The sequence below is a fragment of the Cryptomeria japonica genome, chromosome 6 (genome assembly GCF_030272615.1).
Source record: "Cryptomeria japonica chromosome 6, Sugi_1.0, whole genome shotgun sequence".
Classification (NCBI taxonomy): domain Eukaryota; kingdom Viridiplantae; phylum Streptophyta; class Pinopsida; order Cupressales; family Cupressaceae; genus Cryptomeria; species Cryptomeria japonica.
In genome coordinates, this window is record NC_081410.1 from 204,394,072 (window position 1) to 204,466,160 (window position 72,089).

The following is a 72,089-nucleotide window of genomic DNA, read 5'->3' on the forward strand; positions in this document are numbered from 1 at the left end:
GATATGAGTCTTTTTCCATAGTGGGCCAGTAATATCTAGTCCTGATGAGTTTCTTGGCTAAGGTCGGACCACTAGAGTGGGCACCACATATACCTTCATGAACTTCACGTAACGCAATTTGAGCTTCGTCACTTTCTAAACATCTAGGAAGAGTTCCATCTAGACCTCGATGGTAAAGGGTATCGACTAAGATGACATATCAAGAGGATTGGAAAATGAAAGTACGATGTTTATTGTTGGAAAGGCTAGGTGTAAGGGTATTATTGCGAAGGTAATTGAAAATGGCACTGTACCAAGGGGAATCAGGACCAACGACACATATCATCTCGGCTGGAGTGATCTCATACAATGGAACCAAAAGATTATCAACCAAGAACTCATAGCATGTTTCATTCTATGGTAGATTGATCAATGAAGCAATAGTATCCATGGCATCTGCAGCTCAATTATTATCCCTTTGAATTTGCTCAAATGTTATCTCTATGAATTATTGTTTGAAGTCATCTACCATTTTATTATAAGGTAATAATTTTTCATCGTTTGTCTGGTAGTCATCATTTGCTTAATGAATCACCAATTGAGAGTCCCCAAAAACATGAAGTTCCTAGATCTTCCACTGAACCACAATCTGTAAACGTGATGTTAATGCCTCATACTTTGCTATGTTATTGGTGGGAAATGACAATCAATAGGATTTAGGAATGGAATCCCCTTGAGGTGTGATAAAGAATATGCTAGCTCATGCGCCATGCTATGTGCATGAGCCACCAAAATATAATTTCCAAGGCTTCGTATGTGTCATAGTAAGAATGGATTCATTTGGAAACTCTGAAGTCATAGGAGTATCATCAATCATGGTTACGTTTGCTAGTTGATCTATAATAGCTTGTCCTTTAATTGCCATTCTATCCACATATTCATTGTCAGATTCACTCATAATCATAACCCATTTAGCTAATCTGTCAATGAGTGTTGCCTCATTAAGAAGATATTTTAGTGGATCTATCCTGGCAATGAGATTTGTTTTATGAGTTAGCATGTAATGTCATAATTTATGTGAGGCAAAAAATACAGCAAGACATGCACACTCAATCGGTGTGTAGTTAATCTCATAGCCAACCAATGTGCGACTGATATAATATACTTCTCTTTCTTTGCCTTCATTGTCCTGTTGCGCCAAGAGTGTCCCTAGTGTTGTTTGTGTGGCTGATATGTAGAGCAAAATGGGTTCCCTAGAATGGGTGGCATCAAAACTAGTGGATTTAGGAGATAATCTTTGAGTATCTGAAAATCTTGTTGACATTTATCATCCCACTTGAATTTGATATTTTTGTGGAGTATGTGCTGAAAAGGATGACATTTATCTACAAGTTGAGTAATGAATCTTTGTATAGAATGGAGTCTACCTTGTAAAGACTGTAGTTGACTGATATTATTTGGTGGTGGCTTTTCTAATATAGCTCTGACTTTTGTTGAATCAGCTTCAATTCCTCTCTTTGAGATAATATATCCAAGGGGCTTCATGGAGGTTACTCCAAAGACACTTCTTAGGGTTTAATCTAAGTTTGTATTTTTCTAGCCGATCAAAGACCACTGAAAGGATTTCCAAATGTGTTTCTCTTTCTAATGATTTACCCAGAAGTTCGTCAACACAATCTTCCATGGTAACATGCATAAGATCATGAAAGATGGTAGTCATAGCTATTTGGTAGTTCACACCTGCATTCTTTAGTCTAAAGGGCATGACATTCTAGCAGAAAGTTCCCCAAGGATAAGTAAATGTTGTTTTGTGTTAATCTTTAGGTGTGATTTTTATCTGGTTGTAGCCAAGGAATCCATCCATCAAAGACAACATTGCATTACCAGTTGTAAGCTCCACTATCAAGTCAATATTTGATAGCAAAAACTCATCTTTAGGACAAGCTTTGTTGATATCTCTGAAATCTGTACATATTTTGATGTTGTGATCTGGTTTGCTGATAGGTACCAAGTTAAAAATCCACTTGGGGTAATCAATCGGTCTTATGGATCCAATGTCCAGCAGTTTCTCAAGTTCTACTTTTACTAAAAATGCCACTTGAGGATGCATTTTCCTCAATTTCTGTTTTACTGGATTTTCTCTTGGCATAATTGTCAAATAATGCATCACTAGATCAGGGTCCAATCCAAGCATATCTGCATATGACCATGCAAAGTTGATTCGTTGTTCTATGAAGAAACTTATGAACTTCGGTCTTTCTGTTTCTATCAAAGATTGTGCTAAGATTATGTTGTGTGGAATCTCTTATGTGCCTATGTTTGTCTTGATAGTTTCTTTCACCAACATGGATAATTTCTCTTCATATGATGTCATCAGGAGGATTTCAAGCCTTCCATCTTCGGGTGCCTCAAAGAGGTTTTCACCCTCAGATACCTCCTTTCTTTTTACTTTTTCAAGGTCAAATAGCACCACAACGTGGTTTTCATTGCAAGACCCATGATTTATTTTTATTTTTATTTTTATGTTTTTGCGACTAGAAGACCCAACACCCTCACCAAAGTGTTCCACGCTATTGAGTTCTATAGTGTACCCTATTTTATGGTCCCCAAGCGGAAGATCATTTTGTATGCCCAAATAGTCTATGAAAGCATCATCGTTCTCGAATGTGTCTAGTTGTAAAGGTCCTTTTTGGTCCTAATTAATGAGTTGTGGATGAATAAGGGGAAGAACATTAGTGTTTTCAAAGTCAGCGGTAGTAATGGTAAAGACACAAGTGTCTTCAGGTATGTCAAGGTAATTGTTGAGGTCATTGCTAGCACTCTCCTCATCTATCTCAATAGTAAATAAATCCAAATTGACATCACTAGAAGCACATTCAACAACAGGAGTCCTCACTCTATGTGATTTTGGCCTAGAACCTAGAAATGGGGACTGTTTGGGATCCTCAAAAAATTTTCCTTTATCATTCTTTTCTTGTGAAGTAGACTCTAACAAAGTAGCTTGACCAGATCTGAATTTTATATTAAACTCTTCTTCTTCTGTGGGTTCACCTGGTTCTCTGAATGTTTCGGTGAGCTCATAATCACTAGATGACTTATCTGAACCCCATTCCCATTTGTTGGAATCCGTGGAGTAGCGTTTCTCTTCTTGTTGGTCATTGGAATCTGTGATTTGCAATGCTTTTGTAGAATTATGAGATCCTAATCTAAGAGGTATGAAACTAAGTCCTTTGGAGCGCTGATTTTTGAATGTCAACTCTAGTTGCAATGGTTCAACAATTCCTTTCTTTTGTAACCCAAGAGGACCTTTACCATCATATCCATTTTTTTGCAAAAAATTGAATCCTTTGCCATATTTCTCATAAGGCGTCATAACAATCTATTGTGTATCCTCTTCAAGCTCTTTGTAAAGCATTTTGTATAAGTCCCCTTCTTCCATCTCACCCCACTTCTTGAATATAGTAGGATCCCATTTTAACATAATGATAGATACCGTTTTAGAAGGATGTGGTCGTCCATACTCTTTTGGAGAATCCATTACTTGTCTTAAGTACATAGTTTGATTTAGAGTGTACTCACCTATGCCTTTGTCCTGATATTTCCCTTTAATCTCACCTTGTTTTGATGTTGAAGGTTTTAATGATTCAGGATCAACATATGTGGATGATGGAGTTTCCTCTCTATTGATCATGGTATTATTGTTTCTGATTTTGGCCGTAGGTTATTGCAATATATGAACAGATACAGATCAACATTAACGGTCACTTCAACTCCATTATGTGGGAATTTGATATATTGATGATATGTTGAAGGAACAACTCTCATTTCATGAATCCATGGATGTCCCAAGAGTATATTATATGCAAGCTCTGAATCAAGGACTTGACATACCACATCCTTCGTCACTGGCCCAAATCTGAGAGGTAAGGTGATTGTGCCCTTGGATGAGCGTTCTTTGTCATCATATGCCTTAATGGTGATTGCATGTGTAGAACTCACAACCTTTTCAGAATATCCCAATTGTTTAATAGTGTTCAATGTACAAATATTCAAACCTGCTCCTCCATCTATCAAGACTCGTTTTATTTGGTTTTTCTGGAGAAAGGCTTCAATATGTAAAGGTGCATTATGAGGCTAGGTTACAGATGCATCATTGACTTTCGTGAATGTGAGGCTATGCGAAACAGAAAGGTATCCCACCATGGCTTGAAACCGGTCCACATTCAGATTAGTGGGTACGAAATACTCTATCAAAGTCTTGTCAAGAATAGCTTTATTTGAAGGGGATATGCGTAAAATATCAAGAATAGAAATGAGGGTGGGTTTCTTCCCTAACTTCTCTACAAGGTCATACTCATTCTTGGTAGATGATGGGGTTGTTGTATTGGATGGAATGCCTTGCAAGGTGACTTTACCTCAACGGGTTGTGACATTACATTCAGAGGTTTCATTTTTAGAATATGAGGAAGATGGTCTAATGCCTTTTAAAACAACCTTACTCCTTTGGGTAGAAACTTCGAGAGTTTTGTCCTTTATGATAATGGTAGAAACATGATTGTCTAATGAAATGTGATTAACAATTGAGTCATAGTCATAAGACATTTTAGTATAGTTGGCTTGATTATCTGCAACTTTAGCTTTTCCCTTGTCATGTTTAGGAAACATGGCTCCTTGAACATCGCATGTTCCTCATTGGAGGTATGACCATCAACTTCTATATCAACTTTGTCAATGAGATCTTATATGATATTCTTCAATCTATGACACTTGCTAGTTAAATGCCCTTTTCTCTTGTGATACTCATAATATTCATCATCACTCCACCAATTTGGTTTACTTTTGGCTCATATGGTGGATTATCTGGAATTGTTATAAGCTTGTTTACAACCAATTTCTTCAATTCTATTTCAATCGGTTCACCCAACAGAGTGTATTTCCTTTGAGGTTTTGATTGCCTTTGATTGTTTGAGATGGATGAGCTTGCACCGAGGAAAGTTGTCTTAGGTTTCACAATATTTGCATCTACTACCCCATAATTGACTGTGTTCTTATTCTTGTTCCAAAAGCAGTGCCTGTCTTTCCCATTTGATTCATCTTTGTTTTCTTTGAATATCTTAATGACATCTTGCTAATAAGGACTTTTTTTGTTGCCATTCTTTTCTCAATGGCCTCTTTAAAGGTAGAAAACAATCTTTTCTTAGCTCATATCCAATATCCTTGTTGACGTTTTGAGTGAACATTTCTACCATCTGTTTTTGTGGGATATCACAAGAGAATCAACTAGCAAGACCTCTCCATCGTTGGGTCAGTGCAAAAAGATGAGTCCACTTTTTGGCCAAAAAGTGGAAGTGTTTTCCCTGATTTTCAGATTTTGTCTCATTTGAGCTTAAATTTTGAAACACTTAGAGATTGAATCTTGGAAAAAGTCAGTAACATAAAAGATATCCCTCTAAATGTACTTTCCAAATATGTAATTTATTTTAATACCCACATAATAAAAAATAACTTTTTGAATGGAGTTCTGAAAACTATGTTTTAAAAATGCATGTTTCAGAACCATACCATGCATGTGTACGACCCACACTTTTTGAAACAATTAAAATTATTTTCTCAAACCATTTTGGGAAATGGTTTGTAACACACTGAAGATTGATGAGCATATTTTTCGGTATTTTTTTTCTAATAATTTTTTTTAATTAAATTTTTAATGGCCGTAATTATCTTTTTAAAAATTTGACGTGTATGACCCACATAATTTGATGTAAACTTAACATTTTTTGATTTTTTTTTTTAAATACAAAATAATTTTGTGTAGATTGATGACATAATTTTTTTTCCAAAATTCATTAAAATAAAAAAATTAAATTAACAAAATTAGTTAATATTTCAAATTTATGGACCCGATTTAGTATAAATTAAACGAAAATAGTTAAAATAATCAATTTTTAAATAAATTTACATATTTAGAATCTAGACAGTATAATTTGAAATGGGTTTTAATTTCGTATAAAAATTCTTTGATTAGAGGCATGTAAACTATTTCAGAAGTTCATATTTGTGCTTTCATTCATGGAGATTTGAATTTGCAGGTCCATGTCTCAGGTGTGGCCATCCGAGGCCTATCCCGGGCCTAATCCTGAGCCAAGTGGCGGGTTGTGGAATCAACTTCCACATATCGGGCCCCCGTTACCTTTCGGCTCGAGAGCCCGAAGCATAAATGGGGCCCCATTTTTTGAAAATGAGCCCCTGTTTATAAGAGCACGTTTTCCAACACGCGGACTTCCGTGAATTTGTGACTCATTACCTTGCACTTGCCCCATTGTAAGAATTAAGAAAAAGACTCTCCATTTTTCTTCTTAGTATTGCATAAGGTAGCTATTGACACATCTATTTTAATGTTATATGAGAAGTGTTATATAAAAACCTCTGCTAAATCGCCCCATGACTTAATTCTAGGTGGGAGTTGGGAGAACCATTTCATTGCTTGTTCACCTAAGCTTTGTGGGAAAAATCTCATCAAGTATGTTTCTTCTCCTGCTACCTCAATGCAAGCTGTGAAAAAATATCTTATGTGTGACTTAGGGTCCCCTTTTCCTTTGTACTTATCAAATTTTGGTGTCACCAAATATGAAGGGAATGGATGCATTGGAATGCTTCTATCAAATGGGTAAGGACACATGTCCTTCATTGCATACTATTTCTTTGGTGTAATCATGTCCGCCATTTGCTTTTTCAAATCCTTGATTTGTTGTTACAAGTTATTCTTGGGTGGTGTCTTTTCTATTTGAGCTATTCCCATGCCTGAGCCATCGGGCGGAGGAAGAGGGATATAAATCATATATGAATGGTATTGATCATAGATGCATTCATATGGAGGAGGGACATAGTTATAGCTTGGATATGGACCATTTGGCATGGTATTGTAATGAGGAGCACTAGGTCTAGGTCTATACATGTCACGAGCATGAGGATAGGAGGTATCATAAGAGTGATCTTGAGTATTGCCCCCAAATCTGACATGGGATCTCCTTGTGTCATGATTTTGAATGTTTGCTTGAGTATAATTGTATGCATTAGTATGATCTTGGGTATTATCATGGTCATGTGTAGTGGTAGTTCTCCTCCATGGGAAAGGACGACTGTGGGATTGTTCATGAGATGTTCTATCATAACTAGCATGAGAATGAGTGTATGTGTTTGTAATTTAAGGTTTTGGAAATAGGTAGGAAGGTGACTCAAGCACGAGACGCTCTCTCCTATTACCACCATTATTAGGTCTCCTAAGCCTTGTATTAGCTTGATTTTCTTGATTTGGATCATCCTCCAAAATTTGTGACATATCAAAATCATGGGGGTAATCTTGTTCCACTTTGTGCCATAACTTGGAGGAAATATTGTCTATCCCTTTTCATGATTTCTTGAACCAATTTGTTAAAATGGGGATCCATAATAGTTTCCTCAACCTCTGTAGAATCCACAGATGCATTGTCATTGTCATTATCATTTCCATTGTTGTTCTCATTATCATTGTTTGGTATATTACTATGATTGTCAAATGGATTGTAAAATTCGTCTCCATCAAACTCATAGACACTCATGTTTAAAGACCTTAAAGCTTCTTCGGCTTCCCTTCTAGACCTTTGTGAATAGGTTTCAACCATGGATTAAAGTCTTGACCAAAATGAAAGGTAGGATGAAAACACAAAGACTATGGAAGACCAAGAGATGTATGAAGTGTAGATGAATCTAGGGTAAACTGGAAATGTCCAAAAGTGAAAGACCAAAGTATGTATGTTTTTAAAGTAAGGTGTGGCTTCCAAAGAGATGATGGAGCTCTTGATGAGGTAAGTTGACCTTGACTCAAGAAGACCAAACGAGACCATAAGATGATAGATCTTGATACAGGAATCACCTAGTGTTGTGTTGTAGTATGTTTGTAAGGTGTGATGAGGACAAGCAAAGTAAAATTTTGACTCAAATTTAGAAAAGATGTATAAGGGAAATTTAAGTGAAGGAAAATGGTTGACTATGTGTGACCAAGATAGGTTGACTAAAAAATGAAGCCCTATAGGAAGCAACCTTAGAAGCTCTTTGAGTCTGAAAACTTAAGTCCTTTTTCTCTTGACATTTTTTTGTAATTTTTCAGTTGTGAACACAGACACAGTTTTAATAGATCCAGACGCGATTTCTAATCCTAGACGCAATTATAGTAAACATAGACACAGTTTCTAGTAATAATGACAATTTGTAGCTTGAGATTCACAAATGCGATTCTACTTTTCACAAACGTGAAAATCCAACACAAACGCAATTATTGACAGCACAAACATGATTTTATAGTTTTCTCTAGTAAATGTGATAGTATTTTTCTTTGATACCCAGATATGATTCTTCTCTGCACAAACATGATTTCCCAACACAGATGCAGTTTTAACTGACACAAACACAACTCGAAAAATGTTTTGCAATTCTGTCCAATTGTAAAGTTGTTGAATGTGACCAAATCTTAATGTTTTGACTTTTAGTGGCAAGAAAACCTAGGCAAACAATGAAGACCCAATGTCTGAGAGTGTTTTTGTCCAAAAATGATAAAGTGTTTCAATTTCAAGTGTGATTGTGAAATGTCCATGTTTGTTTTGCATACAATTGGAAAACACACTAGACACAACATTTGTTTGAAAATGTTTGATTGATTCTTTGATAATGAAGACAAGCACAAATCCTAAGGCTGGCCAGGACAATAGTTGTTGGATCTCACTTGGTTTCCCAATTACACTTATTCAAAGAGAATACTTAGATGCTTGACCCCATTGGCTCCCCTCCATGACACTCACTTCTCTGGGGCAGCCACGCACCAGTCCCCATGAAAAATCCTTGTGGCAAAATTTGTATCTCTACTAAGAACCGTAAGAACGTGAGATGACATCAGAGGTCCGACCTCCTGTGCCAACAACTAGAAGGTTTTTGTCTTCTAACACAAAGGTGTCTATCAAGGGCATCCATTTGGGTGGCTATAATCAACATCTTGTTACACTCCGTAAAATGGAAGGCCTCCCAACCTATAGAGGTTACACTTTATAGGGTTTATGGGGAGTCAACACCATTATAGTAGCATGTAACACCCGTTGCTTGCAACTTTTGTCACAAACACTTTTATTTATAGTGGCTTGAAAGAGCTTGGCTTTATCCTGTTACCACTTGGGTCGTTCCCTCTCACTTGACCTTATGGGCTACTCAGGAGGTAGGCCTTATAAAAGGTAAAAAGAAAAAAGCCTATTGCTCAAGACACAAAAGACATTAATTTTAGAGCACCAATTGAAATGTTTGCTAAACTAAAGAAGACAAAGCAAACAATTTCAAAATCAAAATCTTTGCCAAAGGTCCTACACCAAACTTGTTAGTAGTTTTGAAATGATATCCCTCCTGCAAGCACGCAAGTTAGGTAAATTTTAAAAATCCTAGATGACTTTGTGAAATAGGGTCCTTCGACAAATGTTTTTCTCCTTTGCAAACAACTGCAATACTTCGTTAGTGTGATCAAAAGGGTTAGGCCAAAAACCAAAATCTAAAAACCCAAAATGAAAATGAAATGAAATTATGAAAAATCACAGATGCAGTTATACCAGAGACAGACGCAAAAATAGAGGAACCAGACATGATTCTGATAACCTGGATCTGCAAAAGTGAACAGAAAACAAAAATGTGAATATAGAGATGCATAGACGCGAGATCTAGACAGAAACGCGAAAAGAAACACTACAAACATTGTTGGCAATTGACACTCATCCGGTTTAGTTGTGTTGTCATTGATGGCAACACTTATCATTTTGGGTTGGACACTTAACCATTACAAACTGGTATTCATGATTCGACAACCGACATTCAAGGAAATTGACAAACTAGGAACCGGTACATGAGGTCGACATAGGAGATTGATCTGGTAGGTCTACACGGTAGCAATCAACGACATCGGTCATGAAGTTTAATGTATTTATTTTTTTCTAGGACGAAATGTAAATAAATTGTAATATCATTGTAAACCGACATAAGGCATTTATGTTTATGTTTGAGAAGGGTATTTAAATCAGTCCGATTAGGATATTTTGGATATGATATGATAAGATATTGATAGATATACATATGATATGAGATATAGTGATGTGATATTGTGCGAACAATATTGATCGACTATATGCGAATATAATATTTTGTAGTCGGTATTGGTTATTGGTTTTAAGGTTTGGGATGCAGAGCAAGTTACCGGTAAAGGAGGACACAGTAGAAACTGATACAGTTAGTGCTTGAACCAGAACTCATCCAACATAGCAGATGCATTCTCTGAGTTCATAATTTTGTTTGTAAACCAGTATTTGGTAGTTGTAGTCAGTAAGGCTCCTTTTGTGATGAGCAGTGTGCTCTAGGTTGTTGGCCTTCCTGCATGCGTAGGCCCCTATTGTAATATTTATTCATTTGGCCAGTGGATAGATATTGTGGGTCACCAATCCCACTATGGTTTTTTCTCCTTGAGGTTTTCCACGTATAAATCTATGTGTTATAGTGTATATTCTTGTGGTGGCATTATTTATACTTGTTATTATATTATTTTATGGTTATCAATTACTGAAACACTTTGTTAATAAGGTTAAAACTTATCTTACCGACAGAACATTGATTCACCACCCCCCCCTCTTAGTGTTCTTGGATTCCAACAAGATGCGACTTCCGAAAATCCTAACCTGCAAAACAAAAAATCAACCTTGCAAAACAGAAACGCGACCAAACAAAACATTGCCGCGGAAACAAGTCAAAAACGTGATTATATCTGACACAGACGCAACTTCGAGATGACAAATCTACAAAACGACAGCAAAATCAGAAATGTGAAAATATTCGTCGTAGACACAAGAAGAAATAACAGACACGGAAAAACACAGAGTCGTCGCAATGTCGAACCTGTAACTTTTAAAAACACAAATCTGCAAACAAGATGTCAACAATAAAAGGGACAAGTGTCCCATTGGACATGCCAAAATGTATACGGTGAAAATGGTTGATGAAAACAATAATATTGAAAGACTAACAAAGATCCAACCACAAAACCCTAGCCTAACAATGAAAATGATCCACCATACACAAATGAAGATACCTAAGATCATGCAAATCAACAAAATAGAACAAAGTATACCATTTACATGTCAAGTAGGGTTTCAATCTCCATTTCTTCCTATCTCCATTGATCGTGTTTGATATATTTGCTCTCAGATTTTATGTGTACACAAGAGTTCAACAAAGAATGGATTGTGGTTGATAGCTTGATCGCAAGAAGGCTTGATTGCATAAGGTAAACACATTGATTAGCTAGCTGGATTGATTAGACGCGTTGATTAGGTCACATTGATTAGCTAGCTGGTTTGATTAGACGCGTTGATTAGGCATCCTCTTATATAGAGAACACTGTAAGAAATGGAGGGATAAGATTAAGAGGTGTAAAGATAAATGGTCGACTAGGATTAAAGGGGTAGGTAGAGGAAATAAAAAAATAATGAGAAGGTAGGTAGTGTAGGAATTAAGAGATGAATGACATGTGTCATGGGTACAAAAGGCTAATGAATTAATTAAATAAATAAAGATCTATTTAATTAATAGAGGAAATGAGATAATTAAATAAATAAAATATTTAATTAATTTAGGAAAAGGAGAATTTAAATAAATAAAAATATTTATTTAAATGAGGAAAGGCTTAGAAGAGGATTAATGAATTAATTAAATAAATAAGAATTTATTTAATTAATAGAAGACTTAGGATAAAATAATTAAATAAATAAAAATATTTATTTAATTAGACAGGACAATTTTAGGTGTCTACAGTTAGCATAAAAATTAATATAAGATGATGAAATCCAAATGACTAATCTATAATAAAATAGAGAAGAAATATAAATGCTTATAATTATTTAGTACGTGTCAAAAAAAATGGTATCTTATAAATTGATTCATGAATCAGATAACTTAGAAATTTATTTTTTAACAAATGTATGAAAAATATTCTTATAAAAAATTCAATATAAATAATAATATTTTTCTAATATAAATATAGATTCAAAATTAATGAAAACACATATCAAAGGAGTAAATAAATGGTAGGGGAAGTGTATTGGTCTAGTCATTATAGCTAACTTTGTGCACACACAATCCTAAATGGTACATCAGATTTCGACGATTTTTTTTTTGTTTCTTATGCAACTTAACTGCTTATAGCTATTATTTTGGCTTCTACATAGTAGCAATGTATGTTGTGGGATGTGTTATGCACACCAGCATAAAAAGGTACACATTTCAAAGTGTCGCTCGATACCTATGTAAAGATGTCCCAATAACCGTGCACTTAAAATTGTCAATACTTATGCACAAATGCCTCAGTAGTTGTGCACAAATGCCCAAGTAATTGTGGGACATGTCTATTATGGCTCCAAAATGATAGTACGGATTGACTAACACGCGTGTTAGTCGCGCATTTTACACTATCGATTTTGCAATTAACGGCTATGATTGACTAACCTATCACTAACACGTACGAAATGCCCGTTTTTTAGCCATAATAGATGCAACCGTAATTGTGCAAAAATAGGCCAATTATAATCCAAAAATTATAAAAGTTGAGCAACTATTGGTACATGTGAAATTAATAATGAACTTTTATTTATCATGTTTTTGGTTTCTTTAAAATTTATAATTGAAAAGTTGAATGCACAAAGAATGAATAGTTATTGGAACTATAACGACTATGATGCTCTTCTCATAAATACATATTTAAAAAATGCAAAAAAAACAAAAACTAAATTGAATTAACATGAATGAAGAAAATACAATATCAATAAAATATCTAAAGAGGGTAAACATTCAACTTTTAATCAACGCCTTCAATTTTTTTTATTGCTTGTTACTTTCCATTCACATGGATAAAGCTCATTATGGTTAATGTCACTTTGCTTTTTAACATTCTTATAATCTTTATTCCATCACAAGCATTTCTCTAAGTGAAGTGAAGTGTAATCCCACAACATCATGACCTTTTGCTGTTTTTTTTTAAATATATTATAGAGGGGGTTTCAAGTAAACTTTATTGACAATTATAATATTGTTCTTTTCCCTGGATAGGCTGGAATTGGAATTTTAAAATCTCTTACGTATAAGTTTGTGGGTGTTTTCTAAGGCTTTTTGGAGTCTTGTTTATGATATTTGTTAAGGTGTTCTTTTGTTGAACCAAATAGTTATACGAATTGTTCTATATATTTACTTTTTATTTTTTTATAAAATTTATATTATTTTAATAAAAATTCAAATAAAAAATGTTTGGATTCTTTTGTAAATATAAATTATTTTGATATTTAGTTTGGTAAATTTTATGTGGGAGTTGATTAAAGTTTAAAATTTATTTGTCTTCAACTTATTATAATTTTAAATGGTGTAATTTCATTTATTTTGTAGTCAATCTTTTATTTCAATTAGATTCTGGACACAACTCTATTCTTTAAACATCACATAGAGTCTTGCCCTCCTAATTCAAATCACCTTTTTTTTTGTTCTTAAGAGTTGTCTTTAAGAATATGACTATCATAACTAATATGGATACAAAATATTTTGAATTGAGAACCTAGAATGCCATATTTTAAGAGGATCCCTTGCAAGTTACTTGATCATCGAATGATTTGATTGTCTTGTGGATTGCTAGTCATGCTACCAAGAGATTATTACAATGTATCGCATCAGTATCTTGCATCATGGTTATTGTACTTGGTATCATTCAAACATTGTACATATTCTATCTTTTGTGTCTTCAAACTTGTATAATTGAAAGCAACGCCATGATTGATATCAAATAAATCAATGTGATTTCTTATTAGTCATAATAATCTCCCAAGGTGCTTATTACCACTACTAGTTTCTAGGAACAAGTATTAGGTGATCAAGTTTAATAGATGCACAATAGAAAAGGACATAATTGTGTGACTCAAGATTAATCTTTATGCAATCATATCTGGACATAGTACAAAAGCTTATGTCAATAAGCTTATAATAATGTTCCAATATCAAAAGATAAGATCTAATGATCAACCATCAAATACATCAAAATATGTATCATTAATTATTATAATCAATAAATAGAGTTATGCACTGAGATAAGTTTTTAATTTGCATATTGATAATGGATCTCAACTCACTTATCTAAAGGTAAATTATATTTTTTTTTTATTGAAGTTAATTTAGACTATTTAATAAATGTAGGGTTACTTTATTTTAATATAGGATTAAGATGCTTTTCTATTAATTGTTAAACCTATTTAGCCAAATTTCTCATTTACATATAATACCTAACTTTTTTCATCCCCATTGCTATTCTTCTGATTTCTCCAACAAACATGAGAAATGTCAATCATATAGAAGAAAAGTGCACACCTAACAATTTTTTACTTTATTTTATACTCAATTTAGTCCCAATTTACAATAAGCATGACTTGGATTGATTTCAACCCTCTTGGAGGATAAATAACACCTAGAACACCTCATCCTAGTTGAACATGCAACTTGTTACATTATAGAAACCCTATTCCACCCTTGTTTATATGTGTATATCATCTAGATTAATATTACTATGTGGTAGTGTTTGGACTTGAACACTACCATGAGTAAAAGTGTTACTTGTAATTAAATACCCCTTTCCTTTCTTAAACACTTTTTTCTCTCCCTAAACCCCAACCCTAATTCAAATCTAACAATCAAATGATCTCTAAGAATCTTTATTTAAGAAAGTTATTAATAATGAAAGTGTCCTTAAATTATCATTCTCTAGCTCCTATATCTATCTTCTCATACACCTACTCACTACAAAAACTTGGAGCATCCACTATTGCTCCATACATCAACCTCCATAGGTATAGCTTCATACACGTGTTGGCACTTCATTTGATTGTATTCATTTTTACTTGAATCCTTGCCCCTTATGCATTTTGGCCTTGTTTTTCCCACTATAGATAATCAATCCAAGATAGTCTCTAATAGGTCTCCCTTAGTCAAGTTTGTATATAAGTGTCCCCTTCTTCATTCCACATGTTCCTATTAATGTGTTGTGTGGAGGTTTCATGTTCAAATTTCTAACAGTCATGCTATGTGTTAGATTTTTTGGAATTTCCCTTGTTGGTATGATTTTCCTCCTAGATTCACCTTTTTGCTCTATCCTTGTCGAGATATCAAATTTTCCTAGTGGGACATACCTTTTATTTTTTCCTTACCTTCATCCCGTTGCTTGTCAATATTTTAGTGTTTTTCTTCTCGATGTCCCTTTCCTCCAACCTCCACTTTCCCTTGCCTTTTTTAATGTTTCAAGCTTTATCTTACCAACACACATTTCATCAAGAACCCCAACTCCCTAATATTTTACTCTAAGTTAATTATCAAAGTGAAATTTTTAGTTTCCCTCTTATCATCTCATCCCTTATGTCATGAAGTACAACATTTTTTCAATCCTTGGTTCTCGTTCATTTTCACTATGTATCTTTCAAAGTCATGGTTTCAATTATACCTTTACCTGTGTGTCTTATTGTATTGATTGCTTGGTATCCCTAATCTCTGAACTCTAAAATTTATTTTATATATTTATCAGATTTAAAGATGCAAGAATATCTCTATTGTGGTACTTCTAGCATGAGGTATCAATTATTCCCAATATTTGACTCGCGACATTTCTTAGTGTGTTATTTCATCAAGAACATGAGTTTAGACTTATTCTTATTTGCATGCCTTATGAGATGAAGCTCTTAGTATCTCCAATCCCTAACTCCCAATAACTTCTTTCACGTATCCTTTTAGAGTCAAAGATGTAGGAGTACCCTTATTATTTTTTAGCATGAAGTATGTCATAACCCCCAATCCTTAATACTCTACAACTCATACATTTTCACTATTCACTCCCACCTAGCTCCCAACACATACCAAGTCACCACTAATGATCATATTCGATGCCAAAACTACTCCAAAGGGATTTTACCACCCATAAGTAATTATTTATCTCAAGGGCACAAGTTTACATGTAATCCTAGCAATTGAAGATGAAGATGAAGATGCCCATACAACCATTAATACTCTGGTTGAAATTTCATGACTTGATGATCCTCACACTATCTCCAAGCTACCATTTTTAGCACATTTGTAGGCTCCTTGTCCTATACACCTAAAACCTAGTGGCCCCATAAATGTGTAAGATGGTTACAATCAAAAGAAAAATGAGGTTTGATCCTTTTAACATTATAAAGAGGCAATTTTTGCTTGAAGGCATTGAAGATGATGGCATCAAGTGAATAGACAACCTCTACAACACCAAATAGCCATGTTTCTTCTCCTAAGTTTGCGTGATTAAGATGGAGATAGATATTTTTAGGTTTTATTATTTAAAGAAAGGATGAAAAAATAGCTACTAAAAACAAGAAGAAGAAACTTCCAGACTACTAAGGTTTGTGTCTAGTAAAGGGTTTCAAGATATTTTTTACCATTGTAAAGATCTTGGTTTCATCCTAAATGTGTAATAAAATATTGTAATCCCAAAATAATGAATTTAATGTGTAGATTCAACATTATCTAAACATCTTCACATGTGTAATTTGTACACTTATTTTCTATTAGTTAGCCAGCCAAATGACTATAGAATATTTAAAAATCTTTTGCAAGGTACCTTTTAAAAAAAATACAATACATGTATGGAATTATTCATGGATTATTAAAAGTTAAATTCTTTTAATGTTTTGCAAATTCATTCATCTCCTTATTTGCTTGCATAAAGCCTAGCTTATGTGTAGGGTTTAAATATTTACATGAAGTCTCCAATATCTCAATATATTGATTAAGGTATTGTAGGTGGATTCCAACGACTCCAGTCTTTGTATTTGAGATGTTTAGACTTTATTTTCCTAATTAGATTTAGGCATCCATCTTCCATATGCTCAACCCCCCATCACTTCAGCAAGCCCAAAATAATCAAATCTAAACATCCATTTTGGTTTGTGTTATAATAAGTTTTACTCACTACCACATCTAGACATGCATAATAGCATTATGGTTGTCATGAAACAAATCCTTGGACACCTCATGTGGTAATTCATCTACTTTAAATTAGTGCAAAACCTTGTGTGTTGCAAACTAACATATAGATATGGAGTGATAACCTACATAAGAAGTATACTATGTGTCGGGTATAGTTTGTGAAAAGGTAAATGTTCATCATTTGTAATTGTATCTAGAAATAGTACCTTAAGGAAGCTCCTCATGATCAAGCAAAAGAAAAAATTGAAGAAAGTCTTACCCACCTCAATAAATTGATCTATTGTTACCCAACTTGATCATAAATTAAGGTCTTCACCTTAAATTTGACACAACTCTACGCACGTGCACCACCACCACCCTAAAACCACATCTATTATTTCAATAATTTAAAATCTCCATCTCAATTCCTAACTTTTTTGCATTTCTATTTCTAGTATTAATTAAACCTCAACTCCTTGCTTAATTAATTATATGTAAATTGTTTTTGATAGAAATCATATTATTAAATAAAAAATAAATATAATGATTAATTAATAAAAAATATCAGGCACGCTTTTTAATCATTATTATTAGTCATCGCAACAATTAGTCTAGAGCTTGCTTTAAGCACGTCACTGGCACCTTTTCCTTTTTCTGCTTTTCCTAAACAAAATCTATTGTAGCTTTGGCCTTACGAATTTGTTCTGAATTCTGCATATTTTATGCTCTGGGTTGAAATTAAAGCATAAAATTTGCCCCAAATCGATGTGCGTTTGCCTCTGTTGGTATTTCGTGGCGCTCGAAACAGCTTCGATTTGTTCGAGTTCCTGTTAAGGTAAGTCAAAATGAGAATTTTACTCCTGGTTTTTCGATCATTGAAGCTTCAAATTACGTTTTTTGGGAGAAGTTTTGAGTTAGATAGCTGTCTCTGCAATATTTTAGTTTAATGATTACCTGCAACGTGTTTTTGTTTTGGTACGCTAATTTTTATTATTGGAAAGAAATGTCTGCGATTCTTTGAGCCAAAATCTAGCGTGAATGGTATTTTTTTTCGAGAAATTGCATGTAGATTTGCATCGTTGGCGGGTTAATTTTAAATGTTTTATAAAATTTTAAAAAAATTGGAGCTGTTGGAATTTCTCGGATTTCAGAATTCCCCCACCTTAAATAGTTAAGAATAAGAAGAAATTGGTTTTCAGTTTCAATTTTAGTTAGAATTTGCCATTTTTGTTCTTACCTTGATATTTCTAAACTGTAAAGGCCTTTATTAATGTTGCTCTGTATTTATGTCGGATTAGGAGCAATATTCAACAGTAATTTATATTAAATTTTTAAGTTTTTGGAATTCTCTGAGTAATACTTTCCTCTATATATTTCACTCTGTAACTGTGTACGTGTCATCTAGGCAAAATCTATGGCTAAGCAGTTGCTTTTTTGACATTTCAAGTCTTTCATGTTTTGTTTGTTTCTTTAGAATATAAATGAATTACATGGCGTGGAGGGTTAGTTTTGGAGTTTTGGTTGAGTAATATTCTATAGGCAACAATTCGTTTCAAATTTTTATTTTTTCCTTGAGCACGTGTACTATGATTTTAAACAACGGCTTTTGGCAAGGATTCAGAGTACACTCAGTACAGTTAGTTGATAAATATAGGTAAAACACGGGAAATATTAGGTCTCCCCTGCAACTACAACTTGTCTTTGGCAAATCCTTACACGAAAGTTTTGAGTACAAGAATCTTGTTGTACCTTGGTGTGTCTCAATTGCAGAGCAGCTTTACATTAAATTTTATCATGCACTTCAGCTGATACTTCGTACTTGAGTATAGACTTTTTATTTTATTTTTTAATCTTGTTTTTCTTGCATCAAGCTGAATATGTTTCCTGCTTCTTCTGTGGCCTCTTAGCCCTTTAGATACTTCTTTGCTTGATACTCCTATTGGGCTCTGATACTAGGTTATTTTCCATGCCTAGTTCAACCTGGTCGGAAGTGTGGATTGTTCTTTGTTGCTGCAGTCCCAAAGCTGAAGAGAACAAAACATAGTAGTTAAGCTGCAATTTATTCTCATTCTGCACGTATTTTGTTACAAGAACGGACTGAAACAAGCAAGATTCATGCCAAAGATCTGGTCGGCAATGCTTTTCAGCGGACCTTTTCATTCATAAGGGGATTGAAAGAAGAGGAAGGAAATTGGACAGATTATTGCATGTAATAACACTCTTTTAAGGGGAGGGTACAACCTAAATTGGTGTCATGTCATGCTCTACACATTCAGTCTAATGTTGAACTGCTATAGGGTGAAGGAAACAAGCGTCTTGGCAGCAACTGGCATGATTTCAGCTGAATGTTACCCTAGCCATTTGATACATCAACATCACGATATAAAATAAGCCCCTCGATGTGCTATCTTGCAGCGGTTGTCCAATTTGGTAAGCAATTTGCATTTCCGATTATGCAGAAGTTAGATCAGTATGAGTTGATCTTTTATAGTTCGCAGGGTGAGGAGATCCCTAATAAACCTTGGGTCTTTGGGCTTATCTGTATTCACTATAAGGGTGTATTTGCATTTGAACCACTGGCATCCGAAAAAAGGAAAACAGAATAACATATGCAAACTATATTCTACTACACCAGGACAAGACAGGGTGCCATTGGAGTAAACAATGGCCAAAAATACTAATAAATGAAGCACAGAAACAGAATTGCACCAATCAACTGGATAGTATACTAGATACTCTACATTTTTATTAAGAATATTTTTAATTATCTCAAATTTGATCTCGACCTGGTTTATTCTATTTTTTGTTCAGTTATTCTTATACTAAGTTTTCCATGAAACTCCATGCTGTAATTTTTAAGAAAGAGTATCTGATTCTATTTTTAGAGTTTGAAATGCAGATTGCTTGTTTCTCTGGTTTTAGAATTCAGCAATAAGTGAAGGAAAGGAAAATTACCTATTGAGAGTGACACTATCTGAGGAAAATAGTGGAAGAAGGTTGTGGAAGACCATAGACTGTAAGCAAGGAGATGAGAGAGATTATAAATATTCATATAGGACAGGCTGGAATCCAAGTGGGAAACACTTGCTGGGAACTATTTTGTTTAGAGCATGACATTCAACCTGATGGTTTCATGTCTAGGTAATGTCCTTTTTTAGTAACTTATAGTGATTATGGAATAGTGTTTGAAATTATAAAGTGCTACAATCTCAAAATTAATGTAATTTGCTGATCTGTTTTTTAAATGCAGCGATGAGATGATCAGGGGAATAAACCATGCACATAGCACTTTCTTTAGTGAAACTGGACGTGGAAAGTATATTCCCAGAGCTCTGTTTGTTGATCTTGAACCAACAGTCATCGATGAGATTAGAACAGGGCCATATAGGCAACTGTTCCACCCTGAACATCTTATTTCTGGAAAGGAAGATGCAGCTAACAACTTTGCTCGAGGCCATTATACTGGTCAGATTTCCTGATCCTCTGGACCTCTTCCCTCTTAACAGCACAACTATGGGCAGAGCTTAGCTAATTTATAAATTCTTGTACACAATTATTAGCTTAACTTGTTTTGGAGTTTAGCATTTCATTTTGCTCGTATATATCAAAATATTTTTAGTAAGAGAGCCTACTTTGAAAATTATGTGAGAGCCTACTTTGAAAATTATGTGATTTTATCTTCTTTTTTGTTAAACAATATAACAAAGCACGTATGCCCTACCAATCCATTTTTTCTGCAATGCTGCTCTTCATTGTAGTAAATCCTCTTTGGTTGCATAAATGCATCATGTGTCTTTAATTGATAAATTGTAGTAGCCATCTCATCTGCTGAAGCAAATATAGGCCAGGGTAGGAACTCCTGGGAGATGGAAAGTCTTAATAATTGTATGAAATTGAGGACATAATAGATGAATTCTACCTTCAACTGTTTGCATACATTTTCTTTCTTCTTTTGTTTGTTATTAGTCTAATAGTGGATTTATTTTTTTGAATTGACAGTGGGCAGAGATGCATTAGATACTTGTCTAGACCAAATAAGGAAGCTCTGTGACAATTGCAGCAGTTTGCAAGGGTTTTTAGTTTTCAATGCTGTTGGAGGAGGTACTGGGTCTGGACTAGGATCATTACTCCTGGAACATCTTTCTATTGAATACGGCCGAAAATCAAAGCTAGGATTTACTATATATCCTTCTCCTCAGGCATGGTTCCTCTAATACCCTCTTACATCCTATTCAAGCTAATCTGTTTGAATTTTTAAGAAAACATTAAATCTTGTGTATGTGCTTACTTGATTTTCAGATTATTACTAATTAACTTTTTAACATCATCAGACAACAAAATGCCCTATATTTGGTGTGATGCAGATTAATTTATTCTGCAGTGAAAACCTTCTGTTCCACAAAAAATAGTGAACAATAAATGCTAAAACTGCAGAAAAGATACAGATTTCCACAAAAAATAAAATAAAATGATTCTCTTACAGTGTCTTACCCAGCCCAGACCAAAACTCCTTTTCCATCAACCCACTACCTCCTAATAAACAAAAACCCTAATCTAAAATAGGTAAACCCAATTAATACACTCCAGCAGCCATGCTTCCAATAAATGGCAGAGCCACGGCATTAATTGGACCATAATGCATCAGCATCCTCAACTTTTCAAAATTCTGAACCTCTTGGTTGAGTCAACTTCAGAGGAATCTGATTTTTTAAACTGAGTCTTGAATTTCCTCACTGCCGGCATGTAAAAGCTGATCTCCCAAATGAGCTGCAGTGATTTTTCCTTAGAAGTAACCTCTTGGTTCAGAGGAATCTGATATTTTAAACTTTGTCTTGAAATTCCTCACTTCCTGCATGTAAGATCTGACCTCCCGAATGAGCTGCTAGTAGTTTTTCCTTAGAAGCGTTCTTGTGTGATCCCTTGATCCAATCTCAATCATTGTTTGACCTTCCAATCCTTTTGCTTCTAGGGTTAGGTGGAGGTCACTGATGACTCCACTATTGGATTGGGCCAGAAAAGTTGTGTGTAAACACTAATGCTTAATTGCCAAAATGATCTCTGTTGCTACCATCAATAGACAACCTTGTTGCCTTGTACTGATCATGCTTTTCACCATTGCAGTCAGATTGAGTCAAGCTGTCAACTCTTACCAGATTCTAGTAGCATTGTTTGAAGAATTTCCATGATCTTGCCCATCATCCCATGAACCAATAGTCCTCTTGATCCAATGAGAACTAATTTTAAAATGCCACTTAATTACTTTTGTCACCCTCTCTCTCTCAAGAGAATTGTTGCCTATAAGCCTATCCAATATTTGCACCTTGCTCCCATGCCATTTGGAAACTCCCATCCGGGCTTTAATCTAGATCGTTTGGTCATTAGATATTTGACCTTTTGATTCCTCATTCAAGTTTCCCCTCTGATCTTATCTGCAGCCCTTTGTTTCTTCTTATCTCCCATAAGTAGCACAACTACATTCGTAAGCTCTATTATTGTTTCCCAGTTTTTCTCTAGCGAGTTCAATTGAATGAAGATCAGTATCAACTAAATCTTCATCACCAATCTCTTGAGGTGCACTTCTGACCTCATTTGTTGAGTTTCATTGGAGCTCTACTTCTCGTGCATCAATTATGTGTCATACCTCACTTTTCAAATCATTTTCCCTTTTGCCTCCCAAACATGCCTCCATCTCACTTGTTAGCCTATCTAGAATTCCATTCTTCTCTCCAAGATCAAGCTTAGCTTCTACTAGAAGAGATAGAGCTGACATTCACGTGTCCGTTCTTCTTTCCATGGTGTTAGGAGATGTCTCTTCCCCTCATTTTGTACTTTATAAGTGTTCTACCTTCCACTATGGATGACATTTTGGTCATATGATCAAGGCCTTTTCAACAGAAAATGACAAGCGTCTATTGATACCATTCCGCAGAGCACTTTGTCTTCATAGGGACCAGTTTTGAAAGCAAACAAGCAAGATTTATCCACAAGTACACTATGATTCTTTTCAACTAGGAAATCTTATATAAGGGATCGATTTCAGAAAACAAACAAGTTGTAATCATTTTACCATTATTGTACTTACAAAATTGTTGGTAGATCCACTATCTACAATCACCATGCACACTTTGTCCTTACACTAGCATTTGTTCAAAAGATGCTCTTTCTCTTCCAATCAACTTTAGGGGTCTCTTCATTTCTTGAGATTAAAGTTCTTTGTAGCATCAAGTTCTCTCCCATCTCTACTTCAACTTCATGTGTTGGAGGTTCTTCTTTTGAAGTACATTGACCTTTTGGGGGATTGAGGGCACTCTATGGCTGTATGGGCTACATTACGTATGAAACTTTCAAATGGTTTTTGGCCACCGATAGCTTGTTCTCCTCCTCTACCTCTAAAGCCTCCTCTTCTTTTGTAGTTGAATATCACATCCATGCCTTCCTTGAGTTCTTTATTCTTTACAGGTTTTAAGGAACTTCCTTTTCCTCTAAATTAAATGTGGTTGCCTTTCTTGCTCGTCAATTTACCCTTACCCTAATTGAGTTTCCCCTCGGCTCTGAAAGCATATTGATATACTTCATCAATGGCATTTAGTTTGATTAGGGCCAGCTCATTCTGCAGTTTAAACCATAGCCAATTGAGGCATCTAGCAGCAGTCTGCTAACGATCTTCTTACAGATTTGTCTATTATTGCAACCTCATAAACTATTCTGAGTACTCTAATACTAACAGCTCCTTTCGTCTCAAGTTTTGAAACTTTTTGAACAATTTCTATTGATAATTTGCAGGTAAGAACTTGGATCTCAATTGTTATAACTTACGACATCTTGGGCCATAATCTAATCATGTCTTTACCCCATCTTCTCCTTTTATTTTGGAGGTTATTCGACCATAAAGCAGTGTGAGACTTCATCTTTGTCATTATAAATTTCACTCTCTTTCGATCTCTTACATCCATGTTTTCAATGTCAAAATACATCTCTAATTCTTGTAGCCAATCCATGAAGAAATCAGGATTTAGATCACCTTTGAAATCTTAAAACTCCACCTTTAGCTTCAATCAATCTCTCCATGGGATCTAGTGCTCTTTTTGCTCCAACCAAAGATCCCTTATTCTATTGTTCATCTTCAGATTCATTGTACCAGAATTGGGGTTTAATGGCCTCTAATCTCCTGAGCAATACATCTCCAATATTTCCATCTATATCAAGCTTCTCTCCTAGCTTTCCTTCCCCAGTTCAAACAGACTCCTCTCTTGGACATTTTATAGGCTGCTTTGACACTAAAATTGATGCATATTACTCTATTCTGGAGTGAAAATCTTTAGCTACCTCTAAAAATAGTGAGAAATATACACTAAAACTGCAGAAAATATACAGATTTCCACAAAAAAACAAACAGAACTCTCACATTTCAGGTACGAATTGTGGCATAAATTCTCTTACAATGTCTTTTCCAGCCCAGACCAAAAACTTATTTCCTAGAAACCCACTACCTCCTAAGTAACAAAACCCATAATAAAATAGGCTAACCCGATTAATAATACTACAGCAGCCACATTTCTTGTAAACGGCAGACTCGACAAAGTTTCCTAAATTATATGAACGTTTTTAAGTGGGAGTCAGCATTAGTTGGTACTTGGCATCATATTAGATACTCATTTATTTTTAAGGCCAATTTGGATCTTGTTGCCTCAATCTGATTTTGAATTCTACAAAATGTTGTGTTTCGATACTTGCATTTTACTTCTTTTTTAGCTATTTATAAAATCTTTAAAGAAATCCCAGCTTTGAAAGTTTACATTGATTATTCATAGGGTACTACTATTTTTTAATTATTCATATTTTATGGATATCAGGTTTCCACTGCTGTTGTAGAACCATATAACAGTGTACTTTCAACTCATTCTCTATTGGAGCACACGGATGTGGCAGTACTTCTTGACAATGAAGCCATTTATGACATATGCAAGCGATGTCTGAACATAGAAAGACCTTCGTATCAAAACTTGAACAGACTTGTGTCACAAGTTATATCTTCAATAACAACCTCTTTGCGGTTTCCAGGAGCCTTAAATGTTGATATAACTGAATTTCAAACAAACCTTGTCCCTTTCCCTAGGATTCATTTTATGCTTTCGTCATATGCGCCAATAGTATCTAAAGAGAAAGCCTTTCACGAAACTTTGACAGTGAAGGAGATTACTAATTCTGTGTTCGAGGCCAATAGCATGATGGCCAAATGTGATCCCAGGAAAGGGAAATACATGGCCTGCTGCTTAATGTATAGAGGGGATGTGGTGCCAAAGGATGTTAATGGAGCAGTTTCATCAATCAAAGCAAAACGCACTGTACAATTTGTAGACTGGTAAGATTGTTGCTTTATTTCAAGAGGCACATACCTGAGTTTTCCTCATGTTTAGTACCGTGTGAAGATGATGAAATGTGAGATTTTCTTGGTAGATGGATGGAGATGTCCGTCTGTTTCATATTTTCTTGTGTACAAATAATACAAAAAAGTATCTGATTAAAACCTCAATGAAAATTTGAAATTGTTTATTCCCATTCAGGTGTTTCTGTTCTTATTGTTATTAAGCTACTAAGGGGTATAAAATTCTTTTGACAGGTGTCCAACAGGTTTCAAATGCGGAATAAATTACCAGCCACCTACAGTTGTACCTGGAGGAGACCTAGCTAAAGTTGCAAGGGGCGTATGCATGATCAGCAACAATTCAGCAGTTGCAGAGGTATTCTCCCGCATTGATCATAAATTTGATCTAATGTTTGCCAAGCGTGCTTTTGTCCACTGGTATGTTGGTGAAGGCATGGAAGAAGGTGAATTTTCTGAAGCCAGGGAGGACTTGGCCGCTTTAGAAAGGGACTACGGAGAAGTCGCTGCAGATGATTTAGATGCTGACGGTGAGGAAGGAGATGAAGATTTTTGATCTTCTATCCTCACTATTGAGTTACATTCTTTAGTAACCTTAAGCTTATCTCCATGTTGTATGGTTGCATCTCTTGCAGATGTGTATAATTACTATTTCCATCCCTTTCTGTTAACAGATGATTTATGTCTTGATGTTCAGTAATACAAGTAATTCTTAAGACAGTTAAAAACACTGTAGAAAATCTGAATTCATTGTATGTGTAACATTAGTTTATATTTTTTTGTATAAGTTACCTCACAAATCCTGAGGAAGAAATGTTCTATGTAAACAAAGAAATGAATGAGAGAAGGATTCTTTGTCTACAACTTTCCAAAAACTGTGCTTTCGAAATTGTCTTATGTTCAATTTTTAATCAGTGTTTTAACTTTTCTTTTTGATCGGACAAATCCATTAAAAGTACTATATTTCCCGATTGATCAAGCAGCCTAAATGCCTACTGAACTTACTGGAATTTTTGGGCACATAAATCAATAAAAAAATTGACTTCATGTAGAACATGTCCCCCATCATTCATTTGTTTCATTTGAGCTGTTGTTTCCTGACCAGATTTAGCTGCTAACTGATACACGTCAAACAGCTACTCCTATAGACTGCAAACGAACATTTACTTCTAGAGATGGACATTATACATTAACAATTTGTACCTAAGAAGATAATCATGCATTGGCATAGGAGGCTGAACTCTTTACTTCTGCAGCATAACATCAGTGATAAATTCCTATAAATAAAGAATCAATGGTCAATATGATGCAAAAAGATGGAATTTTTGTTGCAAAGGAGGTCATGTGGTCCAATATTTAGAAGAGACGATTGTCACATCCCTCGTTGGGAGCGGTAAACTAAATAAACAAAATAAAAATAGAAAGGACGAGAGGAGGGACAAGCGAGTATGGGGCAGGTAAACGCCCTGGAACATTATGGACCCCCATCTCTGCATAAATCGATCGCGCAGGAGTTTGGGCGTCCATCAAAGCATAAACGATAGTGGAATTTCGTCAGAAAAGAAAAGGTTTAGGAACTTTCAAGTAAAACGCAATTGGCAGCTGAAAAGCTTGACTCCACCCTTCACCGACATAATCCCTGTCTCTTCCGAAATGAGAGCTTTTGAACAGGTTATTACCCAAAGCCTTCCATTTTATGAGGATGTAAGGGGCGTTCTAGGTATCGGGCGAGTTACTTTTAGCACCAATTCTGAGATTTCTATGCTAGGAGCAGAAAGAGGCAAATTTAGTGGTCATGGGAGCCATTTCAAGCCAGCATATATTGACTCTTTCCATGGATTAAAATTTCAGTCTGGTAATGGTGGTGTGTATCGGTTGGAGGAAGGATCCTTTCCTTTGTTCTGCTCGGTAAACTGGACTTCATCGCATGTCTTACCATTCAGGCCAATCTAATCCTTTTTACCAAAAATAAAGGGTCAAATTCATGTGTAGTTCTTGAAGGCAAAATAGTGTTGATCTGCCCATCACAAACAAGAAAATATGCAAAAGCCCAAATTGCCTTAATGAAATGAGAGGCACGACATCTATTATATAGATAATCACAGGTGACATTATGGCACACAACCATATTCGCCAATAATACAACTGAATTGATAAATACACACAAGAAAGTCAAGAAAGGAAACTATATAATTAATAAGTTCAATATGCATTACAAACTATATAATTAATAAGTTCAATATGCATTACAAACTATATAATTAATAAGTTCAATATGCATTACAATAGTTTGTCAAATATGTATTGAGTGCATTTATTGTTATTATTCTCCCTCATAATGACCATTGAGAAGAACATGAAGTAGACCTTCGAGCTTTTGGAACCTTTCACGAGCTAAAGGCTTTGTGAAGATATATGTTATTTGATCTTTTGTACTACAGTACACAATCTCTATCAAGCCATGTTGAGCCAATTCTCTGATATAGTGGTGTTGTATTTCAATATGTCTGGTTTTACTATGAAATACTGGATTCTTTGTCATTTGTATAGTACTCTTGTTGTCACAATAAACAATGTATGTTCATTTTGTATTTGGTGTAACTCTTCTAGTAGTCTTCTTAACCACACAGTTTGACAAGTTGATGTTGCCGCTTAGTATTATGCCTCTACTATAGAAAGTGATACAATTGGTTGTTTCTTGGACTTCCAAGACAATACTGTGGAACCAAGACTAAAAGTGTAACCAAAAGTAGACTTTCCATCATCTATTGAACCTGCCCAATTTGAATCTATATATTCAACCAACTTACTATCCTCTGAATGCTGAAATTTGAGACCATAACTCAATATCCCTCTAACATATATGAGAATCCTTTTAGTTGTACTCCAATGTGTTTTCTTAGGCTCTGACATGAACCTAGATACCAAGCTCACTATATATGTGATATCTGGACGAGTAGTAGTTAAGTAGTTCAAACTTCCAATTAGTTGTTTGTATAGAGTGGGGTCCACTAGATCTGACACATCTAAGTTAGATAATTTAAGTCCAACTTCAATAGATGTTGCAACCGGTTTGCAACTCTTCATTTGAAATTTTTGTAGGATGTCTGAAGCATATTTTTTTTGAGACATGAATATTTCATCTTTGCCTTGCCATACTTCTATACCAAGAAAGTAATGCATTTGTCCCAAATCTGTCATTTCAAATTCAACAATCATGGATGCTCTAAATTCTGTAAATAAAGCTAAATTATTCCCTATGTAGCGTTATCCTCAATTTTGGCTTTTGGCTTGCTCAAAATTGTGAGATAACTCCTACAAATTTTGTCCAATTTGTAGCTCATGTGTTCTAAGCACGTTGATCGAGGTAAAATTTTGTTGTCTTTGTTCGTGACTTGGCCCTCAAAAAATCATCTCAATTTGAAGTCTCAAGTTGTCAATTTGAAAGATTGAACAAAATACCTTTTAGGAGTTAGTTTTATCTTTATTGATTTTGGTGTCAAATCAGGTCTTAGACCCGATTATGCACTTGTGTGGTTAATTTTGGTGCAAATCAAGCTTGTGGACCTGAACTACACCTAACTATGCAAATCGGGCCCATAGACCCAAAATGCACCTAACTTGGTGTAGTTTGGATCTACGAACTCAAACAACACAACCACCATGACTTGCCACGATGTAAGTCGGGTTCATAGACTCGACCTACATTGCCACATTGGTATATCATTTGTGGTGTAAGTTGGGCCTATGAACCCAACTTACATGAGTTGTTCTTCCCTTTGGTGTATGTTGGGTTTATAAACCCGACTTACACCAAATTTTGATTTACCCTCTCAAGGTGTAAATCATGTTTGTAGACCTGATTTGCATCTCACATAAGCATTATCCTAGGTGCAAATCGAGCCTACGGACCCGATTGAGTAGGCTCAATTGACACCTACACTTAGAAATTTTTCTAAGTATGAAAAACATAAGAGATACAATTTTTACTTAGAATGTTTTCTAAGTATAAAGAGGATTTTTTATTCTTGGAGGACCTTTGAACAAGGATGTTTTGGCTAACTCGGGAGGTTCTTCTCAAATATATTGCAGTCCTAGTTTCTACCAAATGACTTTGCCTTCTTCGAGTCAAAAAAAGATGAAGTTCAAAAAAGCAAGATCCCCATCCAGACTTCCCACCATCCTTAGTGGCATCAAACATTGCGAACATCAAATTATTCTGAAATATAGTAGCTACCCGACAACAATATGAAGATTTTCTGAAGAAAGATGATCATAATAAAGATGTGTCTCTAAAAACTTAGTTTTATGCATTCTTAGTCTAGTGTCATTTTGTAATCTCAATCGACACTTTGTTGACATTAAGTTGTCATTGATGTCAACAATTGAGAAGATGTAGCAAATGATGAGTATGTGTCCCTAAATGAGGATCTGACTGGATAGAGGTTTTGATTGGACAGAGATGCAGAGACTTGGTGATGGCATAAAGATCAAGTAAATGTTGCTACAACATCATATAACACACCGTGTTAGTCACACAAGGGAAGTCATTGGGATGTGAAAAATGGACAAGGAAGACACATGCAATTGAGTTAGAAATACATTTGTGCAATCTAGTTTGATTCAAAAAAAAGTATAGTTGTAGTTGTGTATAGCACACCATGTTAGTTGCATGCAGTTACAGGGAGTATCAGTCACAGTTGTTTATAACATGTCGTATTAGTTACATAAATATTGCATGTAGTATGCATAACATGATGGTTATTTGACCAAAGATGTCAATAACATGACGGTTTAGTCGTATCGACTTTGCGACAGAGGATGTCAGTAACTTAGTAGGTTATGCTGACCTGCTATCCCACAAAAGGAATGGTCGAAGAAATGTGACCCTACGGGGTAACACAAAGGCGAAGTAAATGACATCACCGGCAACCCCGCGATGTTGAAAAGGAAGAAGTAATGTTTGTGCAGGATAAGGATACTGAAGATAATAGAAGTGGCCCTTGCTATTCTGTGGCAAGTGAAGTTGAAGCAAGATGACATGACAGATCCTCGACACTCGACAAAGAAGACTTCTACGGTTGGCCAAGCCTTGAGTGGTCCCGAGTGGCTGATGTGGTGATAACATAGAAGATCCTCAACACATGACAGGGAAGTCTTATGTAGTTGGTTGAGCCCCGAGCGGTCGCGAGTGGCAAAAACAAGTGAAGGCAACTGCAGGATGGATAGATTTGGTGTGGGACCCATTCAGGCCTACTTTGTCAGACTGTACACATGGCGACATCTGAGTGGTTGTGTTGTGGGGCCATTTTTTAGTCACTTGGTACTCGACAAGAAGGCTTTCTTCCTTTTGTCGAGCCCCGAGTTGGGGCCGAGATGTGTGTGTTGTGCCAGCATGTCTCCTCGACACTCGACAAGGTGGTGCTCTCTGGTTCAACGAGCCCAGAGTAGATGAGCTGCCACGCCAGTGTGGAGGAGCATGTGTTCATGCTGGGGCCCATGAGGAGGGTTGTCAACACTCATGTTAGTCGCATTGCAGAGTTTTATGCAACTCAATAGATGAAGTGCCCATGCAGATTGTTGATGGAGTTTGACTGGATGATATGGACGGATGTTTTGATGCCATGTCAGCAACCCAATAGACACAGAGGTCCAGGTGGTGGTTGACCAAGTTTGACCAGGTTGTTTGGAGGTCGATTGAGAAGATTTTGATGAATCCAATGCATGCAAATGAAGACAAAGGTTCACAAGGCAGTTGACTGATGTTGACCAGATGATAGTGAAAACAATAGATGACTCATTATTCTGCCAACTCGTAGGAAGAAATTTTTTTAGGCACATTGATGAATACTAAGAGGGGGGGGGGTGAATTAGTATGCCAAACAATTTAACCAAACTTTTAAACAATTTTACTGCAGACCGGTGTAGTAGTTTAAACAACAGACCAATTAAAACATAAACAAGCCAAATAGAAAATAGAGCATTCACCCACAGTAGCACAATCACCATAACACAAGATATTTTGACGTGGAAACCCAAATGGGAAAAACCACTGTGAGTAAAACTCACAAGTCAACTATCTACATAATAGTAACCATACCGGTTAAGGTCAGACCAGTTAAGGCCTTACAATGTTCTTCACCAGAATAGATCCTATTAGGAATCTAGATCTCTGTTAGGAGATTAGTCTTGTTAAAGACTTCCTTGTTAAAGGATTTCAGATCCACAACTGTGAACCACCTTGTTAGAGGATTTACAATAGGCTTGGTTGGGCCTACCCAGTTAAGGGTTTTAGACTTGTCGAAGAGATTAGTAATCAACAAGTGAATGATCTAGAAAGTAGCATAGAATGCTTGATTAGATCCTTGATAGTTCTCTATTAATGCATTGCAGCATTACTTCAGTCTTCTAACCTTTGCACTCACAATCTTTGTAGTGAGATACCTTTTTCGCACATACCTAATCTTCTCTCCAACACTCGCACATGTCAACTCTCTTCAAAACCCCAGACATGATGTCCTCATATAGGAATCTGATTTCATGTCGGTCTAATAAGATTAGACTACAATTTCCTAGGTACAATGCATCTAGACACATTTGGTAACACGACACAGAAACACCGCCAAAGTGTTAGTGGATGATAACTCATCACACTTTACAATTATACTGGTTTAACACAGTATATCGATTACCAATAAGCAAAGATTGGTAAACTGGAACATAGTGTTCCGATCAAAAATTAACTGCCGCTAGGGGTGTTCGTACCGCTTGAGGTCTTCAGTCATGCTTTGACTGTTAAGCATCTTCTGCAAAACACCGATAGTCTTCTACAAACAAAGATTATATATTTAATGACATATAGTACCGGTGTGAACAACACAACACATATTACCAGCGGAGAATAACTCATACATAAAATAAGTGTGTGTCCATCAATGCCAATCACAACTAAACATCATCAAAATACCAACAATCTCCCCCTTTGGCATTGATGGCAACACTTAAGAAAATTTTGGCATCGAAGTGCTTACAAAAACAAAAATAGATGCCATAATCAACATTACTCCCCCTAAGCATATACACTACTCCCTTTGCAGAAAATTACAAGTATGTGCATGAGATTTTCAATACTACTCCCCCTTTGCCAACAATGACAAAGTAATGCAAAATATTCCCTTTTTGCATAATATAAAAACAATGTATATGTTCATGACAATAAAGAGTAAAACTTCTCAAAAAGAGATTTAAAGTTTTGCATAAAATTCTTCATGTCTGAAGACCATGAATCAAGAAGTGAAGCAACAATTTCACTCTTGGTCTTCATCTGAAAGGATAATTCTTCCATTGCATCGATAGTGCTCATCTCCTGTGATACAGTAATAGCTTCCAAGTTCAGTAAGCACTTTTGAAAAACCTGCAATTTGGGTAATAGAAGCAATTGGAACTCCTGCAGACCTCAAGTCCGATTTTAGATCTCTGAGTCAAGCTTTGCAATCTGATGCTGGTGAGTATGAACAACCTGTCCATACACTGTGAATAGATCATATGGCAATTTGAAGTTGTCGATATACTTATGTAACTCTGATTGGAGTTGACTCTTCTATTTCAAAGCATCTTCACAAAATAGGTGAGGTTGGCAGATTTTGCTCAAGAGTAGGTTACCTTCACCCATAGCTGAACTTATATCATCCTTTTGCTTAAGCAGTTTTGCTCTGTGTGCATCCATTTTCTTTACTAATGAAACTTTCAGATCTTTTTCATGCTTCTTCTCTGCAGAAATCTGGGCAGCATCTTCTAAGGATTGCACTTGATCATCTACTATTGTGCAAAGAAGTTTTAGCTTAGCTAGCGAGGAATCGGTACTGGGAAGGTTAGTACCGGGGATTAGACTGGAAAGAGTGTCAATAGAAAAATTAATGACATCTTGTTCTTTCTTTTTCCTCAGTTCTTCCAATCTGACCTGCACTAGTTGAATGCTCCTCAGTAGCTCACTTTCATCAACCGATTGAGTCAGAGAGGCAAGAGTCAAATCGGTGGGACCGGTGGGATCAACCTGCTTGGCTTGATCTCCAGTTGCTTTAGGAGTCTCTCCTTCCTTTTCCTTGATCTCCTCTTGTCTTTTCTTCTCCTCTTCTTCTTTTTCCTGGGCTACCTTGGCGGCCTTCTCTTTCTCCTCTTCTACTCTCCTCTCCTCTTCTCTTCTTCTTTCTTCCACTCTTCTTCCCTCTTTTTCTCCTCTTCCTTTTTCTTCTCTACTTCCTCCTTCTTCTTCTTCTCCTCTTCCTTCTTCTTCTCCTCTTTCTCTTGTCTTTCTTTCTCCGCTTTCTCTTTCTCTTGTTTTTCTTTCTCCTCTTTCTCTTTTACTTGTTTCTCTTTCTCTTCTTTTTGTCTTTCTAGTTTCTCTTTTGCCACTTTCTCATCTTTTTCTTTCTCCACTCTCTCCTTTTCAGCTTTCTCCTTATCTGGAGTGGTATCCTCAACATCTAGTGCATCAACATCAATGGGGTCATTTTTTTCTGCTATTCTTTCACCCAGACTGTCGAAGATTTCATCCGGTTTGGTTGTGGACATGTCAGGCTCTTGCTCAGTCTGTCGATTAGCTTCAAATAATTTTTGCATTTTGATAACTGCCTTAACCTACAAATGGGTGTCTTTTTCCACTTCAGAAGTTTTTCCTCCGAGTAGTTGAAGTCTTCTCCTTCACATGAAGAAGATGCCTTTGTACTTATCAATAATCTCAAACAAATCTGAATTTGAGGCACCTGGAAAATATTGAGCAAAAATTTTCTCCTTGATTTCTTGTTCCTTTTCAATGGCAATGCGCCATTTATTGTCCAAAGAATCATACAAAGATTTAGAAGTAACTGATTTAATATCAGTAGGTGACCGATCATTATTACATTAATATTTAATAAGTTCTTGTTCAACATCCTCCTTTTCACTATCATTGAAATCATCAAAATATTCTTTTAAATCATCAGGAACTTTCCTTCTAATATTCTTTATGGTCCTTTGACAATGTGTCATAGGCTTGTAAGAGGAAATAGCTATATTTACCAGTGCAGAGGTTGCTGGTACATTACCGGTTGACTTCGTCTTCTTGCTTGATTGCCTTGTCTTCTTCATTTCTACCTCTGGTTCAGTGCCTTCTAAAACCGGTGAGTTATTCTTGGTTTTCCTCTTCCTTTCAAATACCTTTGGTGGAATAGCCTCTGGTTTCTTATTGGCTGGTGACCTCTTGGTCACTTTCGGACTGGCAGCAGATGTAACTGGTGTCGATGTCGATGGCACTGCTTTACTCTTTTTCTGCTTTGGTATCTCAATAGGTTTGATCCTCTCGGAGTAAGTATCGGTTCTCTTCATCTTGGGATCCAATGGTGAAGAAAGTAGAGTAGAAGCATACCCTGTCAGTATATCATTTAACACTTCATAGCCCATAGGTTCAACTTCATCTTCTTTGGGCTCAACCACTTGCATTATGCAATTATTTGTTTTGATTGTCAAACAGATGTCATCTTCATATTTTTTAACTATATCACCAGATATTCTCATTCTCTGGTTCATCTTTAGTCTGAACTCATCAAAATATTTGTTCAGAGTCTCTGGATATGCAGTTCCCACTAATTACAGACTCTCCTTTATTTGTCTAGAAACCGGTAGGTCACTTAACCATTGAACATCACCAACTCCAGGAAAATATCCTTGAAAATAGAAAAATAAACTGACAAGCAGTTGTCTGAACCTAAACCTCAGGGTTTTGTCTACTTTGATCGACTTCAGGTTCTCCATGAGTTGTTTTTGCATGCAGGTACATAAGTCACATTCTGCATTCTCCTTGATCATCCTATAAGCCGCATGCACTGCACTTGTAGGAATAGAATTCATTCTACTAGCATAGAATACTCTATACTCGATTACAATGCACATATATTTCACCAAGTCATCTTTTATGGTGTTTACAGTCATTGCCCGTTGGTCACTCACAGAACCGATGAGCTCTGTCACTTTGGTTTTGGTGATCTTTCAAAGAACAAGGACTTCCCCAACATTGCAGAAACCGATCATGACATGAATTGCTTCTGGTGTAATATCATGGGTTCGCTCAAGGTACATCTTATCCTAATGTGTTCTTTTGTAAATTCCTCGAGAAAATATACTGCATTGTGTAGTTTCTTCTTCTTGATTATGTTGTACTCGGGTTTAATCTTCTTATCATCTCCACAGAACAGACTCAGCTGGGAGTGAATCACTAGAGACCCTAGGTCTTCTAGTTTGCAATCAATATATCTTGAGACATCCCCTTCGACAATGACTTCGGCGGGAATTTGAGAGGGCATTATATTTCATCTTCTTTCTAAGAAACTCAGACGATTCCTCAGGTTCAGTAGAACTAGAAGGAATTTTAGATGCAGAAGCCATATCTAGAAGATTCCAAATGAAAAGAATGTTTCAACGAGAAATACCTTCACACTTCGAACTTAGGGTTTGCCGATGTCGAGCACAACACACTTCTTCAGAAACTTACTTTATCGATCTGATTTCCACACTGATAGCTTGAAATGGCTGCAAAATCTTGTGCAAGATTTCTTTTTGAATTCTTTCGAATGCAAGATAAATCACTCTTGTTGCTCTGCTCAAGATAGAAAAATTCTTCTTTGAAAATAAGTAAAAATGAGGATGAAAGTCACTTTTAAATAAGCTCCTACCTACCATAATAAATGCATCACCGTTAGGGCACAAACCCTAACTTTACCTTTTACCACTTTGTTTCTTCTGTCGGTCGACAGGTAACCAATACCAATAAAGACACTTAACCAATATACTCTGGGGGTTCGAAACATTATTACCGATATGTTCCCCTAAGCTTTTCAAAGCTCAGTTTGCCGATTCAGGGATCTCCACACTAGGTGCAGAAACTGGTACATCTTGTGGCTTCTCTTCAGATTTCTTTTCCAAGTTTTATCCATATCTGCCTAAACGGTTTCAATATCAATCTTCCCTTCTGGGTCGATCGGTATGTCACCCGATGGATTCTTTCTCAGTCTACATGCTCTAGCAATGTGTCTCGGTTTGTTGCAATGATAGCATACCATACCAGGTGTTCTCCATGGTCCGGTGTTCACATTTCCATTCTTCCTTCTGCATGTTGTAGCAGTGTGACCGCTACCACAACAAATCAAACAAGTTGCTCTCCAATTGTTTGCCGCTCCATAACCATTTGACCAGTGGTCATAGGTTCTGTATCGGTTTGGGTTCCGGTTCATAGGAGGTTCCAGGGCAACTCCTTTAGATCTTGGTGCATAACTTCCAGAGTTGTTCATAACCGACTTGCACTCAAAATCTCTATGCCCAAACTTGTTGCATGCATAATAGTGACCATTAAATCTACCAGTTCTAGCCACATTGTTTTGTATGTAAGGAAAATTATTGTAAGCCTTGCTCCTACATACATTGGCAGTATGTCCTTCCTTATGATAGTTGAAGCATACAGGTTTGAACTTTGGCTTAGCCTTTCTCTTGTTGTTGTTCTTAGGTGTTGATTGCTTCTTTGGTGCATCACTCTTGGCTCCAGAGGTTTCACCTTCCTCATCTGCAGAGAAACCAAGTCCAGTGGTATCCTTTGATGGCTTCACTGATTCCTGCTTTTGTTCTAATTTAGCAGCACTCTGGTTGAACTTTGCATACTCCTTTGACTCAGCAAGTTCCTTGGAAAGAGCATCATTGGTTTTCATCAAGGTTTCATTCTGAGAGATAGCAGCATTTAGGTCTGGTTGCATTTCTTCTTTCTTTTCATTACCCTCTTGCAGATGAGCGATGATGGTACCAATCTCTTGTTTCAACTTAGAGATTTCACGCTCCTTGTCCTTCAATAAATCTTCAGCTTTTCTTCTATTTTCTAGCTCCTAACTCATCCTAATAGTCACTCCTTCCAACTCCCTTCTTAGGTTAGTTTTGGATTCATTTAGTTTCTCCACTTCTCCGACTAGGGCCTCTATGTCTGCTTCATCGGAAGAGTTGTTTTCAGTAAATTCCATCAATTGCTCAGCAAGTTCTCTTCTCTTGGCTAAAGAGGCTTTATACTTGATCTTGAGTTTGTCATAAGCTCTCTCAAACTCAGTAAGATGGTGAGTGAGTTCCCTCATGTTGTATTCCCCCATATCTCCTTCCAAGTGGTTAGATTTATAGAAAGGTTGGCTCTAATACCAATTGATGAATACTAAGAGGGGGGGTGAATTAGTATGCCTAACAATTTAACCAAACTTTTAAACAATTTTACTGCAGACCAGTGCATTAGTTTAAACAACAAACTGGTTAAAACATAAACAAGACAAATAGAAAATAGAGCATTCACCCATAGTAGCACAATCACCATAACACAAGATATTTTGACGTGGAAACCCAAATGGGAAAAACCACTGTGAGTAAAACTCACAAGTCAACTATCTACAGAATAGTAACCAAACTAGTTAAGGCCTTACAATGTTCTTCACCAGAACAAATCCTGTTAGGAATCTAGATCTCTGTTAGGAGATAAGTCTTGTTAAAGACTACCCTGTTAAAGGATTTCAAATCCACAACTGTGAACCACCTTGTTAGAGGATTTACAATAGGCTTGGCTGGGCCTACCCAGTTAAGGGTTTTAGACTTGTCGAAGAGATTAGTAATCAACAAGTGAATGATCTAGAAAGTAGCACAAAATGCTTGATTAGATCCTTGATAGTTCTCTGTTAATGCATTGCAGCATTACTTCAGTCTTCTAACCTTTGTACTCACAATCTTTGTAGTGAGATACCTTTTTCGCACAGACCTAATCTTCTCTCCAACACTCGCACATGTCAACTCTCTTCAAAACCCCAGACATGATGTCCTCATATAGGAATCTGATTTCATGTCGGTCCAATAAGATTAGACTACAATTTCCTAGGTACGGCGCATCTAGACACATTTGGTAACACGACACAGAAACACTGCCAAAGTGTCGGTGGATGATAACTCATCACACTTTACAATTATATCGGTTTAACACAATATACCTATTACTGATAAGCAAAGACTGGTAAATTAGAACATAGTGTTCTGATAAAAAATTAACTATCGCTCGGGGTCCTCGTACCGCTTGAGGTCTTTGTTCATGCTTTGATCGGTAAGTATCTTCTGCAAAACACCGATAGTCTTCTACAAACAAAGACTATATATTTAATGGCATATAGTACTGGTGTGAACAACACAACACATATTACTGGTGGAGAATAACTCATACATAAAATAAGTGTGTGTCCATCAATGACAATCACAACTAAACATCATCAAAATACCAACACACATAACATGAAGTGTTATCCAAACTACAAAATATGCCAGTTCAGCTCATTGCCAATGTGGCAATTTTGATCAAGTCTTTTGGATGAATCTAGCAAATCAATGGTCCACATTTAAAGTCTTTGGAAAATACAGGTTGGCACAATTTTGAGTATTTGGGAAATCAAATTGCCGGCTGGAGAAAATGTAAACTGACTAAATGGACGAATCTAGTGTAGCATAGGAAATTGAACAGATCACATTGCATGACAATGATGCAAACCGCTTGTGGTGATCTACGATCAATCGACCTTATGGAGGTGAATGCAGGTTGTATAAAGATATGGTATGTCGACTAACCAAGCTAATGAATATGTGTATGATGAGATTAGTGTTGACCTAGGAATGGAGAGAGAGAGTTACAGAGCTGTGTTGGACTAAGGAGAAGAAAGAGTTGCAGAGGTGAACCAGAGTGAAGAAGCAGAGCAGAAGTCAGATAAATAGTTGCAAAGGACATAAGGCATATAACATAGCAGAAAATAGGGAGTTGTTTGCAGAGACAAAAAGAAGACAAGTGCAGAGAGAAAATATCAGAGTGCAAAGGATTAAGTTTGAAAGCAGAAGACAATCAGTGGGCTGTTACAAAATCTCATTTGTAACCAGGTTCTTAAACTATTTTTGAATACTTGTTCATTGTATTTCTCTAAGTGGGTGCTCAGAGCAGGGTTAGGTGCTCCTTTGGGTTGGTGCCCACAAACTGTAGGGGTTGGTGTTCCTTGGGTTGGTGTCCTAGACATTGTAATCAACTTTCATTGTGAGGTTGGATTGGAGTAGTAGACTCCAACAACTATTCTCACCAAGGTTTTTCCCACATTGGGTTTTCCTCGTAAATACTTGTGTTATGTGGTGTGTCTCATGTGGGTATGATTCCCGATCTATTTGCATTTGCACTCATTAGCTTAAAATTTTTGAATATCACTGATTCAACCCCCCTCTTAGTTACCTATTGTGTTCCTTCAATTGGTATCAGAGCCCTAGGTTCCCTTGTAGTAAAGCTTTCTCTAGCTTGGGTAGATCCTGTCTCAAGAACACAATGGCTAGGAATGAATCCTCCTTTAAAGCACCTATGCTTGATGGCACTAACTATGCCTTGTGGAGTAGAAGATTGGAAACTTACTCATCCTCTTTAGGATTTGATATCTGGATGTCAGTGAAAAATGGTTAAATACTATTCCTTAAGTTCTCCCTACCGTCCCTAATGTTAAAATGGAATATGAGAACAATGCCAAAGCTGAGAACACAATCTTAAGTGGCCTATCTGATACAAAGTTTGTCAAAGTCATGCACTACACTTCAACAAAAGACACATAGGCCACTTAAGATTGCGTTCTCAGCTTTGGCATTGTTATTTTTGAGCAGTGAGTTCTAGGCAATGTGCATGTATGCATGTGCATTCTCCATTGTAATATTTCATATACCATTGCAGAGTATTATCATATTGTGGTTAGGTTCTCATCGTGGTTTTTCCCTTAACTGGGTTTTCCATGTCAAAAATCTATGTGTTATGTGTTGTTTTTTATTAAAGAAAAAGCAGGTTTTGAAGGGGCCCCTGAAACCCTTTACAAAAGGACCTTACAAGATAAAAGCATTAAGAAACCAGGAGGAACAAACCAAAGAAAAGCTAGCAAAATAACTAGAGAAAACTAGCTAAAGCCCCAAAAAACCAGCAAAAACCGGCCAAACCTGACAAAATGAACTAATTAATATTTTTCAGGGCATTAGCCAGCTTATTGCTAATCCCATACAGGTCTTTGATATTTTCCCTAAGATTAGGGATATCCTTAGCAGAAATAGAAACAACTTTCTTAACACTCGCTCTGGTCCTCTTTGCAGCTCCACCCGGTGTAGCTTCACCACTTCTAATCTTGATTGCATCTTTATCCATGTCGAGGTCCACCACCGGTTTGGGAGAGCTGGAGTTATCGAGGACCTTCGAAATATCCTCAAGATTTTTTGTGACAATAGATAGGCTATTCAGGATAATACCTAGCAGGTTTTTCATCACCACTTTCCTTTCTTCCAGCAAGTCAATCTAAGCAGCCATTTTTTTAACTTTCTCCTCCATGTCCTTCTTCCATTGCTTCTAATCCCTCTCATCTTCCTTCCTTTTCTCATCCATTTGTTTCCCATTTTTTTCCAGGTTCTTCAAAAGTTCATATGTCCATTTGTCATAACCCAATCTAGCCTCAGTGAGTTTTTTTAGGTTATCCAAGAATAACCCTTCTCCAGTGCTTTCCTTATCCTCACTCAAACTATCCTTTGCCAAATCCTTCTCAAGTTCCTTGTTCTTCTCCCTCTCAGAATTCAAATATTTTTCCTCATTATCCTTGTCATCCACGTCCACCATAGGTTGGTTGTTGTCGTTGCTAGGAGTAGCACTATAAATTGGGCTATCATTGTCAGACTCGTTCTCGCCTTCTTCATCCTCTGCACCCAGATCCTCATCTTTATAGTTGTCCTCACCCTCTAACTCATCTGTTTCCATTTCACTACCCTCTTTTTCAGTTTCCTCTGTGTCATTCTTCTCTTCATGGGCTTTCACCCCAGTGGCACTCTTGCTTTTTTTCCTAGAGGTAGCCTCCTCCTTGTTGGGTTCCCCTTCCTCCAGCTTTCTCTTGCCTTTCCTTGGAGAAGCAGATAGCCTTTTGTTTTCTAGCATGGCAAGGGTTTTACAGTGCTCATAAATGAGTAGCAAAAGCCCACAATGGAGCATCAGATTCAAGGGATTCTTGTTGTGTTTATTGAGAGACCTAGAAAGGGACCTGAAGAGATAGTAGGGCAGGGAGACCCTTTTCTCATGTTTGAAGTGGTGTAATAACACAAAATGATAAGTGTGGGCCCTGGAAAAGCAGCCCTCAATAGTTATGTATTCCATTATGGCATTCAAAACCCAGCCCCAAATTTTCTTGATGTTGGAGGCTTCATAATAACCCCCTGCGGCTTTTCCAATTTTATCCCTCTCCTTTTCCTTACGTGGGAACAGATTTACCGCATTATTGGAAACTTTAAGATCTCTAAAAAAATTGAGCCCAGAGTGGGGCATACCTGTCATAGTCACGATGAGGCGAGCATCCAATTTGAACCTAACACCATAGATTTTAAAGGACCCATTACACCAATTTTCAGATTTTGGAGATAGTGAGATTAACCCTACCTTTGTCATAATCAACCAGCTTCTCCATGAAACTCGTGAGGGATCCTTTTTCCAACTTCGCCCAAACTTTCGACATGTCCTTCCATCTTGAAGTGTTGTCTAGTTCCTCCCTCCTTAAATCTCCTCCCATATTCAATTTCAGACTTTCACCTCTGTTCTTTTGTAAACTCAACTTTCTTCCCGTTATCTCTCAAAATTTTGAAAAAGATGACCTACAAAGTGTGCGAAGTGATATTATATTTGATTGGGATTCTACCACTTTGCCAGGTAATCATAACCTTTCCATTAAAGCATAAATTACTCATATAAACTATCATGATTATGCGGTCCTTCTTTCCCCGTAAATCTATCCTTTCTGAGAAGCTCTTTAATACTCATATTAATATCTTCCCCGTGCCAAATTGTTTGAGAATCGGAGTTAATGCCTAGTTTTGCTAGACAGTCTGCCACCATATTTTTCTCTCTAAAGACATGTTAAATAATTATTGCTTTAAAACTAGGAATGATTTCCCTAGCTTTCAAAATAATGTTTTCAATGGACCATGATGGCTCGGATTCCCCCTTCAAACACTTAATAATATTAAGTGAGTCTCCCTCAAGCCATAATTTATCATGATTTAGGTTCTTAGCTATAATTAGAGTGTTCAGTGCAGCTGAGGCTTCAACAAAATGACTAGTTTGACTCCCCAAAGGATCAGCCACCACCACTAGGCAACTTCCAGCAAAATTCCTAACAATGCCCCCATAACCAGCTTTACCCGGATTCCCCTTAGAAGCCCCATCAAAGTTGGCCTTTAACCATCCCTGAGGTGGAAAACACCAAACTAGACCTTCTCTGCCCTTCTCCTTACTAGGTATGGTGGTGGAGAGGTTCCACCTGTCATTGAAGTCTTCTTTAGCAACTGGTCCATCATCAGTACCATTGATGCATTCAAAGATACTCCTATAAATTTTATCCACCGCCACTTCAGGGATGGCACTTTTATCCCTAAAAATCCTATTGTTGCCCTATTTCCAGATATTCCAGATAACATTCGGGAAGGTTGTTATGTGTGTTGTTGATGTGGTGTTTATCTTTGTTATTGTTGTTCTTGATCAGATCTTAAGTTGAGGTTAATTTGTTTAAGTTTGGTGAAAACTGATTCACCCCCCTCTCATTTTTCCTGAATTGTCGTTGCCAACAAGTGGTATCAGAGCTAGATCCTCTTAAAGAAGCTTGACCACTTGAGGAGATCCAATATGACAATTGTTGTTTTCAAGAAGGAGAGTCTGAGATTTGATTGAACCAATTACACTATATGGAAAAATTGGATGGAGTGTCACTTGAAATGTCTTGGAGAAGATTATTGGAAGATCACAAAGAATGTCTACAATGTTCCTAAGAATGGTCCTGTTACTGCAAACGAGATCAAGGATGTTGAACATAACATAAGAGCCAAAGAAGCATTGTTGAGTTTCCTGGCTGATTTAGAGATGACTAATGTGATGGGATTGGAGACTGTTGATGAGATTTGGGAGAAGCTAGAAACCTTGTATGAAAGAGACAAACATGTGAAAGTTGCTAAAGTGTAGAGCTTGAAAGGAAAGTATGAGTTTCTGAGAATGGGAGAAGATGAGATTATTTCATCCTTTATGGGTAAAGTGAATGATCTTGTAATGAACATCAGATGTGTCGGTGGAATCATTGCAGAAGATGAGATTGTAGCTAAAGTGTTGAGATCCTTGCCTCCTTACAAACACAAAGTTGTTGCTATTGATGAGATCCAGACTATGACAAGAGACATGCTGGTTGGCAAGATTGTTGCTTTTGAATTGAGTGAAATTGGAGAATCACATGGCAAAACTAAGACTGCATTTAAAACTACTATATTTGGGAAGAAGAATTATGATCCGGGAGAGAGTTCAACTAGGGTTTCAAGATATGAAAGGGAAATGAGAGAGATGGAAGAACATGAAAGAGAATTGGAAGATCTTGAAGAATTTATTGCTAGAAGATTGCCTAAGGGAGCCAGTAGGTATGAAGGGAAGTTACCTTTGAATTTTTTGTCATGCAATAAGATAAAACATTTTGCTTCTAGGTGTTTGGAAAGAGTGTCAAAGTATGATAAGCCTTACAAGCCTAATCCCGAGTTTAGATATCATAAGTAGTGTTATTATGTTGTTGATGAAGGTGTGACAGATGATGAGTCTGAGAAAGGGAATTCAGAAGATGAGTGGGCATTCATTGCTATCAAGGAAGATGATATGGTACTTGTTGATTCCACAAGTTGCATTGTTGAAGAGAAAGCCTTGACTGCTAAGATTGAAGAGATAGATGAATGGGTGATTGACAGTGGTTGTTTACATCACATGATAGGCGATAAACGTAAATTTGTGAATATAGAGAAGTATGATGGCAGTATAGTAAGATTTGGAGACAACAAAGCTTGTGTAATCTATGGTAGAGGTTCTATTTCTCTTGATGGTAAGCATAATACTGATGATGTTTTATATGTTGAAGGTTTGAAGAATAATCTTTTGAGTGTTGGACAAATGGTTGATAAGGGATATGATTTACAATTCAAGAATGAGAAATGTAAAATCTTGAATAGCTCTGGTATAGAAACTTCACCAAGAACTAAAAAAGGTGATGTTGATGACCAGAAGAGCACTACAAGTGGTGCATTCTTTTTAGGAAAGAAGTTGGTTTCTTGGGCAAGTAAGAAGCAGGATGCTATTTCTTTATCTACTATAGAAGCTGAATACATTGTTGCTACTAGCAATTGTACTCAGGAAATTTTGATGAAGCAAATGTTGAAGGATATTAGAGTTGTTTATAATGAGCCTATGGTTATATATTATAACAATTCAAGTGCTATCAATATTTCTAAGAATCCGGTGTTGCGTTCCAAGACAAAACATATATCAAGCAAGTTTCATTTCTTGAGAGAGAAAGTGAATGAGAAAGAAGTCAGACTGGAGTATGTATCTACAAAGGAATAGATTGCAGATATCTTTATGAAGCCTTTGCCTTTAGATACATTTGTATATCTGAGAGAGAAGTTAGGGTTGATTTCCCCTCCTGATGTGAACTAGATGCATTGAGATGCATCAATCCAGTGGACTTCATTGTCTTATCCTGATATCTGAATTGATGAGTGGGTGCTACTACCTAGGGGGAGTAGTGAGTATGTACTTCAGTTTGTGATTGTGTGAGGAAGAGTTATTTTGTTTTGAGAGCCTTTTGCATTGATGTCAAAGGGGGCGAGAAACATGTACAAAAATGTCTTATCTATCTAAGGTAGAGAGCTATGTGTGCATGATCTTGGGGGAGATTGCTGGAGTTGATTTCTTTCTTTGCATTGATTTTTTTTCACAATTATATGTTACCATCAATGCCAAAGGGGGGGGTTGTTGGATATTAGAGTTGTTGGAATGTGTTGTTGTCATTGATGTCAACATATTGTTGTGTTCTTGTGCTTTGATGTTGCAGAGAGTTGGTATGTTGTAGAATATGTTGATGCAGATTTAAGGATTCAAATATTAGTATCTTCAATTGTTTCAACATGAGTTTCAGTGTTCCAAAAGGTGATTTGATCAAGTTATGCGGTCTGGTGTGATGATTGGTTTTTCTGTTGGTTTTGTATTGCAGAGTTGTGATTTATGGTTTGTATTGCTCCTAAATTGATTCATAATGTTGAGCAGATTTTGGAGAGTGTTTGGGACGTTCATGTGTGTCCTCAGTCTGAGTGGTTCATGATTTGAAACTTCACAAGTGTATCTTTTAGTTTGTCAGTAAGTTATGTTGGTGTTCTTGAGCTCCGGGAAGGAGATGATGATGATTCTAGTAATTCGAGTTGCTGCAGTTGAATTCATGTTGTTTGTTGGTCCGCATTGATCGATGTGTGCGTTATTGAAGATTTTATTGGTCTGGTGTCATTCTTCATGTTATACGACCTTCTGGCCGACCCAATGATTCTTGTGTGTTGTGGATGATCTTGGTGAGATATTCGGTGGTGTTGCGCATTCGAGGTTTTGATTTAGGTCCATGCTATGTCCTTGCCTACATTGTATTGGTTCGCATATTAATTTATGTATCATGTGATGTAATTTTGTAATTAGGTCTTATGAGTTGAGCCAACCTTGAAATTAAGGATGATGATTTGTATAAATAAGAGTAATAATCATGTAAGGTGGGTGTCTGCATTCTTGGAGAGTGTTGTATGTGCGAGCAAGTGAATTGATCTTCCAGAAGTGTTAATAAGAGCAGAGAAGTGTTGCAGAGTAGACAATGTGCCTAACCAGAACTGTGATCAGGCATTCGAAGATGCTATTCTTTTAGTTCATGTAATCCAGATTGTTGTCTGATCTTTGTAAGGTAGTGTGTCTTCCCAGTTTTTTAGCCCTTTGTTGTTTTTGAGCAATGAGCTCTAGGCATTGTGCCTATATGCATGTGCATTCCCTATTGTAATATTTCACATACTACTGCAAAATATTGTCATATTGTGGGTAGGTTCCCACCGTGGTTTTACCCTTAATCATGTTTTCCATGTCAAAAATTTGTGTGTTATGTGTGTTGTTGATGTGGTGTTTATCTTTGTTATTGTTGTTCTTGATCAAATCTTAATTTTTGTGAAAACTAATTCAGCCCCTCTCAATTTTACTGCATTGTTGTTGCCAACAAGATGTCGCAGAAGCCAACTTTTTAAGAAAACTCAAGAAAGGATCAGGAAAATACAAAGGTAAGCTCCCTTTTAAATGTTTCAACTTTAGTAAGATTGGACACTTTTCATCTAGATGTCCTTTTGGGGAGAAGGATGAAGATGAGAAGCAAAATGTGAAGGCCTTTGGTAAAGAGAAGATGAAAAAATTTTACAAGCCAAGAAGATGAAATTTAATGAAGACGATGCATTTGATGAATAGAGTGTTTCTGAAGAGTACTGCAGTGAGAATGAAAGAGAAGTCAATCTCTCCATGGCACAAGAAGAGTTGTGTGATGATGAAGAGGAAGTAGAAGTTGAGTTAGATCTTGAAGGTGAACTTGTAAGTGCACTTGAAGAACTTTGGAAAAATGAGGAAAGAATACAAAAAGGTTAAGTATGTTGTTGTTGAAGAACAAGACATATTGAACAAATGTCTTCAGGAGTCTGAGAAAAACATTTAAGATCTGAGAACACAATTGGGTGAAGCTAAGAGAATATATGAGGTAACTAAATCATATTTAGAGTAAGGAGGAGGAGTATCAAAAGATGGAGGAATAAATTGGGAATCTCAGAAAGGAACTTGAAAAGTGCAAAGATGAACTCTTGGTGAGAATCAAGTATGAGGGAAACACTGATGCATTGGATAAAATGTTGAACAAAAAAAAGCACTCCAAAGATACAGAGGGTGTTAGATTTGATGTTGTTCAATGCTCTAATGGTGAGGACTCATCCAATAAATAAATACACTTCACCTCATCAAGTGAAATGGAAACAAACAAACTTTTACAGTCAGTAAACTCACTGAGAGGAAGACATATGATGCTGCCACAAAGAACAAACATGTTGATCCAAAAGGAAAAGCCAAGGTAGACGATGGAGGCTTCACAAAGGTCAATGACACAAGGAAGAATTCAAGAAGACCAAGTTATGTTGCTTCAAGGAGACCAATGAGAAACACATTCAACAATAATTGGTATGTACCACAATTCCATGGTAGTGCTATAAATGTAATACTTATGATCATAGAATTGCTGATTGTAAACTTATGTGCAGGTCTCTTCCTAGTTTTGAAAGTAGGAATCCTTTTGTTGTTCTTAGAAATGTTGATATCATTTGTTATCATTAAAATGGTGTTGGTCATAGAAGTTATGAGTGTATGAGAAAAGTGTCTTAGTCCTATAGCAATTTCCCAAGTTCATCATTCAATAGGAATGTTAAATGTCACCATTGTCAAAACTTTAGTCATGTAGAAAAGCATTGTAAACTTAGAGAAGCTAGTCAAAAGAAGAAAATATCAACCTTGGAACTAAAGACAAAATCAGATTAGAATGTGACATTAGATAAGAATAAAGAAACAAAACAAGTTTGGATTGAAAAGGAGAAAGACAAGGCAGAGTCAAGTTTGATTGTCCAAACTGCCCTACATGGTGAAAGAAAGAACTTATGGGTAGTAGGCAGTGGCTGCTCCAATCACATGACTGGTGACAAGAAGAAATTTATCAAGCTTGGTGACCGAAATGGCGGTTCACTCAGGTTTGGAGACAATTCATCTATCAAGATCAGAGGTAAAGGTACATTGAACATAGATGAAAAATTAAAGGCACATGATATGTACTATGTGGAAGGACTAAAACACAATTTGTTGAGTGTAATTCAATTGTGTGACAAAGGATACAAGTTTCCTTTTGACTCAAAAGGATGTGAAATCAAAAAAGAGAGCAATGGTAAATTAGTTGTAGAAGGAAAAAGGACTGATGGAAATGTATATAACTTGAAGGAGTGTTATGAGTCTCAATGCATGATGGGAGAAGTGGATGAGAGTTGGTTATGGCACAAAATATTGGGTCACATAAATTTTAATAATCTGGTTTAAGGTCAGCAAGAGAGACTATGTGAGGCACATACTACATATCATCAAGCCAACAAGCACTTTTTTTTATGAGTGTCAAAGAGGAAAACAAACTAAGGTCAACTTCAAGACAAAGGAGTACTTAGTTCTACAAGGTCCTTAGAGATGGTGCATACTGACTTGTATAGGCCTACTAGGACAAGAGGTCTCAATGGTGAGAGATATTTCATGATGCTTATTGCTGATTTTTCAAGAATGACATGGGTCACCTTTTTGCAAGACAAGTCACATAAATTTGAAAGATTCAAAATTTTCAGAAGATTGGTTGAAAAAGAAAATGGTTATAAACTAAAATGTCTCAAATTAGACCATGGAGATGAATTCACATCAAATGAATTTGAAGACTACTGTGAAGGACATGGAATCAAAAGACAATATTCAATACCTGGGACACCACAACAAAATGGTGTTGTGGAAAGGAAAAATAGGACAATCAAGGAGATGACAAGAACAATACTAAATGAAGCAAATCTGTGTGATGTATACTAGAAGGAGGCAGCCCATATTGTTGTATATACATTAAACAAAGTTCAACTAAGAGTAAACAACAACATGGCACCCTATGGACTGTGGTATGATAGGAAACCCTCAGTCAAGCATTTAAGAGTGTTTGGTAGCAAATGTTTTATCAAAAGAGATGAAGATGGATTAGGTAGCTTTGAATCAAGATTTGATGAAGGCATCTTCTTGGGATACTCTACTCACAACAAGGCCTACAAGTGTTTCAACAAATGACTAAAGAGAATGGTTGAAAGTGTAAATGTCAGGATAGATGAGGATACACACAAAGTAAATCAAAACACGGTAAATTAGATTGAAGAACCATACATTGAAGATGCTGGACAATCTAAAAGTGAACAAGAAGAAGCACCTAACAAAGCTCCAAAAAGGTATGTTTAAAAGAATCATCCTGAGGATCAGATATTGGCGACAAAAATGATGGTTTGAAAACTAGAAAAATACTTGCAAGGAACAATGAGCAAGTTAATTTTTGCCTCTTGACTAAAATGGAACCAAATAGTTATGATGAAGCTAGCAAGAGTGAGAAGTGGATAAAAGCTATGGGAGAAGAGTTGCAACAGATAGAAAAGAACAAGACATGAGAATTGGTTCCTAGACCCGTTGATAAGAATGTAATTGGGACTAAATGGATCTATATGAACAAAATGAATGAGGAAGGTAAGGTCATAAGAAACAAAGCAAGATTGGTATGCAAGGGATATGCTCACGTTGAACGAATTGATTTTGAAGAGACATTTGCACCAGTTGCAAGACTTGAAGTAATTAGAATGTTCTTAGCATTCTCAACATATAAGGGATACAAGGTATATCAGATGGATGTCAAATCTGCCTTCTCAAATGGAAATCTTGAAGAAGAAGTCTACATAGAGCAACTTGAAGGATTTTAGCTACATGAAGATAAAAATTTTGTATGCAGGTTGAAAAAGGCTTTATATGATTTAAAACAAGTGTCGAGGGCATGGTATTCCAGGATAGACAAATATCTCCATCAACAAAGATTCAGATAAGGAATGATGATAGAAACTTATACATTAAGACAGACAGTAATCACATGATCATTGTTGTGTTATATGCAGGTGACATCATCTTTAGAGGCAACAAGGATGCCCTATGCAAGGATTTTTTTGATCAAATGCAGTCTTAGTTTGAGATGTCTTTAATTGGAGAGTTGCCTAATTTTCTTGGTTTGCATATTTCTCAGTTAGTTAAGGGCATATTTATTTCTCAAACCAAGTATGCTAGAGACATGTTGGAGAAATTTCAAATGGAGGACAACAAGCTGGTTAGTACCCCCATGGTGATAGGATGCAAATTGAGTAAGAATAATGAATCACCTAGTGTAGACCAGAATTTGTATGGATCAATGATTGGCAGTTTGTTATATCTAACATCAAGATCGGATATAGTTCAGGCAGTTTGAGTGGTGACCAGGTTTCAAGCAGCTCCTAAGAAATTACATGTCAATATCGTAAGATGGATCTTCAAGTATCTGCAAGGAACACTCAATTATGGCTTATGGTATCCCAAGAAAGGATATTTCTTACTGATGTTGATTAGGAAGGATGTATAGATGACAAGAGGAGCATCAATGGTGGAGCTTTCTTCCTTGGAGATAGGTTAGTATCATGGCACAACAAGAAGCAGGAATCCATCTCATTATCAATTGATGAAGCATAATACATTGCTATTGCAACATGTTGCTCTCAAGTGTTATGGATGAAGCAGACACTCAAGGACATTCAAGTAGAGTTTTCAAATCCTATTCCTATCATGTGTGACAATTCAAGTGCTATCAGTATATCAAAAAAACTGTCATGCATTCTAGGACAAAGCACATTGCAATCAAGTATCATTTTCTCAGGGAAAAGGTTGCAAAAAAAGAGGTACAAGTTGAATATGCGTGCACTGGTGAGCAAGTAGTTGATATCTTCACTAAGCCACTCCCAAAAGATAGTTTTGAATATCTAAGACACAAATTGGGTGTTGTTCCACCCTCCTTCAACACTTTAACGTTTTATTTTTTAAGTCTATGGTTCAGGGGGGGCATACTATTTTATCATATCCATCCTTGAACCCCATGCTCGGTCTCAAGGGGATTTCTTTCAGGTGATACGAGCAATCAAAATCTTAAATGTACTTTTATGGTAGAACAAGTTTGAGTCTATTGTTTGTTAGGTCCTTTGCCATTGTTGTCAAAGTGGGAGAAGTTGAGTGAGGTTGACATTGATGCCAAAGGGGGAGATTATTGGCATTAAATTGTCATTGATGCCAACAATTGAGAAGGTGCAGCAAATGATGCATGCATGTCCCTGAATGAGGATCTGACTGCATAGAGGTATTGATTGGATAGAGATGAAGAGACTTGGTGATGGCATAAAGATCAAGTAAGTGTTGTTGCAACATCATATAACACACCATGTTATTCACACAAGGGAATTCATTGGGATGTGAAAAACGGACAAGGAAGACATAGGTAATTGAGTTGGAAATGCATTTGTGCAATTTCGTCTTATTCAAAAAAAGTATAGCTGCAATTGTCTATAACACACCATGTTAGTCGCACACAGTTACAGGGAGTATCAATCGTAGTTGTCTATAACATGTTGTGTTAGTTACACAAATATTACGGGAAATATGAATAACACGATGGTTATCTAACTGGAGATGTCAATAACACAACATGTTAGTTGTATAGGCTTTGTGACAGAGGATGTCAATAACTCAGCAGGTTATGATGACCTGCTATCTTGCTAAAGGAATGGTCAAAGAAATGTGACCCTACGGGGAAACACGAAGGTGAAGTAAATGACATCCCCCGCTACCCCATGACGTTGAAAAGGAAGAAGTAATGGTTGTGCAGGATACAGATACTGAAGAGATTAGAAGCGGCCCCCGCTATTCCGCGATGAGTGAAGTTGAAGCAAGATGACATAGTGGGTCCTTGGCACTCGACAGGGAAGACTTATAAAGTTGGTTGAGCCCTAAGTGGTCCCGAGCGGCTAATGTGGCGATGACATGGCAGATCCTTGACACTCGGCAGGGAAGTCTTTTATGGTTGGTTGAGCCCTGAGCGGTCGGGAGCGACTGAAGTGGCGAAAAATAGGTGAAGGCAATTGTAGGATGGATAGATTTTGTGCAGGACCCATTCGAGCCTACTCTATCAGAGTGTATGCATGGTAGTGTATGAGTGGTTGTGTTGTGGGGCCCATTTTTGGTCACTCGGCACTTGACAAGAAGGATTTATTCCTTTTGATGGGCCTCGAGTTGGAGCTAGGATGTGTGTGTTGTGCCAGCGTGTCTCCTCGACACTTGACAAGGTGGTGCTCTCTAGTTCAACAAGCCCCAAGTGGATGAGCTATCACACCAGCGTGGAGGAGCATGTGTTCATGTTGGGGCCCATGAGGAGGGTTGTCAACACTCATGTTAGTTGCATTGCGGAGTTTTATGCAACCCAATAGATTAAATATCCATGCATATTGTTGACAGAGGTTGACTGGATGACATGGATGGGTGTTTTGATGCCACATTGGCAACCCGATAAAAAAAAGGGTACAGGTGGTGGTTGACCAAGTTTGATCCAGTTGTTTGGAGGTCGATTGAGTGGTGTGTGCATCAAGATGGTGCCAAAAAAAAGTTGAAAAAATAGATAGCGCTTATGTGGTTTTTGAATTTTAAATAACCCCGTATCTGATTTGGTTCATTTATGTTGAGCCTAAAGGGAAGGGATCCTGTACGCGGTCCCTTAGAAATTAGGACCCCATACGCGGTCTTAGTGTTTTAAGACCGTGTACGCGCTCCCTGTCAATATTTTTTTTTATGTCGACTGGGTCTCATTTTTAACCCACGACCAAAAGTAGTTTGAAGGGGCATTTTCTTGTGAAACCGCACACGATCTCCCGATTTCCACTTCCCAACGCCATGGAAAGAGGTAGGTTGTAAATTTTTTTGTTTATTTTGCATATTTGATAAATTTTATTTACATTTTGAATTTAAAATCATTGATTTTGATTAGTTTTCTAATTTTTTGTTACAAATATATCAGATTCTCAAAATCCAGAACCACAACAAGATGAAAACCCACAACAAACCCCACAAAATACACCTCTAGCTCCTCCTTTAGAGCGCACACCAGCTACACAAGAGCAATTGCTTAATCAGTTAGGGCAAAACACTATTAAAATAAGTAGACTGATTAATAAATTAAAAACATCTAACCTTGAGCATCATTTATCGCTTGCCACTAGCTAGTGGTGCCACTGCAATTTCCACTCAGATTACAAAATGGGGAAACTATAGGGATAGGTGTCGTGCATTTTATGAGAATGGATTGTCATATGAGGGAGTGAAAAACAAAAACATAAGTAAAGCACAAATATGTTCTCTTTTTGTTGATTCTAGAATTGATGAGTCCTTACCTCTGAATGCAAAGAGGTTTCCCATACATTGGTGTACCAATGTGCAGTTGAGGAATCTGTTTTGGAATAAGTGGTGGATGGTTTTTGACGAACCACCTTGTAATAATTATGAGGTGTCATTGTATTTTTTGAGGAAAGTATATTGTGAGTTTGTCCTTAATGAGAAGCCTAATTATTTTGACATGAGAGAGTTTAATGGTAGAGGTGGCGGCTCTGCCCAAGATAGACCTGGAGATTGTAGGGTAGTAGACCCGCAGAGTCGTCGCCTCCTAGCACCCAAACCCAAGGTGCATGTGACTATCCCAGTATCCCTGAAAGATTTGATGGAGCTATAGACTCTTTAGGTGGCCACAACATTGATTGATGTGATCATCTAGCATGGGACACAGTTAGCACACCCTCTTGTACCAGACGATGATCCATTAGCTAGGGTCGTTGGTGCTGGTTAGCCCATTTAGCATGTGTGTCCCACTTGCTTAGGCATATGTACAGGGATGGATGATGAGGCTACTGAAAATGACTCCACAATCCATTCATGCACGATTTGCGGGAGTAGATGTTAGACCAGCACGACTGAGGATGTAGCGCTGACGAATGAATTAATGGATATGTTGTTTGATAGTCAGCCACAGACATAGGTGTGTTGATTTGAATTCATAACATTTTATTTATCAGTCACTTATGTTGGCAATTGACACTCTATTGGTTAGGTTTCATTATGTTGTCATTGATGGCAACATGATTTTGGGTTCCATCTTCATATGGTGTAGTGGCAGGCACTTCACAGACTCGACACCAACACCGACACCGACACCGACACCGACAAGATAGAAGATTTCTTTGGTCACCGATAATGCAAACCGACTTGGTATAGAAAAGGTCATTGGTATTGGAGGTTGACACATCCTGGATCTGACATCAACAAATTGTTTTAATGCTTATTCATTTATATGGCCGACATGTAATATGATATTGTAAGCCAACATAAGGCATGTAAATTTGTATAGGGTATATAGGGGAGATTGATTAGATCATTTTGGTAGAAGGATAATAATGATAGGATGAATATATGGATGTGATGTAATGCAAAATATATCAGAGAGACTATGTATGTGAGGAATTCATTGTAAGGGTTATTCTGGTACTAAGGTTTAGGGTTTTAACCAGAACAAATAGAGCTTAAACCGGAACTATATTCAGGAATAGGAGATGTTCTATTAAGAAGTTCATACTTCTCTGGATTGTTGTCTGGATTATTATGTATTCAGTGAGGCTTCTATTGTGATGAGCAGTGTGCTCTAGGCTGTAAGCCTTCCTGCAAGTGCAAGGCCATCATATATTGTAATATCTCTTCATATGGCCAGTGAATTGATATTGTGGGTCACAAATCCCACCATGGTTTTTCTTCTTTGAGGTTTTCCACATATAAATTTGTGTGTTATATTTCTCATTTATGTGTTTGGCTTATTGGTTGCATTACTTCTTTCAATTCTATTTATACTGGTATACCGGTTGGTGTATGAATATTTTCTTAAGGCTAAAATCTACTATTTCGGTATAACACTGACTCACCCCCCCTCTCAGTGTTATTGGTTTCCAACAATTGGTATCAGAGCCTTGTGCCTCAGAGAAAGTTTAATAGCTTGAGGAAGATCGTGAAACCGGAATCATTGGATATGGCTCTAGAGAAGCAGCTTGAGATGGCACTTGAAGATTATGATGCTGAAAGATTGAAGAACTTAAAGCTACAAGATGAGTTGAATTCTGCTAAAGAATTTATTCTTGTCCTACAAGAGAGACTATCATATGTTCAAGCTAGGAGAAAGGAACTTTTGCAAAATCAGGATGATGAAGAGAAAAATGCACTTAAGGAACAATGTTAGAAATTGAGTCAGGAGAACATGGTTATGAAGAATTAAATGCAAGCTATGACTATGAGGATGTCCAAGGATATTGAGGACATAAAGAAAAAGTAAGAAACTCTTGTTGTATCCCTGAAGAGCAAATTTGAAGAATGTGGTAGGTTGACTCATGAAAATGAGATATTAAGGACTGATTTGGTACAATCCTAGAACAATAAGCAAGAGCTTGAAAGACAAATGATAATACTAAGAGATGATTTAATAGCTGCAAGTGAGTACAAAGAAAAATTCAAGATCATCTCAACACAACTTGACGAGTTATTGAAGAGACAGAGGCAGATTGGAGATTCCAATGGACTTGGATTTGAGCAAGGACAGAGTTCCGGTACTGCTAATGATGATCAAAACCATAAGGCACTGGTAAGGAAATTCAATGCTTATAAATTCAATGGTAGATGTTTTGTTTGCAATAGATTTGGTCACATGGCTAGGCAATGTAGAAACAGAGCAAATCAAAACCCTGATTCTGCTCCCGGTAAATGTTCTAAATGCAATAAATTAGTCATAAGACAACAGACTGTAGAATGAATGTAAAATACTATGCTTGTGGAAAATTTGAACATGTGGCTAATTAGTGTAGGTCAAGCAATTTCATTGGTTTTAGCAAGGAAATTCAAAAGACCAATGTTACATGTTATGCATGCAATGAAGTTAGACATATTGCTAAGTTATGTAGAAGCAGAAATCCACCAGTTGGCAATGGAGGATCAAATGATAAAGGCAAAGAGAAGGTTAATGAAATCCGACATAATCATACTCAGAGATGGGTTAGAAAGACTGAAGAGCAATCATCAGATGGGAATGTCCTCATTACCTATTCAGCCGAAGAGGCTGCTCCTGCACCGACAGTGAGCTCATTCGGTAACTAAGGCAAATGCCTTAGGGGTAGGCAAATTTCATGGAAGATGATGCATATGCCTCTGGAGGAGATTCTGGAAGATGTTCCAGATATTGGAAAGGATTATCCGACATTGATATGTTCATAGTGAGATCCGGTATCTTTCACCGACAGTCATTTATGTCAATGGAAGATTATGGTTTTCTTGATGGATAAAAGGTCGATTACACTTCATTGTTATTCACCCAACATTCAAAGAAATTTTTGAGCGATTCAGAGCGACTTAGTGCAATCAGAATCTATTCAGAGGCGATCAGATTTCTTCTTGAGCGATCACACTGGCATCTGGAAGGATTTGTTGAAGGTTTTCACTGGAAGCATTCTAAAGGTATTTTTCTTGAATCATGGAATTGGGATCATCTTCTGCTCCTATTTACGTTGCAAATCCAACTGTAGTGGAAGTTAAGGACCGCCCCAGGCCAATTTTCAAATGGTATCCACATATGGCTACTAAGGAAGATTCGGTTGGAGCATTTTCTCGCATTTCAGTGGGAGTGGTATATGTGGAAGATGTTAGGGCTTATATTCATTATCATATAGAGGACTTAGGCACTTCGAAGATCAAGGGGATGTATATTAATGAGCTCATGGGAGAATCTGGTAAGATAAAATGACATATCAACACATTGAAGATCTAGGATTCACTGATATTCTAGATATTCCGGAGTTCGAGGATGAGATAGTCAGATATGTACTGAGAAGAGTACATGGGGAATTCATATGGCTGGATAGACCCTACAAAATCACTAAGGAAGCCATCTGGGCAATTACTGGCTTGTCATCAAGAGGGCCACATCTGGATAAGAAAGTATCAAATGACTTCATAAGGAAGATCACTGATGCCACATCAGACAAGAGATCGATGAAGGTGAGCACCATCATTGACACCGACATCAAATTTGGAAGCATGGTCATGGGCTACAAGGTAACTCAATCTAACTGACTGAATTCAGTTTCCAGTTCATGTATTTTGGCCGCATATAGGATGATGAGAGAAAATATCAAGTTAGATCTTTATGAGTGGATGCTTGAGGAGTTATTGATCAATTCAGGGAAGATTAAAGGTGACAACAAGGGCACCTTCCAGTATGGAAATCTGTTGGTTTTCTTAATGTTATACTTTTTGAGTGATACTCCCAGTTCTGGAAGGAAGCAATGGGCTTTTGACATCCCAGTAGGAAGACAACTAAAACAATAAATTGCTGCATTGGGAAGTCTTAGAGATGATAAGGTATGGGGTTACTTCAAAGCTTTTCAGAAATCTATGAGGTATAGAATAAGAGTACTTGATCATATAGTAGAGAAATACTCTACTAACATATGTTTCATGGTCAAGAAAGATGAGACCCTCATGGAGGCAGTCAAGCCTCAGAAGATTTGGATAGCTGAAATGGGCTATGAGGTGGATGCATTAATTCTTGATGCATATGTAAAAATTCTACTTGATGCAAATATAGATGAAGCATAAAAACCTTGTCAAACAACACAACAAAAGACTCTTGAGGATGAAACTGAGTTCAACCAAAAGAAGAGGGAAAAACAAGAAGGTAAGGCAAGCAAGTTTGTATAAGAAGTTTCTAAGGACATTAAGGAACTCATTGATGCTATCCCAAAGAAAGGGAGAAAGAGGAAGGATCTGGTAGTTCACATTGAACCCGTGACTACAAATTATGAGCCTGAAGATGACACACACCATTAGCATTCAAAAGGGTTGTGAGGAAGAAACTGGAAGAACCTAAAGTGGAAGCAAAGAAACAACCAGTTAGGAAGGTCACCATAAAATTACCGACATAGAAGTAGGCACCCAAGGCTACACCATCAGTTGCATCCGATACCGCCAGAAGGAGGAAGAAGAGTGACATTGATTTGGCACTAGAGACTGGTAATGTAACAATTATTTTGCCTAAGACTTGTGCTGAAATTATGGATGAAATTACTAAGGAAGGGATGCTGACAAATGTTAAGTCTTATTATGATACATTTGAAGACAATGAACTGAGAGAGGTAGAAGAAGCAATTCTTCTATATTTGGATATCTATAAGAAAACATTAATTAAAATAGAAAATAAAATATCGGCAGATCTATACAACATGTTAGATACTAGAAGGTTATCTGTAATGCAAGAAGACAAAAACATTAAGATGCAAGAACTTTTAGCTATATGTGTTGCTATAACTCTAGATGACATGGAAAAGACAATTGAGGCTGCAGATAGGAAGGTATTCAATAGAAAACATAGAATAACTAGCCTGATGTTGGGAAGGATGAATGAGATAATAAAGGAAACACAGAAGGCTTGGATAAATTTTTTGGGAGAGCATAGAGGATTCTTCACTTCACTGGAGACAAAGACTGATACTGTAGATACACCAATTGAAGGGAAAGGTAAAGGGGTTATGGGTACTCCACCCTTAGTTTTGAAGAATATCAAGATAGTGGAAATTGAGCCATCGGTTAACACAAATGTACAAACAAATATTGAAACGTCGGTTAATGTTGAGAACATTGTACAAGATACTAACATTGAGGACACTTGTCCTGCAGATACTAATGTACAAGTTGTGGATACTGTTCCTAGAGAGGAACCGACAGTTGCACAAACTACACCAAGTGGCGAAGCCACCGGTGCAAGTGAGGAGGCAATAAAATTTAAATCACTAGAGAAAATGGGGGAAACCGGTAGGGAACCAATTGCTAGCGCATCATTATTGACAATTGACACTTCTCTAGTGGAAAAGAAAAACATCACAGAGATGAGTCCCATAGAACTAATGATGATGGCTGCTCAGAAATTGATGAAGGAAGGAACTACAAAAAAAGGAATTATAGATCAATCCATAACTATTTTGCATAGACTGGTCCCCAAATGTAAGATTGAGAATGAAGCGAGCCCTTCCGAAAAGCTTAAGGTAATAATAGAGCACATCTCTAAATATTTTCAATCATTACATCAGATCTCTAACCGACTAGCACTTGAAAAATTCACTTTGGCTAAGAGAGCCACTTTTGATCAGATCATTGAGAGAGAGAAGAAAAATATTGAGGAGAAACTAATTTTGATAGAAAATTATTTGAAACAAGGTACTAATATATACAGGGTATGTTGCAATACATAGATTCTTACACCAAAAGTATATGAAAAGATAAAAGAGACACAGGACAAAATTGCTAGTATTGCTAACTCTTTTGATGGACTAATTTCATTGACAACATCTATTGATGGACAAATTTTGACTTTGGAAAATGGAATTTCTACTCTTGAAAAGGAAAGAGATAAGATCATTCGGAGAGCCAGAAGTCTCAGAGGTTTGGTGAGTCCAAGATTGGACTCACTTGGTGTACATAAGAGGGAATGCATGGATATGCTTGGTAAGCCCACACCGGCAGAAGTTAATGAGAAAGAATAACTTGCATATTTATTTAGTGGACTTGTATCCATCTCTGACACATTCAAAACCGTCTAGGATACTTATATGGAGTTATTAGAGAAAGCTTACCCAAAAATCTTGAAATTGGTCAAGCTCCGGTAAGACATTTTTGGAGGTATTCAATGTATAGTTATTATTCTTTGACATTCTTTTTACAATTTGTGAGAATTGATGTCAAAGGGGGAGTAGTATAGATGTGAAAAAGAATGAAGGGTTGAATACATTAGGGGGAGTTACAAAGTTTTTGGAACTTTGGAGTATTGGAGTATTTTGCATATTCAGCTCAGGGGGAGTAGAGAAAGATGAAACCGACAGTTGAAACCATGACCATTTTTCACATGAGTGTTGCCATCAATGACAAAGGGGGAGATTGTTGGCAATTGACACTCTATTGGTTATGTTTCATTATGTTTTCATTGATGGCAACATGATTTTGGGTTTCGGCTTCATATGGTGTACCAGCAGGCACTTCACAGACTCTACACCAACACCAACAAGATAGAAGATTTATTTGGTCACCAACAATGCAGGCAGACTTGGTATAGCAAAGGTCATCGGTATTGGAGGCTGACACATCTTGGATCTGGCATCAATAAATTGTTTTAATGCTTATTCATTTATATGACCGACATGTAATATGATATTGTAAGCCAACATAAGGCATGCAAATTTGTATAGGGTATATAGGGGAGATTGATTAGATCATTTTGGTAGAAGGATAATAATGATAGGATGAATATATAGATGTGATGTAATGCGAAATATATCAGAGATACTATGTGTGTGGGGAATTCATTCTAAGGGTTATTCTGGTACTGAGGTTTAGGGTCTTAATCAGAACAAATAGAGCTTAAACCGGAACTGTATTTTGGCATAGGAGATGCTATATTAAGTAGTTCATACTTCTACAAATTGTTGTCTAAAATATTATGTAGTCAGTGAGGCTCCTATTGTGATGAGCAATGTGCTCTAGGCTGTAAGCCTTCTTGCTAGTGCAAGACCATCATATATTGTAATATCTCTTCATATGGCCAGTGAATTGATATTGTGGGTCACAAATCCCACCGTGGTTTTTCCTCTTTGAGGTTTTCCACGTATAAATATGTGTTTTATGTTTCTCCTTTATGTGTTTGTCTTATTGGTTGCATGACTTCTTTCAATTCTGTTTATACAGGTATACCGGTTGGTGTATGAATGTTTTGTTAAGGCTAAATCTACTATTCCAGTATAACACTGATTCACCCTCCCTCTCAGTGTTATTGGTTTCCAACAACTTAAAATTTGTAATTTTAAATGTATTTTCATTTATAGGTCCATTTAAATTGATACAAACAATATGAATTTCAGGATGCAACAGCGACATCTGATATTCCTCCCACAGTTATTGTCGTTGCAACTTCGATGCCTGAGGTATAAATTTTGTAACATGTTGAAATAGAATAGTACACTTTGAATTCAAAAAAAATACAATATATACTAACTCTCTTTGATGCTTAATAATTTTTTGTTTTGTAGGCATTGTCAAGGGACCAAATGTCCAAGATTGACGATGTCACACTCTCAGTGATTGATTTTGGCCTACAAAGCTATGCAGTATCATATTGTGTACACTTTATTTTATGTATTACTTTGATGGAATTTATGCAAGTCATTTAATTTTAGATTTGTTAGATTATGTGTAATATTATCTATACTAATATCTCTTGTGTTAATTTTATTTTTTTAAGGGTACCCCCTCCATGTCTAGGCCTGGTCCTCAGCAAAAGAAATCCTCGAGGATGCCTAAATGTGGGAAGAAGGTAATTGAACACATTTTTAATTATACAATTGTTTGAAAAGGTTGAAATTGTCTTAGTTGGAATTTGTAGATTGATTAGTGTTTTTTGTCTATTTTATATACAACGACCATTGAGTTTTGTAGATATGTTGAATGCACTGGATGCGCCCGAGGATCAAGAGAGGGTAGAGGTATGTATCTCTACTTTATTTTCTTGATTTGATGATTGTATGCACGTGTACATGTGAACTTGTGATGAATTATTATCTTATCATTTTTCATCAGGAAATATCCATAGCTACTTCATCAATGGCGATCCCTCCTCCATGTACTAAAGAAGCATCTTAGGCTCTGGTACAGTTTTGTTCTCTATATCATAGATTTTTAGTGTTTTGATGTATGTATGTTAGTACATTGTATTAATTGTATTTAATTGACAATAGCCCCCTTCATGTTTCGGCCATAACTTGGAGCCTTTGAAGAAGATATTCAAGAGAACTCCTAAGGCTGACAAGGAGAAGACAGAGAAGACAGTAGATCCTAGATCAACATATGAGGTAATCTACATTTCTATTGCAAAGAAATTATAGTTAAATGCATAGTTATGTTGATAATTGTGAACTATTTTCTACAAAAGGATTCTAACTTAGCTTTTGAATTGTGGTTTTGCAGCCATCTACAGAGCCATGTACTGCATTGAAGAGGCTCGATTTTGATGATCCACCACAAACTGTATAGGATCATATAGTGTTAGCTATGGTCATTGAATGACCAATACATGTAGATATATTCTACATTTTTATTGTATATCGATTTGGACATGGCATATGCCACATTTTTGTAAAACTTGTATTGACTTGGCATATATGCCTTTTTTGATATATATAAATGTAGATATTCTATCCAATAAATGTGTATTGTGTTCATTATTGTGCATTTCGTTGATATTGATAGGCATTTTCGATACATACGGAATTTGTTCATTGTGTTGATTATTGTGCATTTTGATATATTTATAAATGATTAAATAATTATTGATACGGTTAAATGATTATTGTTGATCGTTGTATTTGGTGGCTGCCCTTTTATATAAATGAATATTTGCCTATGTAATCAACAATATGAATATAAATAACAAAAATCTATGATATAAAGCATTGCAATCGTGGAATATGATTTGATAAACTTTCTAAAATATTGAAATAACCCTACAAAACTCCCTGTCTCAATGAAAATGAAATTCAATGGTAATGGTTAGATTTGATCCATGGTAAAGATCATTGGATGCTTTTGATTCCTTTCGTTTATATTTGTCAATATGAGTGGTGCGATTGCACCCTCATGCTTGCAATGGTCAAATTTTGGTTTTTCGTATTGTTCTCCATTGTTTTATCTAAATAAGGTGATTGGGGACCATTAATGGTCATTTGAAGTCATTTGGATAAAAGATGTAAAAGTTGCTCAGTTGTTGTTAAAGTTGTCAAAGTTGCAAGGTAGGATAGAATTGATTTTGTTCATTGTGGGAAAAAACCAACATCACGAGCGCATCTAGGTGGGAAGGTTTATGCTAGGCATGCTCCTATTGTGCCTCCCAAAGCATCGTAATGTCGAAAGCGATACCCTATAGGTGTGATCTCTCAAGTGCCCTGAGTCCAAAAAATTGTCAAACTTTGACAGATTGTTTCTCCCAATCTAGGACATATATGATTGATATATTTGAATATGTAGGGTAACGTGAGGCTCTTCTACAATGGCCTGTCTTGGTTTCTGACGAATCAGAGCCATTTTCAAATGGTAGCATTTTTTTGCCTGCTGCAAAAACCGTCAGTCGCATGCAATGCAAAGTTGCAAGATAGGCTAGAATTGATTTTGTTCATCGTGAGCATAAACCAACATCACGAGAACCTCTGAGTGGGTAAGTTTACACTAAGAATACTCCTATTGTGCCTCCCAAAGTGGTGGAACATCAAGAGCCATACCCTACCAGCGCGATCTCTCAAGTGCCCTGAGTCCAAAAAATGGTCAAACTTTGATGGACTGTTTCTCTCAATCCAGGACACAAATATTACAAACCACTACATGTAGCACAAGAGACTTTCAAACACATCATCTTATAATAAACGCAACCATCATCTCTTTTACATAACACACTTGAAATCAATTCTCTTGGTGACTTAGGAGGTGGTTGTATATTGCATTCCTACAAAACATCATTAGTGTGCAAAGGACAACATATATGACGATAAATATCATAGTGCATGGAAAATTCAATATGAATCCTACAACAAAATGTGGTGCGTACATGATTAATCTTAACATAAAAAAGTTTCTCATTTCAAAAAATCTTTGACTAATTCTTATTCGAGGAAACTTTTCAAGGAATCTTTCATAAAATTTTGTTTGAGTCATATCCAAATAGTGTTTGGCATGTGGCTCACGATTTCTAGATCCGATTCTCCTTCTAACAACATCTCTTTGGTTAGGCAAAACCCTTGTGTTGTCATGCCAAAAACTTTCAATTAATTTTCTTAGTGCATCAACAACAAACTTGTCTTTGCGTGGTAGTCTACCCGAGAATGCCCAAAGAGAATTATTGTTAGGATCCTCTATTTTATCCCGCCTCTCTAATGCTTTACGTAATATTTCTCTACTAATGTTTAATGACTTACTTTTTTTTCTTATCAAACGATTTTATATTTTATTTTCTTGCTCATTATGATTGATGTAATGACACGTCAAGTAACATTAGAATCTTTAGAACGTTATTTTGAAACAATAGCTTGATATGCATCAAATAGATTTATCACAATAGTTCTTTCGCTATTACTTTTAAATGATCTTAGGCCTAGAATTCTCATTGTCTCTCTAAAATTCAAATTTTTAATCATTTCAACAATTAATTTGCATCTTGCAGTTTGATTTAAGTTTTCAAAATAGTTTTGTCATATTCTTTTAACCATTCTCCTACAAGTTTGTTCATTCATTTTATTGGGCATTGGCTTCAAAATATTCTCATCGATGTCAATTAGATACTTTGGTTTCCTATGAATGATTCTAGGAGGTGTTAACATCGATGCATTGCATGCATTGGGTACATTCAATTCATCAAATAGAGCCAGTGTAGGTTCATCATTTAATTGATTATTCAATGTGGTCTCTTCTTCAATTGCATTAGGTTCATATGGTAAATCAAATGTCTCTTCTTCAATCGCATTAGGTGCATTATGTTTGTTTGGTAAATCAAATTGAGATGTTGAGGATGATGTAACTTCTTGTCCCATTGTTCTTATGTCACGCAATTTCTTCATACACTGCCTTTGTCTTTCCTTTTCAGCCTCTTGTTGTTCCATCATTCCTCACTTGTTCTTTCCCATCATTAATACTGGTTGTCCTAAATAGATTCATTTTACATATATATGTAAATATAAGTTCTTAAACAATCAAATAACCATAAAATTAAGCATTATCATTATTTTTTTGAATCAAAACTATTAAACAATCACAATAACATTGACCAAACTAATAAGAGAAACAATTCAATCATTTGAAATCATGCAAAACAAAAAATTCACTTACTTCAATGCATAAAACAATCACAAAAGCACAGTAACAGTTGCAATGGGGCCTTCAACGACCTCAAAAACTTATTTTTAGGTCGTTGAGGCTGTTGGGCAACTAAAAGTATGTCCCATAACCATTTATGCAGTATTTTTAGTAACCTCGTACGTGATCTTAGCCCTAAAAATGTTTAGTAGGCCAATGTTAATATTCCTAGCACCTCATACGCACTTTTAACTTAGCAATCCCCCGCACGCGCTTCCTGTCGTAAAGAAAATGTGAAGGGAGGGAGGGAAGGTGGTGGAGAGGGGGAGGGAGTAAGAGGGAGAGGGGGAGAGGAGGAGAGTGAGAGAGAGTAATAGGGGGAGAGAGGGAGAGAGGGGGAGAGAGGATGGAAAAGGGAGAGAGGGAGAGGGAGAGGGAGGGAGAGAAAGGGGGAGAGGGAAATAGAGGGGGGTAGAGAGAGGATGGAAAAGGGAGACAGAGGGGTGAGGGAGAGAGGATGGAAAAGGGAGGGAGAGAGAGGGGGGGGATGGGAAAGTAAGGGAGATAAAGGGAGAGCATGCTGGTCCTATTGTGTCCTATGACCCCTTACAACACCATAAGGTGTCGTTATGGGACGTATGTTGTCCTTAGGAGTCATAGGGTATCCTGTGACCCCTTAAGTGTCGTTATGGGTCATATTGTATTCTAAGGGTTTATATTGTGTTGTATGACCCCTTAGGATACCATATGACCCCTTAGGTGTCGTTAGAGGTCATATCATGTCCTAAGGGGTCATCTGGTATTCTATGAGCCCTTAGAACACCATATGACCCCTTAGGTGTCATTATGGGTCATATTGTGTTGTATGACCCCTTAGGATACCATTTGACCCCTTAGGTGTTGTTAGAGGTCATATCGTGTCCTAAGGGGTCATGTGGTATCTTGTGACCCCTTGGGACACCATATGACCCCTTAGGTGTCGTTATGGGTCATATTGTATTCTAAGGGGTCATATTGTATCGTATGATCCCTTAGGATACCATATGACCCCTTAGGTGTTGTTAGAGGTCATATTGTGTCCTAAGGGGTCATACAGTGTCTTGTGACCCCTTAGGACACCATATGACCCCTTAGGATACCATATGACCCCTTATGTGTCGTTAGAGGTCATATCATGTCTTAAGGGGTCATAAGACAAAGACACCATATGACCCCTTAGTTGTCGTTATGGGTCATATTGTATTCTAAGAGGTCATATTGTATCATATGACCCCTTAGGATACCATATGACCCCTTAGGTGTCATTAGAGGTCATATCATTCCCTAAGGGATCATACAATTTCCTATGACCCCTTAAGACACCATACGACCTCTTCGGTGTCATTATGGGTCATGTAATGTGTCCTTAGGGGTCATATTGTGTCCTACAACCCCTTAAGACACCATATGACCCCTTACGTCACCATATGGTGTTGTTATGGGTCGTATGGTGTTCTAAGGACACCATATGACCCCTTAGGTGTTGAATTCTATAAGTAATATTGGTACTTCTTTTTTATATTTTAATAATGGTTCATCTTGCTACCTCAGGACACCTTATGACCCCTTAGGACACGATATGATCCTGAAGGGTCATGTGGTGTTATGTGGGTTCGAGAGAGAGAGAGAGAGGGATAAAAAAGGGAGGGATGGAGATGGGTGGAGAGGAAGAGATGTCACATGCTATCGTTAGGGGTCACGTGGGGTCCTAATTGAGCCACGCATGTGTTAAAACACCATATGGCCCCTTAAGACACCATTTGACCCCTTGAGATATCATACATGGTCAGAAGAGGTCATATGACATCATTTGAGGTCATGTAGGGTCATAATGGGCCCGCACATGTGTTAGAACATCATTTGACCCCTTAGGACATCATCTGATCCCATAGGACATCATATGGTCATAAGGGGTCATATGTGTGCTAAGGGACCTTACATGATGTCATTAGGTGCTATGTGGGGTTTTGAGAGAGAGAGAGGAATACAATGTACAATACAATATCAAAAGACAATATATATCAATATACATGTACATGTACATACTCATATACATATAATACACATAATTTATCAAAAGACAATACACATACATATATATTATATATATTGTATATGTATACACACGTCATACACATATTATATACGTATACATACATATTACATACACACATTATATATACATATTTTACATATTGTACATATACATATATGTGTAGCGTCGTAAAATTGTGACACTTGCAATTTCGATTGCATTTGGGTCTTCATGATGGCAGTGCAACGTTGAACCTGAATGGAGACCCCGAAACCTATTTACGACATCAAAAACTGCATCTTTCTGCACCTTGGCTTGATCCTCCTTGCACCCTGCTGTCTCGAGAGGTGGGACCATGGCGCCCAGCGCCCTAGTCCTTCAGGACCATGGCGCCTAGTGCCCTGGTCCCTCAGGACCGTGGTGCCCAGCGCCCTGGCCCCTGGCCCTATTTTGGGCCCGGTCTCTTGTTGGGCATCGGGTCTTCAAGTTTGCAATTTGGAAAATAATGCTCCTAGGTCGGCCTAAGGTTGGAAAAATCAGTCTCCTAACCCTAATTGACAAGTATATAAACTACATTTCCCCTCCCGAAAAAGTGGAGGAAAAAAACATATGTGCGCAAGAGGCGGAAGCGATAGGCAAACATTCAAACATTCAAACATTCAAACATTCAAACATTCAAGTATTCAAGCATTCCTTCAAGCAATTGAGCATTCTAGGTCTCCATTCAAGGCTAGGTGTTGCATTCAAGACAAGGATTCAACCGTTGAAGAGGAGATCACCTACAACATACAACATCATTACACCTTCGCATGTAAGAATACAAACATTCTTACAACAAGGTATCAATACTTGATTACATTACAAACATTTACATTTATAGCATTCTCATTTCTTGGTTAATTCCAAAACGGGGGTTTGACCCGAAGGCAAACCCCTAATCCCTAACCCCCCAATCATCCTCTCTTTTCTATGTGTAGGTTGCAGGTACGTGGCTGTAATTGAAGATCTGGAATCCTTGTGCAGAGACGAATAGATCCCCCTTCGTTTCGCGGATTTTTCGAAGGACCGTGTGCACGCCGGGTGCCATCATCCCATCAACTTTCACTCAAACTTGCATGACAGCATCGTCTCGACATTTTACTGCTGATTTCAGGTCCGTAGCTTCATCCCGTATCCCTATCTCTATCTACAATCGAATCTTTCTTACTTTACATACACTCCTAGTTCAATCCTTCTATCTACATTCTTTACAAAAGAGGGTATCCTTGTTGTCTCAACCCTTGAAACTCATTTAGAATTCAATCTTGCATTGTGTGGGATTGGATCTTGTGAGTTTCAACCCCTCTTTTGAATGTAAGGTCTCTCCTAAGTGAAAACCGCCAATCCTAGTGACCTCCTTTCTCTCTCCTTGGAGTGGGGGAACACCTAGGGTTCGATTTTCCACTTTACAATATGTATGCACACACACATTTTAAACACACATTAATATTTTTATGATGGAGTATCACAGGAAGAACTGCGTACGGGTTGTTTTAGCTTTAAAACCGCGTACGCACTTCTTATTGAAAAAATACCCCGTATGCGCTTTTGACTATTTAGGCTTGTGAATAGGCTTGGATGACAAAGTTGTGGGTTGGAAGTTTGATTTCCCTCCATTTCCCTCTTTTTTGACATGTTTTGTTTTATCAACTTGATTTCTCGACTTTGTCATCATCAGGTTTACACTTCATCAAGTGGGTATTTCTAAAATTGCCACCATATTTTCATCCATCTTTTGAACTTTCTAACCATATAATTTTTTTTTAATATAAATAAAAATAACATATTATTATTGAATTTCTTTTACTAGTGTCTCCATAGTTCTCAGAGACATAGGTGTATCATGTTTTTAATAACTTTTGATCTACCTATCTAAATTAAAAAAAATTATATATTATTGTAGTGCACTTGATTCTTTACAATTTAAAAAAAAAAATTGTATTTTTGATTGTTTTGGTGCAAGTTATGTTTCGCACACGAACATGTACCTGATTTTTAGGATGTGCTTGATTGGAAAAATCATAAAAAAAAATATTCAACAAAAAATTACAAAAAATACACAAGTTCTAGTGCTCACTCTTAACTATCTTTCTGCCAAAGGATTTGTCAAAATACTAAAACTAACTATGACTTTTTTGATGCGCACGTCAGACACTATGTTATGTTTTTCAGAAAAAATCATGGTCTATTTTTTGTGTGTGAAGGATTTGACCCCCTTAATCTTATCCAATTTTGAAAAAAAATAGTGGTTTGGAAACTAGATTCAAAGTAATACAATATTTGTTCTTTGAGTATCTTCATATCTTGAGTGGATGACTCTCAAATTTCTCCTCCAAGTTCAGGTTTACCTGATTTCAGAAAAAAAGTGTCTACTTATACCCCCTTATTGGACACCATCTTTGTCCACTTACCCTGAAAAGATTTTGATAAATCCAGTGCATGTTGATGAAGACAAAGGTTCACAAGGTAGTTGACCAATGTTGACCAGATGATAGTGAAAACAATAAATGACGCATTATTCTGCCAACCCACAGAAAGAGATTTTGTTAGGCGCATAACACAAAGTGTTATCCAAACTACATGATATGCCAATTCAGCTCATTGGAAGCATGACAATTTTGATCAGGTATTTTGGATGAATCTAGTAGATCAATAGTGCACATTTAAAGTCTTTGGAAAATACAGTTTGACACAATTTTGAGTATCTTGGAAATTGAATTGCTGACTGGAGAAAATGTAAACCGACTAAATGGAGGAATCTGGTGTAGCATAGGAAACTAAACATATCACGTTGCATGACAATGATGTAAACTGCATGTGGTCATCTACGATCGACCGATCTTATGGAGGTAAATGCAGGTTGTATAAAGATATGGTATGTCGACTGACCAAGATGATGAATATGTGTACGATGAGATTAATGTTGACCTAGGAAGAGGGAGAGAGTTATAGAGTTGTGCTAGACTAAGGAGAAGAAAGAGTTGCAAAGGTGAACCATAGTGAAGAACTACAACAAAAGTTAGAGAAATAGTTGCAGAGGACATAAGGTAGAGAACAATGCAAAAAATAGAGAGTTGTTTGCAGAGACAAAAAGAAGACAAGTGCAGAGATCAGATATTAGAGTGCAGAGGATTAAGTTTGAAAGTAGAAGACAATTAGTAAGGTGTTACAAAATATCATTTATAACTAGGTGCTCAAACTGTTTTTGAATACTTGTTCATTGTATTTCTCTGAGTGGGTGCTTAGAGAAAGGGTAGGTTCTCCTTTGGGTTGGTGCCCATAAACTGTAGGGGTTGGTGCCCTAAACGTTGTAATCAATTTTTAGTGTGAGGTTGGATTGGAGTAGTAGACCCCGGTAGCTATTCTCACTGAGGTTTTTCCCACATTGGGTTTTCCTCGTAAATACTTGTGTTATATGGTGTGTCTTATGTGGGTATGATTCATGATATATTTGCATTTGCACTCATTAGCTTAAAATGTTAGAATATCATTGATTCACCCCCCCTTTCAATGACCTATATTATGTTCTTTCACACTTCCAGTGTCATTTGGTATTTATAGTTTTGCATTTAGGAGTGCATGTATCCTAAGTCAAATCAAACTCTTTCTTTGACTTAGTCATAAGTTAGTTGTAACTTTCCTATTTTTTCTCATTGCACCTCACCTATGTATATGAGGTTGTTCATTGTAATTAGTATCTTTATTTTTATGCAACAAAACTCTACCAAAGTGAAAAGCAAAGTGAGACTTTGTGTTCAAATTATGATTTTGCGAGCTTAATCAAAGAAGAAAATTTTGGCTCTCAAAATTTGTGTTGAGATCATCTTTGTTCATAAAATATATGTTCTTATGTCATTTATATCGTATATTTTTTTATTGAATTGAGCAGTGTGAGTTGTGATATATTGAAGAGTAGTTTTAGATTTGCTTGGCAGACTTTGTGCTACTTTGTGAATTTGAAAGTAGGAATTGTGTGTGAATAATAATTTAAAGACTTTGTGCTTTGCATTGTTGATTCTTGGAGTAAATTACAAATTGTATGCAAGTAGCAATATTAAGACTTTGTGTTTCATTTTTTGCTTGGAAAGCATTAGTTTAGAAAGAGTCATTTGTAAAGGTTGATAGGACAATGATAAAAAGAAGACTTTGAGCTTCATTGCTACTTTCTCGTCACATGATTTATTTTCAGAAAAAGGAAGCAACGAGAGGCTTTGTACTCTTATAGAAAATTTGCTTCTTAATTAGTATAGATTTTTGTATTACTGCAAATAAAATTGTCACCAGTTTTAGAGAAGTAAGCCCATTCTAGATAGAGAACCAGACAATACTTGCTCTGAAAAAAGAGTGTGAAGTAACTGTAACATCCTAGATTAGTTTAAATTCAGTAGGTAGAGTAATATTAAATATAGCTTGCAGTAGAATGGGAATTCCTTCCCTTATAAGTAGGAGAAACCATATCTTTCCTTCTGAGAGATATTGTCTTGCATACTATGGTGAAACCCACATTTTGTAAACCTTCCCAAATTTACAAAATTTTCACGCAACATGTAGATAAGATCATCAACATAGAGAACTAAGATTTAAAAATATCCTTAGTTGAGCTTCTAATATAAATATTTGGATTTGACTGACTTCTTGAAATACCTTTTCGTTGAAAGTATGAGTCTATCCTTGAATTCCATGCTCTTGGTGCCTGCTTGAGACCATACAAATCCTTCTTTAATTTGTAAACATAATCTTATTTAGAAGGTATTTCAAAACCTTTAGGTTGTGAAACATACACTTATTCATCAATATATCCATTCAAGAAAACACTATTTACATTGATTTGATAGACTATTCAGCTTTGTTGAGCTGCCAAAGCCAAAACCAATTTGATAGTATCCATCCATGCTACAGGTGCAAATGTTTCAATGTAATAAATACCTTCT

General features: G+C 36.6%; 2 protein-coding genes across 5 annotated transcripts; one reads left to right on the forward strand and one right to left on the reverse strand.

The window, feature by feature from the left end:
* Positions 1–17,678: 17,678 nt before the first annotated feature.
* On the forward strand, positions 17,679–26,163 carry LOC131069847 (tubulin alpha-6 chain). 4 transcript variants are annotated; one of them, XM_058005425.2, is made up of 7 exons: positions 17,679–17,887; positions 19,009–19,482; positions 19,952–20,193; positions 20,303–20,517; positions 21,052–21,251; positions 24,906–25,414; positions 25,673–26,163. In XM_058005425.2, the coding sequence occupies exons 3-7, from the start codon at positions 20,081–20,083 to the stop codon at positions 25,989–25,991; spliced, it is 1,356 nt and encodes a 451-aa protein (XP_057861408.1). In that variant the 5' UTR covers positions 17,679–17,887; positions 19,009–19,482; positions 19,952–20,080; the 3' UTR covers positions 25,992–26,163. The 4 variants fall into 4 exon arrangements, with proteins under 4 accessions (XP_057861408.1, XP_057861407.1, XP_057861405.1 ...); XM_058005424.2 differs by lacking the exon at positions 19,009–19,482 and having other exon boundaries at positions 19,938–20,193; XM_058005422.2 differs by lacking the exon at positions 19,009–19,482.
* A 6,579-nt stretch (positions 26,164–32,742) lies between these two features.
* LOC131069814 (uncharacterized) lies at positions 32,743–41,453 on the reverse strand. The gene is made up of 3 exons (XM_058005376.1): positions 41,139–41,453; positions 33,104–33,395; positions 32,743–32,849 (listed from the first exon to the last, which is right to left on the reverse strand). The coding sequence occupies exons 1-3, from the start codon at positions 41,451–41,453 to the stop codon at positions 32,743–32,745; spliced, it is 714 nt and encodes a 237-aa protein (XP_057861359.1).
* Positions 41,454–72,089: the final 30,636 nt, after the last annotated feature.

Excerpts from the sequence above, each read along its gene's own strand:
- LOC131069814 (XM_058005376.1), bottom strand. The coding sequence starts at position 41,453 with ATGCTAGAAAACAAAAGGCTATCTGCTTCTCCAAGGAAAGGCAAGAGA. Across the intron at positions 33,396-41,138 it reads ACGACAACAACCAACCTATG|GTCAGATTGGAAGAACTGAG; the intron begins GTGGACGTGGAT and ends CAACTAGTGCAG. Across the intron at positions 32,850-33,103 it reads TGATATAAGTTCAGCTATGG|GTTTTTCAAAAGTGCTTACT; the intron begins GTGAAGGTAACC and ends CCCAAATTGCAG.
- LOC131069847 (XM_058005425.2), top strand. The coding sequence starts at position 20,081 with ATGAGAGAGATTATAAATATTCATATAGGACAGGCTGGAATCCAAGTG. Across the intron at positions 20,194-20,302 it reads CCTGATGGTTTCATGTCTAG|CGATGAGATGATCAGGGGAA; the intron begins GTAATGTCCTTT and ends TTTTAAATGCAG. Across the intron at positions 21,252-24,905 it reads CTATATATCCTTCTCCTCAG|GTTTCCACTGCTGTTGTAGA; the intron begins GCATGGTTCCTC and ends TATGGATATCAG.